Below are 72,089 nucleotides of genomic sequence, written 5' to 3'. Positions count from 1 at the left end.
GGGTATGCAACAAGAAAATGTTTTTTCGAAAAATACTATGCCTATTTAGCAATTCTAAAACATGTTACCGAATCCCTAAATCTTTTCAGGAAACCATTAGGAATTGTTCTTGAAAAGGGCGTTTTCAGTCTGCTCCTTCTAAATAGCGATTCCTTATGGTATGTATTAGGGGTGTGCACCCGAACTTCATTTGAAAAACGTGAATATTTTATTAACTACATAAAAATTCTTCAAAGAGGCAGTGGTTAATGGGACCACTTCCTACTCCGAAAAATTGCTTTAAAAGCGCTTATTTTAAAACAAAACACATCCTGTTTTCGTTTATTGAAAATAGGATGTATTTAAAAAAAGAATGCTTTATTTAAAAGCAATTACACACGTAGTGATCTGCTAACCCCAGGAGGTCACCATCCCCATGATGACAGGGAATTGTAATGGGTCGCAATTTCTGACATACCTCAATAATATTTATTAGATAGATCCAATTGTGTCCCAATGTGATTCAGTATTTTGTGAAACGACCTATTAGCATAGGTTGGTTCACAAAACACCACAGGATTCCCAAAAAGTTGGTGTGCAAATTGCGATCACTTTTTGTGAATCCTATCTTAGTACATCTGGCCCAGAATGTCTTGCTCCAGGCCATTTTCATAAAAAGCATGAAAAAACAGGGAAACCACCAAAGGAAGTCTATTATCACATAGATACTCAGGCTGGCTGCACTGTCAGATGAGGTTAATTTGATCGTGTGGAAGTAATTTCAATTAATTAGTTGGGAGGTGAAATAGAAATAAGAAAGCCCATGTCACAGGGGCAACAGTGCAATAACAACAGGCCAAAGCACTGCTTGCATCGCGGTAGGGATGAAGGGATAGATGAGGGGAGGGAATGGGGAAGGACAGTGAAAAGAGGAATAAAGATATAGCATATAACCTGTAAGGGGAGACAAAATAGACAACCAAATTCATACTCTTACAGGTGCTTGGGAGTGGTGAGCAAGTTGGGTTGATGATTGTAGGAGGATGCACCTTATTATTAGGTGCAGTTGGCTGGAAGTTCCAGTGTGGCTTGTTGTGAGGCCATCAGGAAATGATTAGAAGGCCAGCATCTCATAGCCAGGTGTTTTAGGGTGGCATATGCTTCCAATGTAAACATGAAAAGAAAAGTAAATACCAACAACTGAGAAATTTACACCAACCTAATTGCCACATACTGCATAAAAGCAGTACAATTTCGGTATTCTTATTGTCTTGCATGAAAACCCAATTCCCCGTGCAGAGCTTGAACATAGAAACCCTAAAGAACCCCAAAGCCAGCCATTACATCTGCACAATTTAAGCCAATGCAAAAGTATACTGTATAAGGGGCTCTAGCCACTCCATTTGGAGCTTAACCAATTAAGGCTCCTAATGCTAACTTTTCTAAACTTTTTTTTTTAAAGCAAATGGAATTAGTGAATGGACACAAGCAAGTAACTCTTATGATCAAAGAGTAGCAAGGCAGGGTCTACATCGGGGAGTAACAAAAACACAAATTTTAAATTAAAGCCATTATGTTTAATGCAGTTTAGTTAAATGGAAGTCTGGAAAACAAAGGCAGACAAAGACCAGGATGCAAATCCTCTACATATACTCGATACGCAAACTCCTTAAGATCAGAAACTCACCCAAGTGCAGCTTTCAACAGTGAGATGGGCAAACAAATGAGTCCAGTAGGGGCAAACATAGTAAAAGGCCACAGTGGCTAGAAGGCAACAAACCCTCAGCAAATAGAAAAAGGCTGTCCCGCTCAGTCACTGGACCCTATATTGAGGTGCAATTCCTGGTCTTTGTCATTTGAGGTGACGATCTGCTGCCCCAACACTATTGTAGCCATTGAATCTGAAAGAAAGTATTGCTGTGCAAGAACAGCCATAATATACTAAGGGCCATATGTAGGTAGCTAAATACCGGTCGGTAACGGCCGAAAATCGGTAAATATCACGTTACCGACCGGTATTTAGGCGAATGAGATGTAGGAGTCAAAAAAGATGGATTCGGTAATTATGAATCGATAAATACCGATTCATCTTTACCGAATTCTAAATTTCCGAATCAGAATTACCGAATTCATATTTACCAATTCGGTAAATATGAAATGGTAAAACGAGAAAAGAGATGTAGGTAAATTCGTAATTACCGAATTCCATGAAATTCGGTATTTAAGAGTCGGTAATTAACACTGAGTGAAAGCAGGTGGTAATCAGCCACAGTGCATATAAGCAATCCCAAAATGCAACAGCGTGAACACCATGGCGGCTCTCTATGTGATTGCAAGGCGCCTACGTCTACAGGCAGCAGGTCTGAGGATTTGGAGACGGGAGGAGCGCATTTACAGACAGCGCATCACACTCTTTCAACAGACTGAGGCTGAGATACATGAAAGGTACAGGCTACACCCGCAAACCATCATGGACCTGATAAGGGACTTGCACCCACTCCTGGACCATCCAACAACAAGGGCGCATGCCATACCTCCACATGTGCAGGTGCTCTGTAGCCTACATCTACTGGCATCTGGCAGTTACCAGGGGGTGATAGCTGTGGTAGGCGGGGTATCCCAGAGTTGCCTGTCCCGTTTCTTCAGAAAGTTCCTGGATGCCATGATGCAGAGAATGCAACACTACATTAGCTTCCCAAACACACAGGCTGAACTGCTGAAAACAAATGAAATGAAAACAGATTTCTAAAGCGCATGGCTGCCCTTGAGCGTCCCAGCGCTGAGTAATACACTGAGCCACTATCCCAGAACATCAGAAGGAACCTAGAGAGGGAAAAGAAGGGTCTTCAGTGTTTTACGGAATTTTGTCAGGTTGGGTTCGTTACGCAGAGCCGTTGGTAAGGTATTCCAAAGTAGACCCGCATTAATGGAAAAACGACGTCCACCCGTTTTCACCTTTTTTGCTCTGGGTATCACTACAAGGTTCCCAGCTTCAGAGCGAAGGGCACGAGAGGGTTTATAGGGGCGGATCAAATCTCTAAGAATGGGGGGGCCGGATCCTTGTAAAGCCTTAAACACCATGCAGAGGGATTTGAATTTGAAACAAAGACCGACTTTTACCAGATGGCACAGTTCCCGCATGTCATAGGCTGTATTGATGGCACACACATTCCAATCTGCCCACCAGCAGCCACTGAGCATATCTATAGGAACAGAAAGTCCACCCACTACATAAATGTGCAGGTTATCTGCGATGCTGGCAACATAATCACTGACATCGTCGCAAAGTTCCCTGGGAGCACCCACGACTCCTACATCTTCCAGAACAGTGGGATCTACACACACCTGGTTGCCGGAGAATTTGGAGAAGGATACCTGCTAGGTAAATCACTGTGACACTCCCTAATACTTACCGCATTTGAATTTGTATTGGTGTATGTGACTAATGGTACTCACTTACTCACCTAGGCGATAGTGCATATGCCGTGCGGTCATTCATCCTCACTCCCTACCTACACCCATCAACCCTGAGTGAGAGACGATATAATGTGGCACACAAATCAACAAGCAACGTGGTGGAGCGCACGTTTGGACTATTGAAAAGCAGGTTCCGCTGCCTCCACAAAAGCGGAGGCGCACGCCAGTACACACCAATCATCTGCTGCAAGATCATTGCCACTTGTGCAATGCTGCACAACCTTGCCACAAAGACTGGTACAGAGGTGGAAATAACAGATTTTGAGGACAATGATGATGATCTTGCACAGCCAGAGCCCAACGCAGCCGGAGTGCCAGCAGCAAAAGATGGGAGAGAGAGAGACGGGCAGAGATCACATGCAACTATTTCTAAGTAAGCAAGGGGACACAGCCAGTAGTTGGATGCAATGACATAGTTTTAATTTGCGGGCACTACGCCACAACACAATGGAAAAACTGGCCTATCAAATTGGTGACATCCATAGTTGGAAGTCATGGGTTACTTCACCCAACTGTGTCCTGTAAGTGTGTGCTGCATCAGCGTCTGCGCCCACGCACTACAGTGCGGGATGCCAGTGATTGACTGTCCTCACTGGCTGTGGGACCAGTGGTAGCCCCATGCCGTCTGCTGCTCCTCCGTGTGTCTGTAACAGGGGGGGTAATGCTGCTCCTACTGGTCGTGTCCTCGCTGTCCATGACATCCACAGCACCAGTATTGGCAGACTGGCTCGTCAGCAGCACCTCAATAGCACTGGTCACCTTAACCAGCCCCCTAGTGACATCAGTGCTGCAGTGCGCAAGCCCCTCCTGCATGGCCACCGAGCGCCTGCAGAGCAGAAAAGTGGCAGTAGCTAGTCGGTTCACTGCCCTGGTATGGTGCGCAATGTTCTGCCTCTCCCTTCGACGTGTTGCTCTGTCCTCCTCCATTTTACTGCACAGCAGCATCACAGACTGCGACATGTCCCGCATGCCTGCAGACATCTCCCTCATGCCCTCAGCCATTGATGTAATGCCCCTGTCAATATTACCCATTTTGTCATTTAGGCACTTCATTTGTCGTTGTACCAACTGTATTGCTTTGCCTTGTAGGCGCTGCACCTTCACCATGGTTGCCTCCAGCCCTCCAAAGACACCATGGCTCTCACCCAGAGGAGGTGGACTGCTGACACGAGCCCTGCGGCGGCGTCTGGCACCTGTGTTTGCTCCCTCAACGGTGGACAGCACACCAGCATTGCTATCATCCACTGGCACATTGGTTGTTTCATCCCCCCTCGAGTCTTCTGAGGAGGACTCGGACACATGCAGTCTGCCAATAGCACGCCTCCTAGGTCTCACCACTGCTGGTGGTGTGGATGCTGGTGAGGCTAGCAGTAGCAGCGATGCTGGGTGTGGTGGCGTAGCCGGCTGTGTTGGCGAGCCTGGCTGTGGTGGCGAGCCTGGCTGTGTTGGCGAGCCTGGCTGTGTTGGCGAGCCTGGCTGTGGTGGTGAGGCTGGCTATGGTGGTGTTGTGTGCCCTGCACTCGTGGTCGCCTTCTCGTGGATGTGCTTCCTGGGTGTCCTCTCTCCCTTCTCCTGAGCAGTGCTGCGCGATATCTCGCCTGTGGACAGAAACGTTACATTAGTTCAGTGTATCTGCAGGCCTACATTGCTCACATCATGATACATTTGTGCAACACTATCTCTTTGTCCTCTGCCTCATTCTCGCTGATGTGTGTCACATGCCCTGTTGTTCCGTGCGAATCCTGTCATGATAGGGGTTTCACTGACTACATCACCCATAATGCATTGCTGGTCTGACCTAACACCTGTACTGGAGTGGGACTCACAAAGCACAATTGGGGATTTGGGATAGGGGAAGGGGGGGCACTATGCTGCACATGCTTCTTACCTTTTTTGGTAGCAGCTCTGGCAGAGCTGTCTGCATCCCCAATCCCAACAACACTTTCAGGCTCGATGGTGAACTCCACGAGCTGCTCCAGTTCAGTCAGGTCAGGTGCCCTGTTCCTTCCTCCTCCAGTCTGGCTGGCCTGTTTTTTCAGCTCTGCCAACTTCCTCTTGGTGATGATCCGGATGTCGTACCACCGCTTCTTTAGCACATCAATGTCCCGGGGGGTGACTCCAAATAGGGAAAGTTAGAGGGAGGAAAGACTTTGACTATCGGTGGACATGTGATTTGTATAGCTTTTTTAGAAGACAGACAAACAGCAACAACTTTGTTTTGGAGCAGGACAACTAGAGAAGCAGGTGGTTAGGAAAGTCATTAGGTAGAAAGATGGAAGTCTCATCTGAAGGTATAAGTTTACTTTATGCTTTACTTTATTTGAGTTTTATATAGTGCTGGCTAGACCCGGAGGTATCAGAGCTCTTTACATAAGGAACAATAATAGCGAGTTACAAGGTACAATAATTTAAACATTTGATGCACAGTCATTACCAAGTAAGTGGCAAATCATAAGGGGGAGAGAAGGTAAAGGGGGACAAGAATAGTGTTCTGAGAGAAGGTGAGAGGAGAGGAGGGAACCAGAGGGGGGGATGGAGTTAAGGCATTCCAGCAAGAAGGAGAAAAACGTTTGAGGGTCGTCAGGGGGAGTCTGGAGGGAAGGGGGAACGGACAGAGGTCAAACAAGAAGGCGGGTCCGGGTCATGGGTATCGACGGAGACCAACACCAAAATGGCGGGATACACAAAAGTAAAAAGTCCAGACCGAAGAACCAGAGAGCAGGATTCAAAATAGTAGAGTCAGAGGGGGGACTCAGCTTCAAAACCAAAGGTGTGCGGAAGGCTGTAAAAGGTGTACAGAGGCTCAGTACCACAGGGGCATTGATGTCGACGATCCGCAAGGCATAGATCCTGCACCCCCATACCTGGAAAGGACTCACGGGTCCCAGAAGTCGGAACTGAGGTGAAACACACCCAAGCAGACGGTCAGTATGGGTGAGGCAGCGAGGCAGCAGCGGGGACTGGGAGAGCGAGCCGCCCCTTGATCGGAAGATTGCAGGTGGGAATTCGGGTCCACCGGACCAACAGCTCCATGGCACTCACCATCGATACAGCTCATCGCGGCAGGAGATCAAGCGTCAGGCAGACAGCTACTCCCAACCCAGAGGGCAAGGGGACGGTCCGGAAGGGTGAAATCTCACTCTTGATCAATCAGCCGCCATCCGGAGTTTTCCGATAATGACTTAGCTGCACCAAGGCTAGTCCAATTGTCAGCGATCCGCCACGATTCGTTCTGAGGGAGGCAGTAGAAGGAAAAACAACAGTAGAGGGACGAGAAATGCCATGCCCCAATGTCCGGCTGGGTAGGTGACGGCAATGGGAGAAACCCGGGCCAGACTCCTCTATAGCCGAACAAGCGGCTCCACTGGGGATCGGCCATGTTGTCTCGATGTCTGCATTCAGAGCACAGGCTATGGTTCCGGATCAAGAAAAAGGAGATCGGAGGAACGCAGTCACGGGTGAACCCAGGTGAGTAAAAAGGGGTCCTAGGTGGGGAAACATTACGGGGAATAAGGGGGATTTAAGCCAAAACGGCAATCCCTGTCCGGAAGCTCCTGGCCGGAGCTCCTCACCAGACGGCCATCTTGTAAAAAGTTTAGTAAGTTAGACGAAAAAGGTTGGGTTAACGTTTGGTGGATACATTACAATATGTGTTTCAGCACAGGTGGTTAGAGTTCCTTATAGAATTTTAGGGTTAACCATAGGAAAGAAAAACTGAATAATCCAACAGGAAATGGACAACAAGGCCACAGCAATAGGTCTAGAGGTTCTACCAAATCCAAAGATATTACTACTGTAGAAAATAGCCACAGATTCCACAGAAGTAGATCTAAGGAGTCCATGGAGAAGCAGAAGGGTCACTACCCTGTACTCTATGACATCCACCCATCAACAGAAGCATCTCTCAGCTAGGGAAAGGCCACACACATAATGTACTATCATAGGTATATTTGGTCACCCACAAATGGAGGTATTACTACACTAGAGAAAGGCCCCAGAATTCATAACAATCAGTGGAGGCGTCACTCTTTTACTGGTAGGCCTAATGGGTACACAAAGAAATAGTCATTCGTATCCTCCAGAACTATAGAATGATCCGAAGTAGGTTCAGGAGGTTGACACAAAAGTGCAGGTGTAGCTACCATATACAACTACAGAATACACACTAGCAGGCTTATGGCATCCACACAGAAACATAGGTGTTGCTATCCAACAGACCTAACAGTATTATGTCTGTAGGGTTCTCCTAGGAATTAATGTATTGCTACCTTAAAACACAGAACTAAGAGTAGTTCGTCTATGGAATCCACTCATGAGTTCGAAAATTGATACACCATAAAAAACACAGAGCCCACAGAAAAAGCTCAGTTGAGTCCAACTCAAAAATGTTGCAGACTATAGAACACATGCTTATTAATTATAGAGTGTATAGGCTCTAAAAAATTACTTAAATGGGAGACAATGTAGTTAGCTTTACCAACTGATGAGATGTGCTGGGGGTACTACTGAGAGGTAGAGCGGGCCAGATGTACAAACACATGTTCTTGTTGCAAACCTGTGGTTCAGTAAATCGCAGGGTATGCAACAAGAAAATGTGTTTTTGAAAAATACTATGCCTATTTAGCAATTCTAAAACATGTTACCGAATCCCTAAATCTTTTCAGGAAACCATTAGGAATTGTTCTTGAAAAGGGCGTTTTTAGTCTGCTCCTTCTAAAGAGCGATTCCTTATGGTATGTATTAGGGGTGTGCACCCGAACTTCATTTGAAAAACGTGAATATTTCATTAACTACATAAAAATTCTTCAAAGAGGCAGTGGTTAATGGGACCACTTCCTACTCCGAAAAATTGTTTTAAAAGCGCTTATTTTAAAACAAAACACATCCTGTCTTCGTTTATTGAAAATAGGATGTATTTAAAAAAAGAATGCTTTATTTAAAAGCAATTACACACATAGTGATCTGCTAACCCCAGGAGGTCACCATCCCCATGATGACAGGGAATTGTAATGGGTCGCAATTTCTGACCTACCTCAATAATATTCATTAGATAGATCCAATTGTGTCCCAATGTGATTCAGTATTTTGTGAAACGACCTATTAGCATAGGTTGGTTCACAAAACACCACAGGATTCCCAAAAAGTTGGTGTGCAAATTGCGATCACTTTTTGTGAATCCTATCTTAGTACATCTGGCCCAGAATGTCTTGCTACAGGCCATTTTCATAAAAAGCATGAAAAAACAGGGAAACCACCAAAGGAAGTCTATTATCACATAGATACTCAGGCTGGCTGCACTGTCAGATGAGGTTAATTTGATCGTGTGGAAGTAATTTCAATTAATTAGTTGGGAGGTGAAATAGAAATAAGAAAGCCCATGTCACAGGGGCAACAGTACAATAACAATAGGCCAAAGCACTGCTTGCATGGCGGTAGGGATGAAGGGATAGATGAGGGGAGGGAATGGGGAAGGACAGTGAAAAGAGGAATAAAGATATAGCATATAACCTGTAAGGGGAGACAAAAACAGACAACCAAATTCATACTCTTACAGGTGCTTGGGAGTGGTGAGCAAGTTGGGTTGATGATTGCAGGAGGATGCACCTTATTATTAGGTGCAGTTGGCTGGAAGTTCCAGTGTGGCTTGTTGTGAGGCCATCAGGAAATGATTAGAAGGCCAGCATCTCATAGCCAGGTGTTTTAGGGTGGCATATGCTTCCAATGTAAACATGAAAAGACAAGTAAATACCAACAACTGAGAAATTTACACCAACCTAATTGCCACATACTGCATAAAAGCAGTACAATTTCGGTATTCTATTGTCTCGCATGAAAACCCAATTCCCCGCGCAGAGCTTGAACATGGAAACCCTAAAGAACCCCAAAGCCAGCCATTACATCTGCACAATTTAAGCCAATGCAAAAGTATACTGTATAAGGGGCTCTAGCCACTCGATTTGGAGCTTAACCAATTAAGGCTCCTAATGCTAACTTTTCTAAACTTTTTTTTTTTTAAAGCAAATGGAATTAGTGAATGGACACAAGCAAGTAACTCTTATGATCAAAGAGTAGCAAGGCAGGGTCTACATCGGGGAGTAACAAAAACACAATTTTAAATTAAAGCCATTATGTTTAATGCAGTTTAGTTAAATGGAAGTCTGGAAAACAAAGGAAGACAAAGACCAGGATGCAAACTCCTTAAGATCAGAAACTCACCCAAGTGCAGCTTTCAACAGTGAGATGGGCAAACAAATGAGTCCAGTAGGGGCAAACATAGTAAAAGGCCCCAGCGGCTAGAAGGCAACAAACCCTCAGCAAATAGAAAAAGGCAGTCCCGCTCAGTCACTGGACCCTATATTGAGGTGCAATTCCTGGTCTTTGTCATTTGAGGTGACGATCTGCTGCCCCAACACTATTGTAGCCATTGAATCTGAAAGAAAGTATTGCTGTGCAAGAACAGCCATAATATACTAAGGGCCATATGTAGGTAGCTAAATACCGGTCGGTAACGGCCGAAAATCGGTAAATATCACGTTACCGACCGGTATTTAGGCGAATGAGATGTAGGAGTCAAAAAAGAAGGATTCGGTAATTATGAATCGGTAAATACCGATTCATCTTTACCGAATTCTAAATTTCCGAATCAGAATTACCGAATTCATATTTACCGATTCGGTAAATATGAAATGGTAAAACGAGAAAAGAGATGTAGGTAAATTCGTAATTACCGAATTCCATGAAATTCGGTATTTAAGAGTCGGTAATTAACACTGAGTGAAAGCAGGTGGTAATCAGCCACAGTGCATATAAGCAATCCCAAAATGCAACAGCGTGAACACCATGGCGGCTCTCTATGTGATTGCAAGGCGCCTACGTCTACAGGCAGCAGGTCTGAGGATTTGGAGACGGGAGGAGCGCATTTACAGACAGCGAATCACACTCTTTCAACAGACTGAGGCTGAGATACATGAAAGGTACAGGCTACACCCCCAAACCATCATGGACCTGATAAGGGACTTGCACCCACTCCTGGACCATCCAACAACAAGGGCGCATGCCATACCTCCTTATGTGCAGGTGCTCTGTAGCCTACATCTACTGGCATCTGGCAGGTACCAGGGGGTGATAGCTGTGGTAGGTGGGGTATCCCAGAGTTGCCTGTCCCGTTTCTTCAGGAAGTTCCTAAATGCCATGATGCAGAGAATGCAACACTACATTAGCTTCCCAAACACACAGGCTGAACTGCTGAAAACAAAGACCGACTTTTACCAGATGGCACAGTTCCCGCATGTCATGGGCTGTATTGATGGCACACACATTCCAATCTGCCCACCAGCAGCCACTGAGCATATCTACAGGAACAGAAAGTCCACCCACTACATAAATGTGCAGTTAATCTGCGATGCTGGCAACATAATCACTGACATCGTCGCAAAGTTCCCTGGGAGCACCCACAACTCCTACATCTTCCAGAACAGTGGGATCTACAAACGCCTGGTTGCCGGAGAATTTAGAGAAGGATACCTGCTAGGTAAATCACTGTGACATTCCCTAATACTTATCGCATATGAATGTGTATTGGTGTATGTGACTAATGGTACTCACTTACTCACCTAGGCGATAGTGCATATGCCGTGCGGTCATTCATCTTCACTCCCTATCTACACCCATCAACCCTGAGTGATTGACGATATAATGTGGCACACAAATCAACACGCAACGTGGTGGAGCGCACGTTTGGACTATTGAAAAACAGATTCCGCTGCCTCCACAAAAGGGGAGGCGCACGTCAGTACACACCCATCATCTGCTGCAAGATCATTGCCACTTGTGCAATGCTGCACAATCTTGCCACAAAGACTGGTACAGAGGTGGAAATAACAGATTTTGAGGACAATGATGATGATCTTGCACAGCCAGAGCCCAACGCAGCCGGAGTGCCAGCAGCAAAAGATGGGAGAGAGAGACGGGCAGAGATCACATGCAACAATTTCTAAGTAAGTAAGGGGACAAAGCCAGTAGTTGGATGCAATGACGTAGTTTTAATTTGCGGGCACTACGCCACAACACAATGGAAAAACTGGCCTATCAAATTGGTGACATCCATAGTTGGAAGTCATGGGTTACTTCACCCAACTGTGTCCTGTAAGTGTGTGCTGCATCAGCGTCTGCGCCCACGCACTACAGTGCGGGATGCCAGTGATTGACTGTCCTCACTGGCTGTGGGACCAGTGGCAGCCCCATGCCGTCTGCTGCTCCTCTGTGTGTCTGTAACAGGGGAGGTAATGCTGCTCCTACTGGTCGTGTCCTCGCTGTCCACGACATCCACAGCACCAGTATTGGCAGACTGGCTCGTCAGCAGCACCTCAATAGCACTGGTCACCTTAACCAGCCCCCTAGTGACATCAGTGCTGCAGTGCGCAAGCCCCTCCTGCATGGCCACCGAGCACCTGCAGAGCAGAGAAGTGGCAGTAGCTAGTCGGTTCACTGCCCTGGTATGGTGTGCAATTTTCTGCCTCTCCCTTCGACGTGTTGCTCTGTCCTCCTCCAATTTACTGCACAGCAGCATCACAGACTGCGACATGTCCCGCATGCCCGCAGCCATCTCCCTCATGCCCTCAGCCATTGATATAATGCCCCTGTCAATATTACCCATTTTGTCATTTAGGCACTTCATTTGTTGTTGTACCGACTGTATTGCTTTTCCTTGTAGGCGCTGCACCTTCACCATGGTTGCCTCCAGCCCTCCAAAGACACCATGGCTCTCACCCAGAGGAGGTGGACTGCTGACACGAGCCCTGCGGCGGCGTCTGGCACCTGTGTTTGCTCCCTCAACGGTGGACAGCACACCAGCACTGCTATCATCCACTGGCACATTGGTTGTTTCATCCCCCCTCGAGTCTTCTGAGGAGGACTCGGACACATGCAGTCTGCCAATAGCACGCCTCCTAGGTCTCACCACTGCTGGTGGTGTGGATGCTGGTGAGGCTAGCAGTAGCGGCGATTCTGGGTGTGGTGGCGTAGCCGGCTGTGTTGGCGAGCCTGGCTGTGTTGGCGAGCCTGGCTGTGTTGGCGAGCCTGGCTGTGGTGGTGAGGCTGGCTATGGTGGTGTTGTGTGCCCTGCACTCGTGGTCGCCTTCTCGTGGATGTGCTTCCTGGGTGCCCTCTCTCCCTTCTCCTGAGCAGTCCTGCGCGATGTCTCGCCTGTGGACAGAAACGTTACATTAGCTCAGTGTATCTGCAGGCCTACATTGCTCACATCATGATACATTTGTGCAACACTATCTCTTTGTCCTCTGCCTCATTCTCGCATATGTGTGTCACATGCCCTGTTGTACCGTGCGAATCCTGTCATGATAGCGGTTTCACTGACTACATCACCCATAATGCATTGCTGGTCTGACCTAACACCTGTACTGGAGTGGGACTCACATAGCACAATTGGGGATTTTGGATAGGGGAAGGGGGGGCACTATGCTGTGCATGCTTCTTACCTTTTTTGGTAGCAGCTCTGGCAGAACTGTCTGCATCCCCAATCCCAACAACACTTTCAGGCTCGATGGTGGACTCCACGAGCTGCTCCAGTTCAGTCAGGTCAGGTGCCCTGTTCCTTCCTCCTCTAGTCTGGCTGGCCTGTTTTTTCAGCTCAGCCATCTTCCTCTTGGTGATGATCCGGATGTCGTACCACCGCTTCTTTAGCACATCAATGTCCGGGGGGGTGACTCCAAATAGGGAGAGTTAGAGGGAGGAAAGACTTTGACTATCGGTGGACATGTGATTTGTATAGCTTTTTTAGAAGACAGACAAACAGCAACAACTTTGTTATGGAGCAGGACAACTAGAGAAGCAGGTGGTTAGGAAAGTCATTTGGTAGAAAGATGGAAGTCTCATCTGAAGGTATAAGTTTACTTTATACTTTACTTTATTTGAGTTTTATATAGTGCTGGCTAGACCCGGAGGTATCAGAGCTCTTTACATAAGGAACAATAATAGCGAGTTACAAGGTACAATAATTTAAACATTTGATGCACAGTCATTACCAAGTAAGTGGCAAATCATAAGGGGGAGAGAAGGTAAAGGGGGACAAGAATAGTGTTCTGAGAGAAGGTGAGAGGAGAGGAGGGAACCAGAGGTGAAGATGGAGTTAAGGCATTCCAGCAAGAAGGAGAAAAATGTTTGAGGGTCGTCAGGGGGAGTCTGGAGGGAAGGGGGAACGGACAGAGGTCAAACAAGAAGGCGGGTCCGGGTCGTGGGTATCGACGGAGACCAACACCAAAATGGCGGGATACACAAAAGTAAAAAGTCCAGACCGAAGAACCAGAGAGCAGGATTCAAAATAGTAGAGTCAGAGGGGGGACTCAGCCACAAAACCAAAGGTGGGCGGAAGGCTGTAGAAGGTGTACAGAGGCTCAGTACCACAGGGGCATTGGTGTCGACGATCCACAAGGCATAGATCCTGCACCCCCATACCTGGAAAGGACTCACGGGTCCCAGAAGTCGGAACTGAGGTGAAACACACCCAAGCAGACGGTCAGTATGGGTGAGGCAGCGAGGCAGCAGCGGGGACTGGGAGAGCGAGCCGCCCCTTGATCGGAAGATTGCAGGTGGGAATTTGGGTCCACTGGACCAACAGCGCCATGGCACTCACCATTGATACAGCTCATCGCGGCAGGAGATCAAGCGTCAGGCGGACAGCTACTCCCAACCCAGAGGGCAAGGGGACGGTCCGGAAGGGTGAAATCTCACTCTTGATCAATCAGCCGCCATCCGGAGTTTTCCGATAATGCCTTAGCTGCACCAAGGCTGGTTCAATTGTCAGCGATCCGCCACGATTCGTTCTGAGGGAGGCAGTAGAAGGAAAAACAACAGTAGAGGGACGAGAAATGCCATGCCACAACGTCCGGCTGGGTAGGTGACGGCCACGGGAGAAACCCGGGCCAGACTCCTCTATAGCTGAACAAGCGGCTCCACTGGGGATCGGCCATGTTGTCTCGATGTCTGCAGTCAGAGATCAGGCTATGGTTCCGTATCAAGAAAAAGGAGATCGGAGGAACGCAGTCACGGGTGAACCCAGGTGAGTAAAAAGGGGTCCTAGGTGGGGAAACATTACGGGGAATAAGGGGGATTTAAGCCAAAACGGCAATCCCTGTCCGGAAGCTCCTGGCCGGAGCTCCTCACCAGACGGCCATCTTGTAAAAAGGTTAGTAAGTTAGACGAAGAAGGTTGGGTTAACGTTTGGTGGACACATTACAAGATGTGTTTCAGCACAGGTGGTTAGAGTTCCTTATAGAATGGTAGGGTTAACCATAGGAAAGAAAAACTGAATAAACCAACAGGAAATGGACAACAAGGCCACAGCAATAGGTCTAGAGGTTCTACCAAATCCAAAGATTTTACTACAGTAGAAAATAGCCACTGATTCCACAGAAGTAGATCGAAGGAGTCCATGGAGAAGCAGTAGGGTCACTACCCTGTACTCTATGACATCCACCCATCAGCAGAAGCATCTCTCAGCTAGGGAAAGGCCACACACATAATGTACTATCATAGGTATATTTGGTCACCCACAAATGGAGGTATTACTACACTAGAGAAAGGCCCCAGAATTCATAACAATCAGTGGAGGCATCACTCTTTTAATGTTAGGCCTAATGGGTACACAAAGAAATAGTCATTCGTATCCTCCAGAACTATAGAATGATCCGAAGTAGGTTCAGGAGGTTGACACAAAAGTGCAGGTGTAGCTACCATATACAACTACAGAATACACACTAGCAGGCTTATGGCATCCACACAGAAACATAGGTGTTGCTATCCAACAGACCTAACAGTATTATGTCTGTAGGGTTCTCCTAGGAATTAATGTATTGCTACCTTAAAACACAGAACTAAGAGTAGTACGTCTATGGAATCCACTCATAAGTTCGAACATTGATACACCATAAAAAACACAGAGCCCACAGAAAAAGCTCAGTTGAGTCCAACTCAAAATTGTTGCAGACTATAGAACACATGCTTATTAATTTTAGAGTGTATAGGCTCTCAAAAATTACTTAAATGGGAGACAATGTAGTTAGCTTTACCAACTGATGAGATGTGCTGGGGGTACTACTGAGAGGTAGAGCGGGCCAGATGTACAAACACATGTTCTTGTTGCAAACCTGTGGTTCAGTAAATCGCAGGGTATGCAACAAGAAAATGTATTTTTGAAAAATACTATGCCTATTTAGCAATTCTAAAACATGTTACCGAATCCCTAAATCTTTTCAGGAAACCATTAGGAATTGTTCTTGAAAAGGGCGTTTTTAGTCTGCTCCTTCTAAATAGCGATTCCTTATGGTATGTATTAGGGGTGTGCACCCGAACTTCATTTGAAAAACGTGAATATTTTATTAACTACATAAAAATTCTTCAAAGAGGCAGTGGTTAATGGGACCACTTCCTACTCCGAAAAATTGTTTTAAAAGCGCTTATTTTAAAAGAAAACACATCCTGTTTTCGTTTATTGAAAATAGGATGTATTTAAAAAAAGAATGCTTTATTTAAAAGCAATTACGCACGTAGTGATCTGCTAACCCCAGGAGGTCACCATCCCCATGATGACAGGGAATTGTAATGGGTCGCAATTTCTGACCTACCTCAATAATATTTATTAGATAGATCCAATTGTGTCCCAATGTGATTCAGTATTTTGTGAAACGACCTATTAGCATAGGTTGGTTCACAAAACACCACAGGATTCCCAAAAAGTTGGTGTGCAAATTGCGATCACTTTTTGTGAATCCTATCTTAGACACATCTGGCCCAGAATGTCTTGCTACAGGCCATTTTCATAAAAAGCATGAAAAAACAGGGAAACCACCAAAGGAAGTCTATTATCACATAGATACTCAGGCTGGCTGCACTGTCAGATGAGGTTAATTTGATTGTGTGGAAGTAATTTCAATTAATTAGTTGGGAGGTGAAATAGAAATAAGAAAGCCCATGTCACAGGGGCAACAGTACAATAACAACAGGCCAAAGCACTGCTTGCATGGCGGTAGGGATGAAGGGATAGATGAGGGGAGGGAATGGGGAAGGACAGTGAAAAGAGGAATAAAGATATAGCATATAACCTGTAAGGGGAGACAAAAACAGACAACCAAATTCATACTCTTACAGGTGCTTGGGAGTCGTGAGCAAGTTGGGTTGATGATTGTAGGAGGATGCACCTTATTATTAGGTGCAGTTGGCTGGAAGTTCCAGTGTGGCTTGTTGTGAGGCCATCAGGAAATGATTAGAAGGCCAGCATCTCATAGCCAGGTGTTTTAGGGTGGCATATGCTTCCAATGTAAACATGAAAAGACAAGAAAATACCAACAACTGAGAAATTTACACCAACCTAATTGCCACATACTGCATAAAAGCAGTACAATTTCGGTATTCTATTGTCTCGCATGAAAACCCAATTCCCTGCGCAGAGCTTGAACATGGAAACCCTAAAGAACCCCAAAGCCAGCCATTACATCTGCACAATTTAAGCCAATGCAAAAGTATACTGTATAAGGGGCTCTAGCCACTCCATTTGGAGCTTAACCAATTAAGGCTCCTAATGCTAACTTTTCTAAACTTTTTTTTTTTTAAAGCAAATGGAATTAGTGAATGGACACAAGCAAGTAACTCTTATGATCAAAGAGTAGCAAGGCAGGGTCTACATCGGGGAGTAACAAAAACACAAATTTTAAATTAAAGCAATTATGTTTAATGCAGTTTAGTTAAATGGAAGTCTGGAAAACAAAGGCAGACAAAGACCAGGATGCAAATCCTCTACATATACTCGATACGCAAACTCCTTAAGATCAGAAACTCACCCAAGTGCAGCTTTCAACAGTGAGATGGGCAAACAAATGAGTCCAGTAGGGGCAAACATAGTAAAAGGCCCCAGTGGCTAGAAGGCAACAAACCCTCAGCAAATAGAAAAAGGCTGTCCCGCTCAGTCACTGGACCCTATATTGAGGTGCAATTCCTGGTCTTTGTCATTTGAGGTGACGATCTGCTGCCCCAACACTATTGTAGCCATTGAATCTGAAAGAAAGTATTGCTGTGCAAGAACAGCCATGATATACTAAGGGCCATATGTAGGTAGCTAAATACCGGTCGGTAACGGCCGAAAATCGGTAAATATCACGTTACCGACCGGTATTTAGGCGAATGAGATGTAGGAGTCAAAAAAGAAGGATTCGGTAATTATGAATCGGTAAATACCGATTCATCTTTACCGAATTCTAAATTTCCGAATCAGAATTACCGAATTCATATTTACCGATTCGGTAAATATGAAATGGTAAAATGAGAAAAGAGATGTAGGTAAATTCATAATTACCGAATTCCATGAAATTCGGTATTTAAGAGTCGGTAATTAACACTGAGTGAAAGCAGGTGGTAATCAGCCACAGTGCATATAAGCAATCCCAAAATGCAACAGCGTGAACACCATGGCGGCTCTCTATGTGATTGCAAGGCGCCTACGTCTACAGGCAGCAGGTCTGAGGATTTGGAGACGGGAGGAGCGCATTTACAGACAGCGCATCACACTCTTTCAACAGACTGAGGCTGAGATACATGAAAGGTACAGGCTACACCCCCAAACCATCATGGACCTGATAAGGGACTTGCACCCACTCCTGGACCATCCAACAACAAGGGCGCATGCCATACCTCCTTATGTGCAGGTGCTCTGTAGCCTACATCTACTGGCATCTGGCAGTTACCAGGGGGTGATAGCTGTGGTAGGCGGGGTATCCCAGAGTTGCCTGTCCCGTTTCTTCAGGAAGTTCCTGGATGCCATGATGCAGAGAATGCAACACTACATTAGCTTCCCAAACACACAGGCTGAACTGCTGAAATCAAAGACCGACTTTTACCAGATGGCACAGTTCCCGCATGTCATAGGCTGTATTGATGGCACACACATTCCAATCTGCCCACCAGCAGCCACTGAGCATATCTACAGGAACAGAAAGTCCACCCACTACATAAATGTGCAGGTAATCTGCGATGCTGGCAACATAATCACTGACATCGTCGCAAAGTTCCCTGGGAGCATCCACGACTCCTACATCTTCCAGAACAGTGGGATCTACACACGCCTGGTTGCCGGAGAATTTGGAGAAGGATACCTGCTAGGTAAATCACTGTGACACTCCCTAATACTTACCGCATATGAATGTGTATTGGTGTATGTGACTAATGGTACTCACTTACTCACCTAGGCGATAGTGCATATGCCGTGCGGTCATTCATCTTCACTCCCTACCTACACCCATCAACCCTGAGTGAGAGACGATATAATGTGGCACACAAATCAACACGCAACGTGGTGGAGCGCACGTTTGGACTATTGAAAAGCAGGTTCCGCTGCCTCCACAAAAGCGGAGGCGCACGCCAGTACACACCCATCATCTGCTGCAAGATCATTGCCACTTGTGCAATGCTGCACAACCTTGCCACAAAGACTGGTACCTAGGTGGAAATAACAGATTTTGAGGACAATGATGATGATCTTGCACAGCCAGAGCCCAACGCAGCCGGAGTGCCAGCAGCAAAATATGGGAGAGAGAGACGGGCAGAGATCACATGCAACTATTTTTAAGTAAGTAAGGGGACACAGCCAGTAGTTGGATGCAATGACGTAGTTTTAATTTGCGGGCACTACGCCACAACACAATGGAAAAACTGGCCTATCAAATTGGTGACATCCATAGTTGGAAGTCATGGGTTACTTCACCCAACTGTGTCCTGTAAGTGTGTGCTGCATCAGCGTCTGCGCCCACGCACTACAGTGCGGGATGCCAGTGACTGACTGTCCTCACTGGCTGTGGGACCAGTGGTAGCCCCATGCCGTCTGCTGCTCCTCCGTGTGTCTGTAACAGGGGGGGTAATGCTGCTCCTACTGGTCGTGTCCTCGCTGTCCACGACATCCACAGCACCAGTATTGGCAGACTGGCTCGTCAGCAGCACCTCAATAGCACTGGTCACCTTAACCAGCCCCCTAGTGACATCAGTGCTGCAGTGCGCAAGCCCCTCCTGCATGGCCACCGAGCGCCTGCAGAGCAGAAAAGTGGCAGTAGCTAGTCGGTTCACTGCCCTGGTATGGTGCGCAATGTTCTGCCTCTCCCTTCGACGTGTTGCTCTGTCCTCCTCCATTTTACTGCACAGCAGCATCACAGACTGCGACATGTCCCGCATGCCCGCAGCCATCTCCCTCATGCCCTCAGCCATTGATGTAATGCCCCTGTCAATATTACCCATTTTGTCATTTAGGCACTTCATTTGTCGTTGTACCGACTGTATTGCTTTGCCTTGTAGGCGCTGCACCTTCACCATGGTTGCCTCCAGCCCTCCAAAGACACCATGGCTCTCACCCAGAGGAGGTGGACTGCTGACACGAGCCCTGCGGCGGCGTCTGGCACCTGTGTTTGCTCCCTCAACGGTGGACAGCACACCAGCATTGCTATCATCCACTGGCACATTGGTTGTTTCATTCCCCCTCGAGTCTTCAGAGGAGGACTCGGACACATGCAGTCTGCCAATAGCATGCCTCCTAGGTCTCACCACTGCTGGTGGTGTGGATGCTGGTGAGGCTAGCAGTAGCGGCGATGCTGGGTGTGGTGGCGTAGCCGGCTGTGTTGGCGAGCCTGGCTGTGTTGGCGAGCCTGGCTGTGTTGGCGAGCCTGGCTGTGGTGGTGAGGCTGGCTGTGGTGGTGTTGTGTGCCCTGCACTCGTGGTCGCCTTCTCGTGGATGTGCTTCCTGGGTGCCCTCTCTCCCTTCTCCTGAGCAGTCCTGCGCGATGTCTCGCCTGTGGACAGAAACGTTACATTAGCTCAGTGTATCTGCAGGCCTACATTGCTCACATCATGATACATTTGTGCAACACTATCTCTTTGTCCTCTGCCTCATTCTCGCTGATGTGTGTCACATGCCCTGTTGTTCCGTGCGAATCCTGTCATGATAGGGGTTTCACTGACTACATCACCCATAATGCATTGCTGGTCAGACCTAACACCTGTACTGGAGTGGGACTCACAAAGCACAATTGGGGATTTGGGATAGGGGAAGGGGGGCACTATGCTGCGCATGCTTCTTACCTTTTGTGGTAGCAGCTCTGGCAGAGCTGTCTGCATCCCCAATCCCAACAACACTTTCAGGCTCGATGGTGGACTCCACGAGCTGCTCCAGTTCAGTCAGGTCAGGTGCCCTGTTCCTTCCTCCTCCGGTCTGGCTGGCCTGTTTTTTCAGCTCAGCCATCTTCCTCTTGGTGATGATCCGGATGTCGTACCACCGCTTCTTTAGCACATCAATGTCCCGGGGGGTGACTCCAATTGCATTTACCTGCAACTGTATTCCTTTCAGATCCTTCTTTTTTCAGACTCTGCAACGTGCAGGGACTGCTTTCCAAAAAGCTTGTTGTGGTGCTTCACCACTTCCTCCACAAGTACCTGCAGTTCCTTCACGCTGAATTTCATTTTCCTCTTCCTTTCACCTCCATCAGTGTCCTGGCTGGCCATTGTGCAGGATCAGTTGCAAATGTTCAGGCACTGGCTCTGTAGCTCTCCTCAGCACTCCCAGCCTCTTCAGAGGGTTCTGATTGTGTGCACCTGCCTGGGTGTGGCCACTTCCTGGTTGGGAGGGGTGGTGGTTGCACATGATTGGCTGATTCCTCAATGGCTGTGTTTTTGAAATACCGATTCGGTAAATACCGAATCGGTATATACCGATTCGGTAATTCCCGAATCGGTAAATGCAGATTCGGTAACTACCGATTCTGGAATACCGGTCGGTATTGTGGAATCGGTAAACTTTTTCCGAATGTTACCGATGCGGTAAAATTTACTGAACAATTACCTACATACGAAATACCGATTTCTGAATACCGAATCAGTAAAATTCGGTATTTAGGAATCGGTAATTTTCACTTATCTACATATGGCCCTAAATCACGGCAATAATAATTTTACCCTACGCCCTTGTAGAACTTGGCCTTTTTGGCTAAAGTTTCCTAATCTTTTTGCTTCCCCCTAGACCGTTTTCCTGACATAAAGATGCTAATTTAGACGCTTGGGGTACTTTGCCACTGCTGATCAGTGTCAAAGTACAAGTGTTCCCTGTGTAAAGTGTAATGGTAATTGGTTGGCCATGATTGGTATGTCTTACTAGTAAAGTCCCTAGTGATATGCACTGTGTGTGCCAGGGCTAGTAATGCAAAGGCGCGCGGAGAAGGGAACTCAGGCCTGCAATGTAGGGCCTGCGCGCAGAGGGCTAAATTAGCATGTGGTAGGTCACAGTTAGCCCCTGGGCAGGGTACAGTGTAAGTAAAAGGCAGAACATATACTGAGGTGTGTGCTATGTTATGACATTGAAAAACACTCCATTTCATCTTTCACTGCTCAAAGGCCATCCTGCCCATTGGACAGAATGGGGGAGACTGGGTGTTGTGTTTGTTAGCCTAGTTTCCTGTCAGTTTATAATGGAAAGGAGAAGTTTAGTATGTATGAACTCACAGTGTCATAACACATCTGTCTGTGAAGGTGGTTTTGTCACTGTGTGTTCAGAAACCACTCTTTAAGAAAGTGGCTGAGTTTTGTGCTCTAGGCATTTCTGTGTGTCTCTGCTGAAATGCGGATTGTCTGTCTGGAACTAGAAGGTGAGAGGAGCTGGGAGAGGTCTTGACCCAGGGAGGGGTTAAGATGGCATCAGGTTGCCCTGCATCTGGAGAGTAGGGGGAGGAGAAGCCTGGGAGGTGAAAAGGCCTGGGCTGGTGCTATAAACCAATTGACCCATCTCCTGCTAAGTGATTAAGGATACAGACCCCCAGTATCAAAGGGAGAGAGGTAACACTGGGAGGGAGACACCCAGAACTGATTTAGGGAGGGGTCAGGGACCCCTGAACACAAACAAACTTCAAAGACATTAAGGGGTATAACTATGAGAGCTGAAGCCCCTGAATGTTGAAATAAAACAGATATGGATTGAGACTGAAAATGCTTGGACCCATTCTGTGGTCAAGAGGAACTTCTGCTAAAGAAGGAGCAACTGAAGAGACTGCTATGGAAAGACCAATTCTTGCTTGTGATCTGGGGCTATTCTGCAGTTTGCTGTTCTAACTGTTGGGACTGTGCTTGGAGGCAGTGGGTCACCCTGCTTGAAAAAGACTGCTTTGCGCTGTGTCTTGTAACCCCAAGGGCCCGAGGTGAGCTGGCTCCCTCTTTGGAAATACTGGATCATAAACATTTCCAGAGCAGTCCCAAGCAACGCGGTGTGCACTTGCTTTTGTAAGTTGCGACCCTCAGAAGTTGTGCCTTGTGATCGTGGGCACGCAGGAGTAAGCTGAGTCTCAGACGCGCTGGGTGTGTTTCGTGGTGCAGGCCAGGGCGTTAGTGAGGAGCGCCTGGTCGTGTTGTGCACGGGGAGACGAAGTGAGACTCGGACGCGCTGAGTGCGTGTCGTGGTGCAGACTAGGCATTGATGAAGAGCGCCTGGACATCGTGTGCACCGGGAGAAGAGGAGAGAGTCGGGCGCGTATGATGCGTGTCCAGGTGCAAGCAGGGCATTGTTGAAGACCGCCGGGTCATTGTGTGCACCAGAGAAGAGACAAGTCTTGGACACACAGTGTGAGTGTCAAAAAGTGCACTCCGAGGCGCTGGTGAGGAGTGCCTGGGTAGGGTGTGCACTGAATTTGAAGTAAAGTCTCCACAGTGCTGAGGGAGGAACTCGGTGTTGACTGAGACCGCCGGGAGGAGGGCAAAGTCATTGGACCCTTGGAGTAAACCAGAAGGAACAGCCCAGACCGGCAGGCCCGGAGGAGCTGAGCCGCCGGCCTGAGTCCGCCGCACCCTGTGACGGAGTTCTGGATCAAGGCCCAAGTCACTGACATCGGAGAGGAGAGTGGGGTCACACCCCCCAGATAACGTGGATCACCACCTGGGGTGGGGTGCGGGCCCGGAGGGACACTCTCTCGGACTCTTGCTTCTGTCAGCTGCATGAGCCATTGCTTCGGCTCGGATCTTGATCCGTGCTGAACCAAGGAGGGGCAGTACTGGGGCCAGAGTGGGAAGCAGTACTTTTGTTTCATCGTTTGATCAATAACGGGGGCCATCTCCCTCCTTCCTGCTTTGGCTAAGTTGTGTGAGAAGGTGGTTAATAAACAGCTCACGTATTTCATGGAAAGGGAGGCGCTCCTGTATCCAGCCCAATCAGGGTTTCGGGCGTCTCACAGTACAGAATGAGTGCTGGTTGAGGTGTCGGAGGCCATCCGTGAGTGTATGGATGCCAGCGGGAGAGCTGCAATAATTTTGCTGGACCTCTCGGTGGCGTTCGATACGGGCCTGCACTCACTCCTGTTGCATTGGGCCAAGATTGGTCTGTTGGGTGCCGTGTGGGGCTGGCTCCGGTTCTTTTTGGAGGGGCGGGTTGAGCAGATTTGGGTCCCACCGTACTCCTCTTCCCCTCAGTCAGTTACAATGGGAGTCCCCCAGGGATTCTCCCTTGTCCCCCTTCTTTTCAATATCTATGTCACTCCTCTGATATATCTGGTGGAGGAGTTTGGGGCCAAGGTGATGGCTTACGCTGATGACACCCAGCTGCTCTTTACCTGGGACAAAGATGCGACTCTGCACTCGTGGCTCAACATTGCTTATCTTCTATCTTCAAATGGCTGGTGGAGGCGCAGCTTAAGTGCATGAATACAAGTCAGATATCCTGCTATTTGGTAAATTCCCCCCTAATTTTAGAGAGCAGCTCTGGCCTCCTGAGTTCCCATTACCTACCTCATCAGGGAAGCCAGCTAAAAAATGTAGGGTATGGTTTGATGAATGTCTCTCTTTTTTGACACACATTAAGAAGCTGGCTGGTTGCTGTTTCGGCTTGCTTAAAATTCTCCAAAGATTTTTCCCCCTTTTACCTCAGGCGGTGAGGAAAACGGTCACTTGTGTACTGATTTTGTCACGGCTGGATTATGCCAATACCCTTCATGCTGGCACCCCAGGATACCTGTTGAAGAAGTTACAGGTGGTTCAAAATACGGCAGCCAGACTCCTATTGGGCATTTCGGCTAGGAACAGTGTTCATCATCAGCTGTATTCTCTCCACTGGCTCCCCATGGTGGATAGAGTTAAACTTTAATTATTAGTTTTAGCCCACTGTACTCTCCACAGCTGTAGTCCTCTTTACCTGCAGAGACGGCTTTCTTTTTATGTTCCTGTGCGTTCCCTGTGATCTTCGTCCCTATGCTTTCCCCAGGTCCCTCGTTTTAAGTTTCAGAGGCTAGGGGGCAGCTCGTTTGCGGTGAAGGCGACTGTTGCCTGGAATGCCCTTCCTCTTGACCTGCGTACCATCCAGGACACAGTGGCCTTTAAGAGGAAACTGAAAACACATCTATTTCTTGAAGTTCACTTTCCACACCCCGCTAGGCATCGCACCGGGACACTCATGAGTAGCTGTGCGCATTACAAATTTATGTAACATAACATAACTGTTAATGGAGCATCTAAAACTGTTGTGTTAGACTTTGCATTATTGCTGCTAACAAACTATCGAACTGTCGTATGATGCCTGACCTCATTTGTGCCTTACAAACCACATGCTTGGTGCACTACGCACTGCGTTATTTTTCCCTAGCAGGCTACCTGATTGTAACGTGGCACATTGCATTATTTCTTCAGTGCACAGTATATGATTATAACGTGGCGCAGTGTATTATTTCTTCATTGCACCATACAGGATTATAGCGTGATGCATTGCTTTGTTTCATCCTGGTACAGGGCATGCTGGTTGTGATACACATTACATTATTCCGTCAATTGCAAAGTACATGACTGTGGCGCTACGTAGGGCATTTTTTCTCTGTTGTACAGTACAAGAGAATATCGTTAAGCTTTGCAGTATTTGTTTCCTTTTGCAACATGCGTGATTCTAGCAATACGACTTGCCTAAGCTTTTGGAAATGGTTAGAAGTGAGCTTCACTGTTGGTTAGAAGCAGTGGTTGGGATTAGAACCTACCAACCCACTGGAAAGAATACTACTCATTCTTATAGGTTGATTTTGTATTGTGTGGTCGTATCGTATGATATCTTACATAAAGATTATACTCCTTTTATCAAAACTTGTGTGGAGTCTTTTTGTGGTGACATCATTGGGTTGCTGTAAGTGTGGTTGCACATACAGTACACTCTTGGAGATAAGTCTGGCTGCTCGTGCCAAGCTACTAAGGGGGTGAACAGGGCTGTCTCAGAAGGTGTCCTTACTTAGCCTAACATTAAAGCGAGGGGTCGGGGATTCCCGACTCCAGCATTTGGTGGTGGCGGTAAGCGATAAGGACCCCCCCTTCCAACAGCCCTGAATAAATATGGTAGAAGAGATATTATGAATAGGGATGCTTTTATAAAAATTTGCAAAATCCAACCATTGCTAAGCGCCATGGATATGAAACACATCGAGGCAATTGCATTTAAACCACCAACTGAATGGGAAAACACCAAAAGAACAGAGATCACACTTGTCAATAGGATGACCATGCAGTCGATCAAAAGCCAAGGCAACCTACTAGAACAATGGGACACTAGAATAACAAAAATGAAATGGCAACCATCTTTCGACAGGTAACTATGATACCACCTGATATCTCTAGAATTAAAGGTCCCACGCACAGGCAAGGCTGTACAATCCTGTCAATACTACAAAGTGCTAAAGGAGCCACTAAACACTCTAACATGGATCTTGGCCTGTCAATAGGCAATGGCCCACAAGTGTAAAACAAAAAGAGGTGCAAATTATACATCTCAAGTGTTACCAATTGATCCATCCTACCTTCAGTACTCCACCAGCATACATTCAATCCAGACACAACCTTCCAAACATGCAACTAACACTGTGCACATGGAGCATCAGTGGTATCAATGATAATCTACTAAAACCAATATAGTGAACAATCTGGAAGAATTTAATATTATGTACCTACAAGAGACATGGTTGCTGAAAATACTAAATTCTATTCACCTGCGAAGAGGTTACAAATAAAAAGGACACACGTCAGGAGGATTGGCAATTTATATGCTCAGCAGCAGTAAAGACATCCATAGTTCAACCAGGAAATGAGAATGTAATCTTAGTGAAACTCCTTGCAATCCCTGATAAACAGAGAAACACAATCCCGCTAACAATAGGAAACATTTATATAAATCCAAATCTGTTCAAAAAGAAGGAAGCTATCTAATGTCTCCTGCTCTCTGCCAGATAAAACTACGGGGAAAAAAGAAACCAAGAGAAGAGAAGCTATGGCGCAAGCTATATGAAGTGGCAAAGTCAAAAGATACAATTGCATGGTACAATGATGAGCCACTCAGATGTGATATGGCTATTGGTTGGTAATTTCAATGCAAATCGCATTAAAACTGAAGACGCATTAATATGGCAGCAATATGATGACTCATATTGGAAAATACTTCCAAAGAAAAGATGATTTTATAAAAAGGGATCAGAAGGGCAAAGTATTTGCAAGGTTTCTGCAAAACCTGGTCTTACACCTCCTTAACGGCAGATTACCTACAGATCAACTAGCTGACAATACCTATATATCCAATCAGAGGCTGGTAACATTGGACTGTACATGGGTACCTTTTTTGCATTTTTCTTAAACCAGCACATTTAGGTTGAGGCCCAAACAATGACAGCAACCATAGTCCTTGCACCTTCACCCATGGGCTTGGTTCCTGTGTGCACTATTGGAGGCTCTAGCAGTGGGAAAGACAGCCCAAACACAGGTACGGCCTGCTATAACTCTACATACGCTTGTGAAGGTTACCATGGACCGGAAAATTCAATTAAATAAGGCTGTAAGTTCTAGGAACCATGACAAGGCAAAATCTCACTAAAAGAAGCAATATTAGGATTAGGAGCCCTCGAGAAAATGAAGTTATGGCAAAGATAGAAACTTAAGGGCTTATTTAAAAGCCTTTAGCACCACTGAAGCATCACTTTTTGTCTCGCTCCGGCACAGCAGATTGCAAAATCATATCTATGAGGCCAAGCAAACCATCTATGTGCCACTAAGGTGCCCCTTCCTGCACAATAAACAAGCCAGCCAACAAAATAAGCAAACTTGCACCATGGTATCTTAAGATTCTGCAGGTATACAACTAAGGACGGCACTCCAAAATGGCAAGAGCAATTGCAAACGTTTAGCTGCAGACTCTGGTTCTTCACAAGAAACTCTGTTGCATTTAGTTTGTGTCTGCCTAAACCTCTTATATGGTCACTGAATTCTAAAACCTTTATTTTTAAAAGGCGGATAAAGAACATGTCAGCAATCACTTATGCTATGCTTATCCGGCATGTCAAATCACCTTATTTGCTGGTTTGTTAAATTTTTGATGGAGGTGGAAAGAAGTTTTCCATCTTATCTTAAACACCCAGAATTGTATTCATGTTGTATCTATGCCCTGCTGTAAATCAGAAATTAATAAGGAGTCAAAAGATTTCTATTTAATGTTAAGTACTATTTTAACTTTTTGAACAGGTGTGAGAGTGATCAACTCATGACTATTGTCAAATAATAATTGATGGATGGAGTATTACAGTTAGGAATTTTAGCAATTCTTTCTACTGTATAAGCTGGTTGATTTTTATTTTAAGTGGTATTCTATTTTAAAGAGAATTGAGTGCCACAAGACAGAATTTAAGCACTTTAGCATCTTTTTGCATGGTTATTTGAGAAAGAGTTGCCCATGCCTAATCAAGATTTTGAAACATGTATAGCCGTTTAAGATAATATTGTAATAGTTTGTTTAAATTGTATTGCTTTATTCATGCCCAGAAACAGATAAGAAGTTAAAAGATGACAAACCAATGCCAAGCATTTTAGTAACCTTTTGCACAGGTTCTTTAATGAATTACTCATGAATATTGTCAAATAGGATTGATTGACGGAGTAATAATGTTACACATTTTAGCAATTGTTTCTCCTGTAAAGGCTGTGAATGATTTGTGTTTGCTCAATTCCAAGTGGCAATTCACTCTTGAGGAAATTGAGCTTCACAGGTCAGAAGTTAAGCATTTTAGCATCCCTTTGCACAGATATCAGATTATGATTTGCTCATGACCAATCTAGAGTTATCACATATGCATAGTGGTTTAGGAGATTATTTTATTTATTTGTTTTAATTGGAATGATTCTTATCAATCAGACCGTAAACTTAAACTTCAAACTTAACACTACCAGGGTAGTATCTCTGTTTTCATGTTTAATTAATAAGCCAATTGATTAGCCTCTTGATTAGCAGGTGAGGAGTTACACTTCAGTAGCTTTTTTTTTACCTTTTAATTTGATGTTTTCATACACCCTCTTTTTCCTTCCTTCTCATGTAGATGAATGCTGAATCCATTGAGTTAGTGGAATAGTTCACCCACCCTGTTTTTATCATATTAATTCCTTATCATAAGCATTAGAAGGTTAGGTTTGTCTCTGTGACACATCTTCTGTGTTTAATTTTCATTGTTTAGGCATAGTATATGCTCATAAACATGGTGTTCGACTGACTGGAGGAACTTGATACAATGTCCCTCCTTATTCAATTTTCCACCTAGTATGTTTCACTACCATCTTCAACACTTCTTCCTAATCTTTCAACCCTTTTAGGGGAAGCATTTTTATTAGACCCTTCACTATACTCTTACCAATTTATTATCTTCCTCAATTTTCACTAATATTTCTTCCACTTTCTATTGAATGTACAACACCTCACTCCACTTTCAAAACAATACTTTTTCTGTAAAAGCCCCTCTATTTTTTTTTTATCTATGTATTTATAATTAGTCAAAGGCGATATAGGCAATGAGAGTGGTGTATGTTTTGTACATGTGTATATATTAAGTCATGCAAGCAGCTGGATTCATAACGGTGATGCAGCAGAAGGCTTCAAGGCCGTAGGATTCGCTACATTACATTACAACCAAGCAACCTGTTACACTACCAAGCACATGTTACTCATCTTCAAGAATACCCGACATGAAAACGCCATATTGTCTAGGTAAGTAATCATGCAATTGGTCCCTATTTATCCCTGTGGGAAGGAGACAGCAGGCAGCCGAGAGGAATATACCCTGAATAATTAAAGACATAATGTTAAGTTTATGAGCCATTTCTTGGACTGGGAGGATCTCCTCCTATCCCATGTCATAGCATCTCCATGCTTAACCATGAGTGCTGCAAATTGCCCCAGTTTTCTATATTAGTTTAGGACATTCTTTATGTGACCCAAAAGGGCTACAAACTCTGTGATCGTCTCACAGCGCTCAGTCATATTTTGCACTGCTTCCCCAACTCTGGAACAGAATATCGGAATCAGGGACTGTGTTATGCAAGATGTAAGTAGTCCAACCCAAAGATGAACATCTCCTCCAGGAAGAGTTTTCAATCATTATATATGCAACCATGCTTACTGGAGTTTAGTCCCTCCTATATTTGTACTTAAAATGTGTTAGTCTGTATTTTCCATTAGGGGTGGACTCCTTTTGTCTGCTGACAGCACTAGGCTCATTGGATCTCTGATATCACGAAAACTAGAACCCGCACCAGTCAACTCTATTATGCATAACAAGTAGTACCATTTCTGACATTACTGCACTATACACATTGAGATAATCAGCTGAACTGGGTGATGGTTTGTTATGGTAAAAGTGAGAAATTTCAGCACTGCATGCTTTTTGGGTACTAAGGGGAAGAAATCCTCAGCTGCATGGCACAACTTATGAAATGTGAACACATCTACAGCCATGCCATCTGAGTCATTCAGATATTCCTAATATGATTAGATGGTCTGATTTATAAATACATTCCCCACTGTGTGTATCTGGTGATTGCACAGCTGCTTTATTACCCCTGGCTCACGCGAAAGCTCAATTCTAGTGTTGTTGTACAATGTCATTATGAAGGAGTACATCTCAGCCATCCCACCTATTGCTGCAGTCTTGAAAAAGACCACATTGTGCAGCCGTTCACCCCTGTGGATTTCTCTGTTAGTTCTGAGGTGCTTTTTCACCACCCCTGTTGTTCAGGATCAACTCAACTTATCTCTTTTCCAAATCCTAATGGGGCACATGTTTACAATTGAGGAATGAATGATGGACAAACTGTGTCTGTGAGTAATACACTCCAAAATTTGTGGCAGCTTATTCTCCCACCTTATAAGGAAATTGTGCAAAGAAGGCTTTGGTCAGTGGAATGGGAATATGTTAATATAGGATATGACTATCAGTGACAATATTAGTATCACACATTTACAGTAGTTTTCTCTTGTAATAGTGTCTAAATCCCATTAGCATTGACTACCTAAATATATGATTTGTTTAATCTGCAATTTAAATGAAAATTGTAGAGATATTGTGCCTGTTGCTCTAGTTGGAGGCATCATCACCAATTTGGACTAATTCGTTGTCAGTCCTGACCTACTACTGAGTCCAGGATTTCTCTGGTAAGGGGTTTAGATTGTGTTCAGGATCCTTAACCAGCACCGATATATCAGCAGCATACATTGGCAGTATTTTATGGGTCCCAAACTGTATGCTATTTGTGCGGTGAAATTCTTAAAAAAACTGGCAAGTGGTTCCATCAGTAAAGCAAATAAAATCAGCAGTAGCAGGCATCCCTGTTGTGTCTAGTGGTGTCCAAAGCATGTCTATTTTGCTGCAAAATTACGAAAAATGTGTCTTGCACTCAAAAAATTCCCCAAACGGTCAGTTCAGATAAAATTTACACTTGAAAATGTAATTTTCAATGGATATCTAATCCCTCTCTTTCAAAACACTGCTGCTCATGTTCAGATATGTAGTTTTGCACTTAAAAATTATCCGAATGGTCTGCTCAGGTATAAATCTACCTGTTATGTTTGTTGACCACCCATGTTAACATTCTTCCCCAAAATTATGAGACGTGGCATAATGGTGTATTCTTGCTAATTTCACATAAATTGTGTTGCACAGATTTACCAAAACTATGCTGGCGCAATTAAAGTTTCACCTGAGCGTATTCATGTACACTCACCTACTGTGATGGGCAGAGATACTAATTTACTGCAAATAAAATTGGGATTATTTCTTCTGCATATTCTTTGCAAAAGTCAAAAGGATGCCGTCGCCCCTCTGGGATCTCCCGTAACACATTACCTCAATCACAGTTATTATTTCTTGAAGAATAATACCTTGGGGCAGATGCTCCATTTGTTCTCACATAGACAGTGTTATATGTCAAGTATTTTCTCTGGAGACAGGAATGTATATAATGTACAGTCGTTTCTAGAGAAGGCTTTCAACTTAGAGTGAAACTCTAGTAACTTTTTGAGTCCTAGAGTTAGAGTTTACATTTGTCCTAGAGCAGGAGTTTCTCTTTACACTTTAGTCAGTCTGTTAGGGATGAATTTAAGGATCTAATGTTCCCCACTGATAACACATTTGAACATCTCCCATAGGAATGCAAAAGTAGAAACAGAGCCTTGATTTATTTCAATATAGGACCAAATTTCATCTCTAATGTTGCCCCCTAAATGATCAATCTAGTAAGGCAGGGAAGTGCAATCAAAGGGTTTCTTTTACACCAGCTATTTTGGACTGAGAGGGCGAGGACAACTGAAGACTGGTCTGACGAGGTCCTGGGCAAGTGTTGAATTGATTTAGCCTAGACTCCCACATGCCTGCTTCTAATTCAGAAGTCTATTCAGGATGAGGATTCATGTATTGAAGAATGGAGTGTATATTGCTGGGTGGAGGGGTGGCTGGTGCGCCATATATATCGAGCAGGTCACACTGTTGCTAGAGCTTGCCACCAGGACTAAAAGAGCTCATGAGCATAACAATCGGACCAATGGGCCCTAGATATGTACTTGGGAAGATTTGACCCTAGAAAGAAGGGCTGTGAGCTCTTTCGCTATTTCTCAACTCATCCCCAGGGGTAGACCAGGGCCCGCTGTTGGCACATATTTATTTATTGACTATTGGGGAGAGGAGAGTATGTGTGCCCCCCCAGAGCCAACTTTTAGCCTGGGGAACCCAAGCCCTTGGGCCTGATGCATTAATGTCCCAGGGACCCCATCCCATGGGACTAGGACACCAAAACGGAGAGCCTTGCCATGGCTGTTCGCACTCTGTGCCCATATTTGGGGTAGCATGTGCGCCGGAGTAGCACTCCTCTTATTTGTAAGGACTTCAAGTGAGAGAAAGAATGCAGACTCCTGCACAGGCACATCACAGTGTCAGTCACACAGGGAGCCCCAAGTGAGCTCCTGAGTGTGGGATCTGAATATTCATGGGATTCAAAGAAAAGTTCACTGCAGAAGAACAGAGCACAGAGAATAGTCCCCATTGCAAGAAGTATGCAACTCACCTTCCTTTAAAGAAGGAAGGCATCTTTAGGAAAGACTTTTTCTTTTTCAATTGACTTGTAAACATTTTTTTCGCATAATAAGTGTTTTGGGGTATGTGCGTTTTTAATAGGTTAGACAGTGGGCTACAGTTGTGGCCAATTTAAGGCTAATGCTAGTGACCTATAAGTAACATAGTATGTATGTAATATTGTGCACGAAATATACCCCCAAACGTGCCAACGTGCAAGTTGTTGAAGCCTCATTCGTATATATATATATCCACAAAAGCGTCGTCCCACTCCAAAGAACAACAGCGTCACAGCCCAAACTTCTTTCAGCATGCAATTTTATTCGGCAAAGACCACTCTATGCGTTTCGGAGCGTCCGCTCCTTGCTCACGAGGAGCGGATGCTCCGAAATGCGTACAGTGGTCTTTCCCGAATAAAATTGCAGTAGTAGTAGTTTGGGCTGTGACACTGTTGTTCTTTGGAGTGGGACAACGCTTTTGTGGATTTATAGGGACCCACGACCCCGTCAAGGCCCAATATCGCCTAAGAGGCTTGGGTTCTTCGCGACTGTCTTTTGAGATATATATATATATATATATGCAGCAGTCTCTCTGCCGCTGATGACGGCGGGCTTGAACGAGGGCGCGAGTCCTCCAAAAATATCACCAATTTTTAGTCAGTTCAGATGAAAAAGATGCTCAAGCCCAATTCCAATCAAGCAAAAAAAAATATTTTAGCATGTGGCAAGCCAAATGCCCAACGCGTTTCGGTGCAGCCGCACCTTGGTCACGGGTCAAAGGACTGTTTGTGATAGTCAATTACATATAGTGCACTTCCACCAACATAGATGTAGGACTACATATCCCAAATGCTCCAATACAGAGACGAAAACTGGCATCCATTTTGTAATGGTGAAACTGGCATCCATTTTGTAATGGTGACTTTCCATACAATTTCACCTGTTAATCAAGGATTACATCGAAACTGAATAAACAAATACAATTCACATGTATGGTATTAACAAATAAATTAATAATAGTGTGTTGCCATATCACTTGCAGCTCTATAGCTGATTAATGCATCAGCACACTGAAATGTTTACAATTCCGCCCCAGTGGGCAAACGCCAATGGTCATAGCACTGTTTTCGACTGATCTCTCAGCGTATTTTCAATTCCGCCCCAGTGGGCAAATGATTATTGAACTTAATACCAAAATCACAATTCCTAAGCATCCAATAGGTGCATACCTGGTTCCCCAATAGGCTTCAATTCAACATATATTATTACAATTTTCATTGTTGTAATGCAGCATCCATAAACCATTCTTAGATATTTATAGCTCTCTTGTATTTCTTCTCAAAGCAAGCTGATATCTTCGTCTCCTGCAACAAAACATAAACATTTTGCTATCAATAAAATGTATAGTTATTAAAAACAAACATGTCAAATGACAATTCATTTCTTTCTGAAAGCGGACAAAATTCCAATTGCAAATATTCCTAATACTAGGTGGACCGATAACTCTTCTTCTTTATTCAGTCCCATCGGATATAGAGTACCACATTTTATAATCATTCTAGACTCCAAAGGTCTAAGTTCCCTCACTCTGTTGCCTCCTCTTTCTGTTACAGGAATTCTGTCTAAGGCACACAACTGAAGGAGACCACTATTCTTATTGTGGAACACCTTAAAGTGTCTTGCAACAGGATAATTCTTATCTTCATTAGTGATAGCCTGCATATGTTCCAAAACGCGTCTTAACTTGATGGACAACTAAGTGCATACACACAATAGTCTGATTTGCATGTTAGATGTTTCGAAATGTGGGAAGGTTTTTGTATTTGGGATAATTTAATTTCTTTGCAGTCAATGTTAGTTCTGCAAGCTTTACACGAACCGCATACAAAGAATCCTTGTATAGGATTCAAAGCTTTTTCAGTTGGTAATGTGCTACTGCACAATAAATCATTCAACGCCATACATTTCCTAAACGTGATTTTTGGGTTACCACCTACACATTTTCTCAAGGTCTCATCTGTATTAAACACATGCAAATACTTTTTAAGGCATTTCCTCACTTCCCACGATTGATTGCTACAGGCTGTTATGAACCTAATAGGTTCTTCTTCAGCCAAATCTTTAGTGGCTACTTTTAATGTGCCAGCTCTTTCAACTGTCATTACTCTCTCACATGCCTGTTTGATGATTTTTTCTGAGTTCCCTTTCTGGCCAAACCTTGTCTTCATGATTAACATTTCTTCTCTGAATCCAACCTCTGAGCTACAATTTCTTTTAGCTCTGAGGACCTCGCCGTACTGTAAACTATGTATCAAATTCTTGGGATGACAGCTCTTGGCATGTAACAGACTGTTTCCAGCCGTAGCTTTCCGAAACATTCGGCTATCAAGTTTGTTGTTGTTAACTTTCACTTCCACGTCAAGAAATTCTATTGTTTCTTCATGTATCGTACTGGTGAATTTTAAATTACACTGATTTTCATTCAATGTGTCAACAAACACAATTGCTTCTTGCTTTGCCCCCCTCCAGATACAAAAGACATTGTCTAAATATCTGGCCCAGAGGATCATGTGTTGGCTAAAGGCTGTGATGTTACTAGCCACCTGCTCCTCCCACCAACCAAGGCACAACCCCGCGTACCTGGGGGTGAAGCAGGTTCCCATTGCGGTCCTCTGGGCCTGACAATAGATCACGTGGTCAAACAGGAAATAGTTGTTCGACAGACATGTGTACATCATGGTTAGAATAATTTCTGTATGCTTAAAATAGGACAAATCACGTTTGTTCAGGTAGTGATGGCTAGCCTTCATGCCCATAGAGTGTGGTATACATGTGTATAAACTATTAACGTCAAGAGTCATTATTAACATGTCAGTGTCCCAGATTACATTCTCAATTAGTCTAAAAAAATCTCTTGTGTCCTGAATGTATGAAGGAAGAGCCTGGACATATGGGCATAAAAAATAATCTATGTATTTGGAAATATTCTCATACATGGATTAAGAATATTTGTGTTTATTTTAGGCAGTAAATACATAGTGGCCAATTTAGGATATCCACAGTGCAGATATTTGTATTCATCAGCCAATAACAATTTATCATTTCTCCACTTTGTTAATAGAGCTCTATACAGCTCATTACTTCTTCCATAACGTTTTCTGTTAGTTATAGTATAACTCTGTGTATCATTCAATTGCCTTTTGCTCTCATCAAGGTACATCTGTTTAGGCCAAACCACAATGTTTCCACCCTTATCAGATTTCTTTTATGATAATCTATTTATTTTCTTGCAGTTCTTTGACTGCTTTTTGCTGTTTAAGGGTGAGATTAATGTGTTTATGATTGGCCAACCTTTCTAGCTTTCTAAATTTAATTTTGACTCCTTTCTCGGAAATCTCAATAGATTCATTGTGTATTTGAGGCGTAAATTTAGATATAGGCTTGAACTTACTACCACTTGTGTAATCAAGTGTTAAACCTTCTCCTGCTCAATTGTCCACTGGATTCCCAGTGACATCCTCTCCCATCTCAAGGGCCTTTATGGTCTTTAGCAGATCTAAGTCCCCTTTAGTCAAGTTAGTATTCGATTCAACTCTGGGTACAATCTCTTTACCTTTACACTCAAACCATTTTTTAAGCTTCAACTTTCAAACAAATTTAAAAAGATCAATACGTCCTTCTGTGTAATTAAACTTAGTTGTGGGGCAAAAAGTAAGACCTAATGATAAAACATCAATTTGATCAACTGATAGTATAAAGTCAGATAGATTTACCACTGTACATGTGTCCTTCATTTTGAAGCCAATTTTCCCCTTGTTGTCATTCCCACGAAAGTGTCTAGCACTACTTGTTTCTATGCACCTCTTTTGCTTCCTCCTCTGGCGCCTAGACCTCAATTTGTTTTTTCTTGGGGCACCGGGCTTCCCATGCCCTGTCGGCATCGAGCCATCAAGGTAAACTCCTTTAAAATGTTTTATTTTAGTCCTCCCCCATCCGGGTGCGTGCTGAGTATGTTCCTTAATCCTTCAGTCGATTCAGACTCAATACTGGTACTTGGGATAGCTTGTGCCACATTGGAATCCACTGTGCCCTCACATTCCACTTGTTGTTGTCGCTCGATATTCACCACTATCGTCTGATTAGTTTCCCTCAGATGATTAAATTTACGTCCGAACGTAAAAATTTGGCCCAGTTCATAATCCAATTGGTCCAGATGGAACTGCCTTTGTTTCTTTATTTTAATCTAATTTTCAGCTTTTTCCAATCTCAGGGTAAGTTTTTTCATTTTAGACTCAAATTCACTTTTAGGATATTTACTTTTCAATTGAGTATCATTGTTTGATAGGACATAATTGGCAGGGGCCATGCTCTCAATTACATTTAGTATACTTACTTTGAAGATAAAGAAAAATATATATATATATTTATTTAGGATTATGATTAATCTAATATTTACTGTTTGTGTTGTCATCATACTCACTGATTGGTTACCGTTTTCTTTGTAATGCTCTTCTTCATTTGTCTTCTATTGCTGATAAATTGGCCCTTTATTTAATATTTCCTTGATGTTTTCTGGTGATGTGTAGTGAAAGAAAAAGTTGCTTATGTACAGTACTTTTCAAAATAGTTTCTTTTTCCTAGCAATGAATAGTATATTCAGTATTTAAGTTACACATTTTTATTTTTAAGTAAAATGCATTTTAACTGCTGCTTCTGATCCTCAACACCTGTTGAAAGAATTTGTGTTAGTCACTTCTAAGGGTTTTTTTCTGTTAAAGGGGATTTTAATTAGTTATATCTTGAGGTATAAATGATTGTATAATTCCATTGCGTGCTTCCTTTAGTTGGTTTATTGGAGATATGATGTCTGTAGGTATTTGGAATTCAGTTTCTTTTTCGGAGGTTAATGCTTCTGAGGGAAGTTAATCTGTAATTTAAGTTTATTCCAACCATAAAAAATAGAAACATGCAAAAAAACGAAGAAATTACTCTTTTAACTTACGTTCTAAGATAGATAGGTGGCACTGTTTTAGGACAAACTTGTTGCTCAAAGTCACAGATATTTTATCCAGTTTTTTAAACGAGTGGTCACAAAATGATGGGCTCAGATTTTTGTAGGTTTTCTTGTGTTTTTCTGTTTGTTAATCAAACATGTTCAACAACATTTCTTACTTTGTTTGTGAAAATTACAGAGAGAATCCCAGATTTAATCTCTTGTTCCAAATTTACTGTTTGGGCTACATATTTGGGTATTTTTGTTCCACCATCTTGGTTGGGGATTGTACATATTTCATAAATTCCACCTATTTTCAGCAGCAATTAATTAAAAAAGCATTTTGATAGCACTCTTCAGTGATTTACTAAAGTGTACACAACACATTTTAGATATATTATGTTTTAAGAACTGCATTTTAGAAATGCAAAGTTACACATGTAATGCAATGTTAAAGTATGTGTTGTAGTTGTATTTTACATGGAGGGTAAATTATAACACAATGTAAAGGCATCCGATGTAAAAACCATGTTGTAAAGTACCTCAATGTCAAATACCAGAAAGTTACAACTGGGATTAGGATAAAGAACAAAACATAGAAGGAAAAATCAGTAGATTAACAAACACTGCACTATAATGACTCTGCCATGAGCAACGTAAGTTGCCTAGGGCCTAAATACGATGTCGGGCGGACCGCAACTGAATGACCGTCGGTTGCTATGTTGCATAGGGCCTGATTATGATGGTGAGTGGACCGCAACCGACCGACCATCAGTTGCAGTCCACCTGACATCTGCCCCTGCGGTCCGAGGTATCGGGCGGAGGGACTATCCGCTGCTGTTCCAACGGGCTCAAGGAACACTCACAATCCCATAATGACAGCAGAGCATGCCTCGGCTCCACCGTTGGGATTATGATGTCACTTTCTGACAGCCTTTCCATGTCGGCCTTTCCGACATGAAAAGGTTGTTGGAAAGTGACTTTAGTGGCCCCTAGCAGGGCCCCCCTCTCTTCATGGCCTCCACCATGGGGCCTGCCACATGATGCAGGAATGGTTACAGGCATCCATTTTTCAATTGCAGGCCATTTCCGCCCACTGCACAAGCTGCCATTGAAAAATGGATGTTTCCGACCACCCATAGGGTGGGCACATCCAAATTGTGCGGTTGGAACTGCCAACCTATGGTTGGGCGGTTCTAATCCACAACGGTGTCGGGCAGACACAAGCTTGTCTGACATGGTAATCAGGCCCATAGAAGGGAACAATATAAGTATCATCTGTCCAAGACGACCCTGACATAGCTGTCATGGAGGACCGGGAGGCCACAAGACCCACTACAAATCAATCACAGCTTCACAAAGGGATACCCTAAGACACAATTTTCACTCACATGGGCTTGGTTGGGTGGGTTTGCAAAATCCTAGTTAAACATCACCATAGAGAACAGCCTCAATCAACAACTCACAACACCCCCACTTCAACCAGGACAGGAGAAGTTTGAATGTCCCCTCACAAATAAAGAAACTAGCAGATAAGTCTGACCACATGAACTTGGGGTGTGAGGGAAATACTTTACTATACAAAATACCATAACTTCATGTAACCCAGTTGTATAAAATCTATGATTAGTTGTTTATACCTTTTATAAAAATGTCCACGGAACATTCAGGTTTGTGTGTTATTTCAGTTACTTTACATTTGAAATTGAAGAAGATCTATGTGAACCCATAGCAGAGTGTAAATAAAGAAAAAAAAGCTAAGTTATTTTCAGTAGAACTGAATATGAATGGGTTGAAAAGAAGTAACTGTTCACAATGCAATAGGTCTTTTTGGACCTCAGGCTGCTAATGCCACCGCCCTTTCCAGACCTAAAGCCATTATGTAAAATATTATGGACTGTGTCACAATAAAAATAACAGTTTTTATGCTGGGTGGATTGGGAAATATTTTACAGTACTTTTATCCTTGTCGGGAGTCTGAGGTCAACCTATGAATATGGATATGCCACATTGTAATAGAGCAATGTCCTCAGGGTTATTAATAATCTCTTTCTCTGGAGAAACCTTAAATTATTTTCAGAGTCATCAAGAAGCTGAAGCTGCAGTACATTCTCTATTAGGACATGTTAACAATGTTTCCTTTTCCTACTGCTGAAAATTTGGACCCATAGTTCTGAGTCTATAAATGCTGTTTTATGACTGTAAAATATGCTATAAGAAATTTTATAGGAAACATTACTTTTAATTCCAGTATCACTTCATTATATTTTCAGTAATTTGCAAGAATTATCATTCCACTGGTCAATTTTGAATGTATTTAATCTAAAATAATTACTATAAAACAATCTGATACTTAGATAACTATTGCTGTGGGGAGATCAGTCAGAGAAAAAAAGGCTGACAGAATTAGCATTGTTTCAGTCTAACATATTTTTTCCTAAAATGTTATTTGAAATTTGTTGTCAGTTCTCATTTTGAATCAGATAGTGGGACTGAGAAACCCGCCTAGCTAGAGTACTCGGCGGCTGTCGGGCTGGTGGTATACCCCTGAGCCAATTTGGATGTCACTGATGGGCTGGTGGTCTCTTGGCAGCGGTGTCCTGACAGAGTGAAGTGTCACTGCTGTAAAGATAGGTAAGTTCTACATGTTAATATCAGACAATACATATAGATGTTGTGTATGTGTCATAATGTATATGCAGGTTATGTGTACTGTCTGTTTTGATGCATGTAAAATAGCACAAATCCAAAGCAACTGTTACCAAACACCCCACAGTGACAGTAAAGTTTACCTTACCTTCGACTCTGGTAGCAATGGGGTTGCTGAGCATCATGGCCTGGGGGCAACAGCACAGGAAGGACCTGGACAATTGTGTCTGACATGGATTCTGAAGTAGAACCCCCATAAAAGGTGAGTTTGTTACTTTTCTACAGTGTTGTGCATGGCAGTGTCCCCCCCAGGAAAGGCAGATCATAATCTGGATGGCAGAAAGCTTGCCAGGACTGCCTCCAGGAGCCACCTTTGGGTCGCTCATCGTCGACATAGGAGCAGGAGTCTTGGCAGGACTGTGGTGGTCTAGTAGCTAAGTGCCCACCAAGATCATAATCGGGCGGTCGGACCATCAAGGCAAATGGTGGGAAGACCACCGAAAATCAACAACGTGACCATTCCGCCAAGTTCATAATCAGGCCCTAAGTCTATTGCTTATCAAAGGCTCGAAAATATGTGACACTGATAGGATGTAATATTTCAGTTTTCAGGTTTGGCTTTACAGGGAGGCTAGCTGCTTGTACCTATTGTTATCAAATTCTTTAAAATATATAAAGAGTGGGCTTTGGCTCCACCCCATGAAGTATTTTTCTCCCACCTAATGCTATTCAGCATTTGGTATCAATCTGGTCTTTTTGCGAACCCTACACTGAAATTCATGGGGGAATGGGGATTTATTGTCTACAGAAATGCATATTTTCATGGCTCTTGCTGAGTCTAGTGTAAACAAATGTTTACTAGGCAGTAGAAGGATTTAGTGAACTTTCTATTTGTGTATCAATGTAAGCAAGAGTCACCATAGACCTTGTGGTGTTATTTTTAAATCACCGTAAAAAAGTGGACAATATGATAACATATTTTTTATCCTTTTTGACATGATGAGGTCTTGTTAATTTTTTAGACACAAACTTTGCCAATTAATGCAACAAAGACTAATATTAAAAGAAAACTGAACAGTAATCATTCATGTAAAATGGAGAGCACAAATGGTCCCACGGAAATGATCTTAGTGGATTTTGAGAAACTCCACACTGCTATAAACATTCAGAAAGCCTTTTCCAAAGCTATTTTCACAAAAAAGGTGTATTCCCAAAAAATTATGCAAGGTGCTCACAAATTGTATGACAGTGCTTTAAACATAATATTTGTTTATAGAAAAAACAAGTATATAAAGTGAATTTGAACTTTTGAACTTTGAACTTTGATTGGCAGAACGTTTAGGAAACCTGGGACTTCTGATGGTTTCCATAAAGTACTATTTACATGACATGAATCCCATCTGCAAGCCAAAATGTGTTCAAGTACTACATGTAAGCCAAATACTCTCACATTTACTGACATTTGAATCACAAAGGACAGGTAAAATCAAACAAAATCATATCTGTGCCTACCATGTATATACCTACAATTTCATTTTGTGAATAAGGTCAATTGGCACTTGGTGCATCATGTATCTATTCTGTGGAACATAAAACCTGCAGAAATGCTTTGCTTCTATTCTTGTACTCAATGCTTATGCTCAATACAATGTTGAGTTACCTATTGTTATATGGTTCTTACTTATCTAGTGGAACTCTGTATTTGGAGCAATATAACTTCATATTACAGAGACTGAGTCTTCTTATATAATTAGTAAATGACGGTCAATTCAGTTAGCTCACAGTACTGCATCCAAACTCTCAAATCACCTGAGTTATAGATGTTGTTAGTAACCTAGAATGTGACTCTCAGATTACCAAGGAAATTGTGGAAACAGATCTAACCCTTTCATTTGTCACTAATGCATTCCCAAAGTTTCACAAAGAAAAGATATAATATTGCATTTGTAAACATTTATTCAAAAGCTGTAGTCTTTGCAAATAAAAATTAACTCTGATTGCGAGAAAGATGAGACATACTATTGCAATTATCACTATTAGTATAGTGAAAAATACAAACAATTGAATCATGATAATTGTTCACAAACATTGCTAATGTTTCTCCTATCTATTTTTAACCTGTATGCCATGAGTAGTCAGACACATTTTCCCAAGGGCCACAAAGTTTGGTCTGTGATGTGGCAGAGGGCTGCATTGATGCCAGCTCGGTGGCAATACAGGAGGCGGGGTGCAGTAAGGTGGGTATAGGGGAAATGAAGAATATACATCTAGTGGCTGAATTGCACAATATGAAACCAGAAAACCTGGGATTAATCCCAGCTTCCCCATTTTACCAAATTGTGTGATCTTAGGCAATTGTTTTATTTCACTTTCACTTTTCCTCCTTTTTCTTTTATTATCACTTATAAAAGAACCTAAAAAAACATGACTTCAGGATGTGCACTATACAAAGCCTCCTCCTGTCTTTGATTTAATAAACCATAATGTTGCTCATGTATAATAGGAACCTAGTCCACCCTAAGAGTGCACATAACAGCTGAATTGCTTTCAGTGCGGGGTGAAGAATGAATGTTTCTAAATTCAAATTTGAAAACCATCTCTGAAAAAAAAACTTCTCAGTGCACTAGTATAATTTCATATACTAAGTAATATGGCTCTGTATGTTAGTGAAATGCACTTTTTTAAATTTGAAAAGCCCTATCATATTTTTTACACTTTAAGTGTAAGATGGCTTTGAAAATTAAGATGTTCCTAAAGTTAAAGTGGTGCAGAGCAACCTTGTTACTTCCTTTCTTTAACTTAAATTAACCTTTAAGTAAAGGTCTGGTTGTATATTTAACAAATGTTTAATGTTAGTGCTGAGTCAAGTGAAAAGCAGCCCAGTAATGCTGTTGATTTGGGGGCTGAATGTGAAGGTCAGGAGGGCTGCATGCGGCCCCTGGTCTGACCTTTAAGTATCACTGCTCTATGCTAAAAAAGCATAGCGGCAGTACCCATTTACACAGTATGTTGGAATGACCCAACTCCATACATACATGGCACTGTATGTCAGGGAGAAAAGATCAGTGCATCCACAGATGCACCTCCAGGTATCCAGCTATCTGCCTTCTCAGGATGAAGGTCGGGGATAGCAAGTCTCTCAGTAGTATTCTGTGATGACTTCAACAGAACTGAATCTCTCACCAACTTTAGCACAAATGCAGATGTTATAATAAAACAGCAAGCTAATCAAACTGTGCCAAATGTCCAGGGCAATGTTTTAATTAGAATGAGGCAGAAGAGTCAGCTCTTTACGAGCATGGAAAATAAAACAATGCCTCATGTTCTGAATGTGTGTGACTCTGGAACTAACTGTACAAACTACCGGGCATCAACACCTATCTAAAAGAAATGTGTGGAAGGCCATTCTTGCACTAGAAAACATGTAAAAAGGAGGGTTAAAAAATTAGGCTAAGTTATAACAGGAACTAAAATGGAAACCAAATGCAAACCACATAACACCCTCTCCTTAGTCTAAGAAGGGACGACTCAAAGAGAAATAAACATCAGCATGTAAAGTTAATGCATAATGTATCTTTATAAAGCCTTGTGTTTCACATAAAAACACAAGCAGATGCTTCAACCAATAAAAGAGGCCAATTAAAATCCCCACAAACAAATAAATATTTCAATAAGAATTTCATAAAAAGAAAAAGCCAATCAAAAAGTCTAAGAGGCATCCAAATTAAAATGCTGCTTCTCCAACAAGTCCAAGACACCCAGATCCAAAATGTCGTCAAGGCCCAGGATGGAAATTACATCCACAGCGATCACATCAATAGAGGTCGGTCTAACAAGATCCTTGTGGCAAAAATAGTAATTTCTAGCCCTGTCAACAGAAGTCGATGGCAGCTGTGGTGCAAGTGCAGCCTCCATAGAGAAACCAGAAATTGAAGGAGGATCTGGCATAAGCTCATAGTTGGCATCTTTCAGCAAAGGGAACAGAATCACAGGATAACACAACTGGTGCAACTACAAAAGATGCACTAGCTTCTTTATGTCCATAACTTGTTACAATTGTATAGGAAGGCATAAGTCAGTACCACACTCAAAAGAACACCATAGGGAGAGAAAAACAGGCTGCATTCTCTGGAATCACCCTAGCCAAAAGGACAAAGACCAGTTCTATTTCAGATCCAACAACAAGGGCTCTCTAAAATACTGTATCATGTCTTCAAGAAACAAGAGGACATGTGGTAGTTCCATTGTTATCAGGTCTTAATGTGGGACAGCCATTGTGGATCAACAAAAATAGAACCAAAATAGCGACGAGAAAAAATAGCACAATTGGAATACCTCACAAAATGCTTGAAAATAACAAATAAATAAAGGATAGAATAACTCCAAGCACTCTCTGAAATGTAAAAGCAAATCCAGGATCTTCAAAAAAGTGTGCCACTCTAGTGGTGTTTGAAGCGTTAAAAACGTAGTGTATCAGTTCACAAAATGCTCTTATAACTGCGTGCCAAACGGGAATGGACCGTAGCAGAGGAACAAGCAAATTGGAGATCAAAAGTTTCTTGGGCAGATGTTAATGCCACATCCTTTTGAAACAATAAGGCTTTCAGTCTGCTCAATATATCAAAGTGAATTTTTGAAAGAGGGACCATCGGCCACACAGTAAATTCCCCAAGTGAATGTGTAGAAGAAATTAAGACATTCATACAGCAGATGACAACCTCAGAAACAGTGATTACAAAAGGGTCACCTGGTTTCATCCTGCAGCAGCTCTGATCATTTTTAGGCTTTATCAATGGCACATGAACACTCTTCAAATGACACCCAATGTTAGCCATTGAAGCATTACAGACACCATGAAGTGTTATCTCCCTGCAAACATAGTAGTGTCCTGAAGAAGTTCCACAGTCCTGTAGATTAAGAAAAACTTCTTTGTTATCAAGCATCCATTTAAACTGAAAGGGCAAAAACCAAGCTTCAGGTAAAAAATATGCGCCTATTTCTTCATACTTGCCCATAGCTTTAGACATGAGGTGAAATTAAACATCAATATTGGGAAAGAAATTAAACCATGAATTAGTAATGTGGCTGAAGGAGTTTCAGCTGCCCAAAAAGGTAATTTTTCTTACCTTTCAATATTAAGCATCGTGTAACTCAATTAGTTTTTTGCCATGATTTTCTGAATACATGTCAAATTGTAAGGTAAAAACAATGTAGTTACTTTTAATATTTCCGTGGCACTCAATTTGATTTCAAAACCTGCAATACCCAGTTTAACTGTAAACTCAATCTTAACTGATTTTGACCATTTTGAAGCATAGACATGTCATTTTGTTGAGCATCAAATGCAGATTAAAAACAATATCACTCAAAGAATACATATGTGTGGACAATGTAGTCATTCCATTATCAACAACTGGCAATGCTTTCTCATGATTTTCCTTATTGATTTTTCCTATTCTTTCAGCAGCTTCTGGTTGAGAAGTTTTCCAAATTTCATTGTATGTGGCATAAATAAAACATTGCGGGTGAGGGTCTCTGGGACTTCACAGAAAATCCTGCCCATCCATATTATCAACTATGAGTACTGGTGAAGCACAATCTGAAAGATAGTGATCATTCAAAAGTATTTCTGTTCAGCCAAAGGCACAATGCACATATCAATCAATCAATCAAAGCATTTATATAGGGCACTACTCACCCAGAGGGTCTCAAGGCGCTGGGGGAGGGGGGGTCCGCTACTGCTCGAACAGCCAGGTCTTGAGTTGCTTCCTGAAGGCGAGGTGGTCCTGGGTCAGGCGGAGGTGGGTCGGGAGGGAGTTCCATGTCTTGGCGGCGAGGTAGGAGAATGACCGTCCCCCTGTGGTGGCTCTTTGGATGCGGGGGACGGTGGCGAGGGCGTGGCCGGTCGATCGAAGCTGGCGTTTGGGAGCGTAGAAGTTGAGGCGGCTGTTAAGGTATCCTGGGCCTTGGTTGTGTAGGGCTTTGTGTGCGTGGGTGAGGAGTCGGAAGGTGATTCTCTTGTTGACCGGGAGCCAGTGCAGGTCTCTCAGGTGTCCGGAGATGTGGCTGCGACGGGGGATGTCCAGGATGAGTCGTGCTGAGGCGTTCTGGATTCGCTGGAATCTCTTCTGGAGTTTGGCGGTGGTTCCGGCGTAGAGGGAGTTGCCGTAGTCCAGACGGCTGGTGACGAGGGCCTGGGTGACCGTCTTCCTGGTCTCGGTGGGGATCCACCGGAGGATCTTACGTAGCATGCGCAGGATGTTGAAGCACGACGAGGAGACGGCGTTGACTTGTCTGGTCATGGAGAGGGAGGAGTCCATGATGAAGCCCAGGTTGCGTGCGTGGTCTGTTGGTTTGGGTGCGCTGCCTAGGGCAGGGGGCCACCAGGAGTCGTCCCAGGCGGAGGGTGAGGATCCCAGGATGAGGACTTCCGTCTTGTCCGAGTTCAGTTTCAGGCGGCTGTTCTTCATCCATTCGGCTACCTCTTTCATCCCTTCGTGAAGGTTGGCTCTGGCGGTGGCGGGGTTGTTGGTGAGGGAGAGAATCAGCTGGGTGTCGTCGGCGTAGGAGATGATGTTGAGGTTGTGCTGGTGTGCGATGTCTGCGAGGGGGCTCATGTAGACGTTGAAGAGGGTTGGACTGAGCGAGGAGCCTTGAGGAACGCCGCAGATGACTTCGGTGGCTTCAGATCTGAACGGGGGGAGGCGGACTCTCTGTGTTCTTCCGGCGAGGAAGGAGATGATCCACTCCAGTGCCTTCTCCTGGATTCCGACGTTGCTGAGTCGCTGCACTAGTGTACGGTGGCAGACAGTGTCGAAGGCCGTGGAGAGGTCTAGGAGGATGAGGGCTGCTGTTTCTCCGTTGTCAAGCAGTGCTCGGATGTCATCGGTGGCTGCGATCAGGGCGGTCTCGGTGCTGTGGTTGGCCCGGAAGCCAGACTGCGAGAGGTCGAGGGAACCGTTCATCTCGAGGAAGGCGGCCAGCTGCTTGTTGACGGTCTTCTCGATGACTTTTGCAGGAAACGGGAGCAGCGAGATGGGGCGGTAGTTCTTGAGGTCGGTGGGGTCGGCTGATGGCTTCTTTAGTAGAGCGCTGAGTTCGGCGTGCTTCCAGCTCTCCGGGAAGGTAGCGGTGTCGAAGGAGGTGTTGATGATGTCCCGCAGGTGGGGTGTGATGACAGCGTCGGCCTTGTTGAAGACGTGGTGAAGGCAGGGGTCAGTAGGAGATCCGGAGTGGATGGAGTTCATCGTGCGGACGGTGTCTTCGGTGCTGATCGGGGTCCAGGCGCGGAGGGTGGTGGTGGGGGGCGGTGGTTCGGTCGTGGCGTGCGTCGGTTGAGTGCTGAAGCTGTTGTGTATGTCCGCGATCTTGTTGTGGAAGTAGGAGGCGAGGGAGTTTCAGAGGTCTTGCGAAGGGGTGATGTCGTTGTTTCCGGCGTTGGGGTTGGAGAGCTCTTTAACGATGTTGAAGAGTTCCTTGCTGTTGTGTGCGTTGTTGTCCAGTCGTTCCTTGAATGCGGTTTTCTTGGTGGCGTGGATGAGTTGGTGGTGTTTTCGGGTGGCGAGCTTGAGGGCAGTCATGTTGTCCGGTGTTGGGTCTCTGCGCCATGTCCTCTCGAGGGCTCGGCAGTTCTTCTTGGAGCTCTTGAGTTCGTCGGTGAACCATGGGGCTTTCTTGCTACTGGGTCTGCTAGGCGGGGTCTTCAGAGGGGCGAGGTCGTCTGCGCAGTAGCTGATCCACTTCGCGAGGTTGGTGGCCGCCTGGCTTGGGTTCGTTGCGCTGGTGGGGGGGTTCATGCTCAGGGAGGTCGCGAGCTGGTCAGCTGTGATCTTGTTCCAGCTTCTGCGTGCAACCTGTTGCTGGTGGTGGTGGATCGTGGTCCTTCTGAAGCTGAAGTGGACGCAGCTGTGGTCCGTCCAGTGGAGTCTGGTGGCGTGGCTGAAGGCGATGTCCTTGCTGGATGAGAAGACGGGGTCAAGTGTGTGTCCGGTGTAGTGGGTGGGGGTGGTGACCAGCTGCTTGAGTCCCAGGTTTGCGAGGTTGTCCAGCAGGGTGGTGGTGTTGCGGTCGTTGTTGTTCTCCAGGTGGAAGTTGAGGTCCCCGAGGAGGATGTAGTCAGCTGAGAGGAGGGCGTGCGGGCTGATGAAGTCGGCGATGTCTTCGCTGAATTGTGTGCGTGGTCCCGGGGGTCTGTAGATGAGGGTGCCTCTGAGGGTGGTCTTGGGGTTGGTCGTGATGCGGATGGTGTTCCTGTGGATGATGGCGATGCCTCCTCCGGTCTGGTTGATGCGGTCCCTTCGGATGATCTTGTAGCTGTCTGGGATGGCGATGGCGATGTCGTGCGCTGAAGAGGCGTTCATCCAGGTTTCTGTGAGGAAGGCGACGTCTGGTGAGGTTGTGTCGAGCAGGTTCCAGAGCTCGATGGCGTGTCTGTGGACGGAGCGGTTGTTGAGCAGGATGCATTTCAGGTGGCTGCTGCTGTTGCTCATATGGCACGTATAGAGATATGTGTAGAGCCAGAAGAAAAATCATCAATATTGAAAAGTAACCAGAGGCAGTCTGAGTAAAAACAGGAACCTCAGCAGGCAAAGGAGAGCAGGTAGATATCTCAAAAGGCAGCTGATAGTATATAACATCATTGCAAGGAGTAGCAGTGGAAAAAGTCAAAATCACATTTGAAACACATTCAATGTTATCATTATTAGCTGCTATGATGGAAAGTTCAGCTTCTTTAGACCCCAGCTGGGGCGTAGACAGAATTGGATTACTTAAAGCATGTAGAGGGTTTTCATGCAGGGTAATGAGAGGTGAGAAGGAACTACCCAGAAAACCCCGTGGCTGTGTAGGACTGGCCACATGGTGTAGCTTGATCAAACCTTTGAAACAAGTCTGTTTTGCATACAAACAGAAAGCAGTGGAAAAAACAACAGTTTGAGTACCTTTATCAGCAAGGACATGCACAGGTGGTTTGTAGGATGGTCCACACTCTTTTTTTGCTGAAATCTTCTCCCAGGCTAGAGTACCAACATTAGGAATCCAGCCAGAAGTTGCTGTTTTCTCCTTCACTTATTTCATGGCAGAATGTTTAGATTTCAAATTGGAGTGCTCATCTCAAAAGTCTTATAATTCCTGTAAGACAGCAAAATGTTTGTTGATGTCAAAGGAAGTATCTCCAGACACTGTGCCAGAGTTACCAAGATCTGAAACATACATTTGACCCCCATAGAGAATCTCGTTCAGTCCCCCATGGACCTTCAAGGAAGATTATTTAATGCTCACTGGATTCCTTGCAGGTGTTGGATGCAACTATGAACTGACCCTAATACTCTAGGTGTTAAGGACTGCTTTAAGTTTAAGTCACGTATTTTCCGTTCCACTATCGAATTTTCCTCAGGAAGATAGGGGGCACAATAATGCACAACAACACCCATGGTGCCCCTAGTATCCAGGTAAGCCTTACAGGCAAAATCCGGTCCCTTGTCAGAATGGAATGCTGCTATTGCAAATGTACCGTAAATCGCTTGAAAATATTTAATAAAATTCAAATATCAGCTGATCGCTGTGGACAAACCCAAAGAAATCTAGAATAAGAATCAACAGCCACTAGAATAAATCTAAAGGCACCGTCCAAATAGAGTGGTCCAGGATGATCCAAATAAGCACATTGTAAGGGTTTGTTGGAAACTAAATGAGGTGTTTGCAGTGGGCCTGCAGCAGTGGGACTTGTAATTTCCTTAAAAATGTCACAACTTAGGACATCATTCTTTGCCCGTTTGTAAAGACCCTACCACCAGTAGCACTTCTGTAGTGAAGCAACCATAACTGCCATACCAGCATGGGCAGAAGCTAATCCCTCATGAGCGTCAATTATTAACTATGACCTGTGGTCCCTGTTGGGTATCATTTGATCACCCACCCCGGGAATGCGAGCCAAGGGAATATTTTGAGGACTCAATAGATAGGAGTACTTTGCTAAACGGCCTTTAGACAACGGCTCACCACTAGCCGAAGCAGTGACCGCAGCCATGATGTCAACACCTATCCTTGTTCATGAATGAGTAATCACAGCTACTAAAACGGTCTGAAAAGCTGCCATGGCAGCTTCATTAGTCAATGAATTCCCTGCAACATCTATACCAGCATGTTGAAGATTCAATGTATGAATAACATAAGCCTGTGGCAGAGCATCTTTAAGTGTGGCTACCTTGCCCCAAAACAGGTTATGTTCAATAGCCTTTAATTTAAGAATCAGTGAATCCATTCAAGCACCAGTAAGGTAAAATATCATTAAAGGCATGAACACAATAATAGGAATCACACACTATCAATGTGGGGAATTTAGGATACGTATTCTGTAGTGCCAGAACCAATGCTTTCAATTTAGCCAGCTGAGTAGCATAGTCAATGGTAGATATTGGGTTTCTGGTTGGCAGAGGTATGCACCTAGTTCAAGCATAAACCTCAATCCTAGCCAAGGTAAGTCAGATACATACCATAAAGTAACCTGTGCTCACCCTCTAGTAGCTTGACACAGCGCAGGTAGTGGCTATGAAGTCGCGAACCCTGTCCACCCAGCAGTGCGAGGGATCGCCACACCCGCAGAACAGTTGGAGATGCCTATGCACCTCATGCACATGTGCTAAGGACAGCTGGGGCACTGTGCCTGACACTTGCAGGTATCACCAGTGAATCCATCAAAGCACAACTTCTGGCTCACTGGTTTCGTATCAAGACAACCTACCGGAACATTTACTATTGTCTTCTCATGTTTTTTTTTTTAGCTATTTGCAGATATGACTATTACAGCAGTAGCTCATTCATGATCCTGAAGAAAGCCACAACACTTCTAAGGTCATAGGCTGAAACATGAAGATCTAAATCAAGGATGACTTGATCTAATGGCTCTTGTCGTACCTCCTATTCTCCTTGCTGTTTTTTACCCTAGCATGACGCAGCCAGAATAAAAGTATGCAGTAAAACTTGTAGCTAATTTTAATTCACTTTCACTAGCACTGCACCCCTTATGACACTCTACCTGCTCACATCGGGTCTTAGTAAGAACCCCTTTGAAAATAAAACATCCCTGAGCTCCTGCCACGCAGCGAGGGGGTTGTAGCCCGTGCCTTGACTAGGTTTCATTGTGCTAGGGAGATTCCCTATTTGAAGCATGCCACCTCTGGTGGGTTAGGGAAATCATCATTTAAAGGGATGCCTTTTCTTAGTTAGCCTCTTCCACCTTCTCTCTTTGGTGAGTGACCCGAGGGCCCAAGTGTGTTTTGTAATTTCTGAGGACCTCAGTGCCTTCAGTAGTCCAATGTTTATTAGAAAAATCTGGATGAATTAAACCATACAGCAGTTTACCCCGCTGTGCATAATTTAGTATGTATGTTCTACCAATATTTAGAAAGCCCAAAAGAGATTGAAGCTTATTCAATGTATTTGGTGTTTGCAAGAGAGCACATTGCTCTCAGAAAAATGGCGCTAGGCTTTTGCCTTCGTTTAACAACTTGAATCCCAAACACAGGACACTGGAAAAGGCAGTTTTGGCAAATTACATTTATAGCCATGTTCAACTAATCCCAATATTATGCGATCCACACTGGCCAAATGTTTGTTTAAATCATCATCTGTGATGTAAATGTCATCAACATATGACATCGCTAATGAATCAATATCTTGTAGAATTGATGTAACTCGAGTAGAAAACAGACCTGGACTGTTCTTGGACCTTTGTGGGAGCCTACGGAACCTTCTCTTGGTCCCGAGCACTTTCAGACGCTGTTTTTCATCAGAAAGAAACATTACAAATTTCCAATGTAGTTTTGTATTTTTTCTAACTTATTTATTCTGTGCCGTGTGCATTTTCTACCGCAAAAGTGTGTGTGTGACTGTTTAATTGTCTCTAGCCCACGACTGTATTATAGGAATAATCTGGTTTAAGTACAGGAAACAGTGGATTGTTTATGGGGGAGACACAAAGGCTCAATCACAACTTGATATTCCGATTATGATAGAATCTTCCTAACAGGGAATCTAGCCTCGTGTTTAATAGGGTATTATGCTTGTGGGCTAGATCGTATAGATATAATATGATAAATGGAATCACCATCCCAGCCTGCCTGGTTGAAATATAATACTGTAGCTTGAGCAGGAGCCCATCCTTTAGCATATGCTGTTTTAGCATTTCTGGGAACAATGACAGAAAAGGAAGGTATAATTATGTCATCTGCTTGTGTTTTTTTTTTTTTTATAACAAATTCAGGTGGCCAATTAGTCTGTTCCAAAAGAATTTTGCACTCATTAGTTAAGTTCTTTCAAGGTATTACTTATTTAGTACACAGTATATCACCCTCTATTTGTAAGTCGTTGTCATATAGTCTATCAGGAGGGCTGAGCTGCTGATCTGGAGATTTTACTCGAAAATAGTCATTAGTCAGTGTCACCACCAGAAACTCTTGAAGAGTTTGGTGAACTATGGTGACCTCTGCTGCACTGTCGATCAGGGTCCTCACCCATGTGTTGTTCCAAAGAAGAATTTAGAGTATTCATTGGCATATTTAGTGGCACTTTATTTTTTTTAATCGTGCTTTTTGTTGTGGAAGTCTCTCTTCCTTTTTTATGATGACATCAGAAGAGAGCTCTGAGTCTGTTTTTGGATATGCATGCTCTTTTTGTCTGAGATTGTCTCATCCCTCTCTCTCTTACCATCCGCCTTCAGAGTCCTGAATAGAACAAAAGTGACTTGTATCAGAATGCTGATACATATCAAGCAGTTTAAATGTATCTCTTTTACATAAATTGTAACGTTTTTCTTTAGATTTCGGTTGCAGAAATCCACTTCAGGTTTTTGCTTTAGCTTTATTTTCATCTGAGTGCTTTTAAGATAGCTCAGGTGTCTGTTTGGTAACTTCGGCATCAGATTTGCCTTCAAATTGTGGCTGATTGAGCCTGGTTCCCAGACTGTCACAACCTATAGAAGTATATATTTTAGAAATAAATTTAGGAAGCTCGTGTGACTGGTTTGCCAGTGGAACTGTAGCAAGCAGTTGGCGTATTTTCAAGGCAGCTGCCTCCCTCTTAATATTACTTAAAATAATTCAGGACAGTCCGGCAAAGTTGTCGATAAGTTTCATCCCCAAGTCAAGGGCAGGGGCTGCTGCATGCTCAGCCTGAATCAGTTTAAGGACTTCAGGTAAAACAGAAATGGACGGAGTACCGTGGTGTGGGTATGAACAGCTGCAAAATTTGTACGGGGTGAGAAGAGGGATCCTCCGGGAGGCCTAGCATGTGGTGGGCTTCTGTGAGTGATAGAAGCTGATGAACTTGTTCCTCCCAGCGGATGATTAGTCGTAAGGGTTGCCATCAACTATATGCAACCTCCTGGGACCATAAAAAGTCGGTGAGAGGTTTTAAGTCCCTGCAGCATTGAAGAGTGATGAGAAAAATGTCTTGATAAAGGGTGGCGGCATGACCCCAAAATTGTATAGGTTGTTTGGTGCAAGCCTTGCGAAGAATTTCTTCTTTGGTCTGAAAATCATGGATGCAGGCAAGAATATCCACTGGTTGGGCGTTGGGCTCCCATGGACGGCTGGCTTTGTGCTCTGTCTAACCAGAGATCAGCATTCCCCTTCCACACCAGAGTAGATTGGAAAGCCCCTGCATGTACTCTGGGATGTCGAAACCCTCTGATCCAGCAGGAACCCCTCAGAAGCGGGTAACGATGCAGCGGGATCGATTCTCAAGATCCTCTGCCTGAGCTCTGATGTCGTTGTTTGTTGGCAGTAGCGGCTCGTAGGGGGAGTGCTGCGGGGCGATGGGGAGGGGAGGGGCAGGGTGGGAGGTAGTACACTACAGCAAACGGCCGAACAGAGGTAAGTTAACGTATAAATAATAAAACAAATTTCATTGCGCGCTGCATTGCCAAATGCGATGCAAGCGCATGCAATAAAATTTGTTTTATATATTTTTTTGTTTACTTACCTCAGTTTGGCTGTATTCCGCAGTTTACTACCCCCACCCTGCTCCTCCCCCACCCTGCCCTACCGCCCTGCAGCACTCCCTCGACGAGCCGCTACTGTTTGTTGGTGAAGACGTATGATATCTTAGCATAATAGTTCGACCTCTTCACCTTGTGCAGTCTTGTTTTTCTCTAGAGAATCTACCCATTCTCCCACGGAGGTTAAGTCATGTCAAAGATCTTTCAGTTCCTGAGAGAGGTCCTTCTTGAGGTCTTGTATATCAGATTTCAGGGCCAAAAAGACTAAAGTCACTGGATCCTGATCTGGATCACTTAGGCCCTCAGGATCAGTGTGCAAGAGGGCCTGTGTGTGTGAAGCAGAGTCCATCAGAAGGGCTAGGGGTGGTGCAGGTGAACATCACCTGGACCGATTGATCTCAGCTTGCTCTTCACCTCTACCATCATAAATTCCACCTTCAGAATATGGGCCTGAGTGACAGCAGCAGTAAGCAGGCCTTCCTCAGAGAGCCCCCGACCCTGAAACTGCTGCGGGTGCAAAACCTCAGTGGAGGAGAACAGTATCCATATGTTCATCCTATTGAGGCTCTACAGTGTCCAGCAAGGACAGAGATTAGGTTAGAAGCACTCAGCAGCTGAGGATAAGGCTAGAGAAGTCATGGGCCAAGCAGACTACGTTCAGAAATATCATGTGCCACCACAGAAAAGTGATGGGGAGTGACCCCTGGGCTCTAAACACTTCTCCTGGCCCCTTCACCTCCTGTGAATGGCGCACAGTGGGATCCCAGCCCCCCATTCTGCAGGCACCTTAGGATTTGAAGCACCACCTACCTGGTTCAGGGACCGATGCAGCCAAGGCAGTCGGGCGGCCACACTGCTACAAAGGTCAGCAGGGGAGGTGTGCTGGACTCCAGCAGTGGCTCACAGGACGAATGCCCTGGTCATTGGTTTGGATAGGGGAGTACCCAGCTTGTCATAGGTGTGAGCATTTTATTGCAGCAATTTCCAAAATCCAAAAATATTTTTGGGAGAGCAGCTTGCCTGGACCCTCCATCCCCGAGGAGCAGTGGGGCATAATGCCAAAGCGTAGCCTTCAGACGTGGCAGTCCCTCCCAACAGCTAGGCTCCTACCGTCAGGACTGGGCACCATAGTAGTGATGGGTGCACTCCACCAACACCTGTAGGCAGGATATTGCCTGCTCGGAACCGCATACCAGGTTAATGGATCCAGGCATCTCCACCCAGTACCAGAGCTCGGGGACTGGCCAGGGTGCTCAAAGTCCTTGTCTGCCAGCCTCTCAATGCCGCACCGTCCAGAATGGCACAGGATTCCCCAGGGCTGTATAGGCCTACCCTGCTATAGGGGTCCCATCTGATGGCGGCTTCACCACACCCTCTCCAGCAGATCAGGACATTGTAATCAGGGGGCAGCCATTTTGTCTGCAGTGGCAACCCCCACTCCAGGATGCTGCAAACATCCAGTCGGCACATCAAGAGCTGGCAACCTACCTCTGTGGGCCACCAGAACCTCTGCTGGGTAGTCCAAAAAGGTTCCTCCATATGTGTGGCGTCCAGTCCACTTCTGGCAGCTGGCTTTTGAGGCCAGATGTATGGCGGAGCGTGAAATGCATGCTACTCCTCCGCCATCTTTGCCACGCCCCCTAGTCAAATGTTTAAAGCAGTTTAATGTTGGTACTGTCCAATTTTTTGTTCAGATTACCTGTCTGTATTCATAAAGCCTTTCTCCACGAAAATCAAGGACATTGTGAAAACTGTGAAATGTCATTCTTGAGATCATGACTCCTGGGAAATTTTGTTCATTGTCGAGCAAACTCACACGCGAAGTCTTGCAACAGGCAGTGCCTACACTCTGTGAAACCTGCCAGACTTTTTTTCACTGAAATTAACTTGCCTTGAGTAGTTTTGAGGTGTTCTCCCCCTTGCTAGCTGAACCATAAACAGTAAGCTATGCCTTTAGACATGCTACCTGACAGAAAGCAGATAGATGAGGAGAAAGCAGTGAGGAGTGGAAAGAGTAGACATACTTGAGCAAAGTAGGCAGGCTCAGAGGAAGCAGCAACGCTCAGGGGACAGTCAACAGACTGGGGGAAAATGGAGAGTCTGGGCAAAAGCAGAAAGCAGGCTGAGGGAAAATAGGACAAACTCAGCAGAACAGAAAGATTGGGGCAAGTGAGCAGAGTGGGGGGGGGCAGTCAGGCTGATAAGAAAATAGGCAGACTTGAGGTAGAATGGGCAAGCACAGAGAAGGCAGTCAGGCTGACTGACTAGACAGGAGGGTGAACAGACTTAGGCAGAATTAGATGAGGATGTGCAGACTAGGGGATAGAAGTAGGCTTGTAAAGACATGAGTCAGCAAACTCATGAGTAGAATGGACTACATTGTGTGCTCTTGATGGACTGAAGGATGGGTTAAGCATCTAAAACAACTGGCTGTGATGCTTTAGGGTGACTGAGGATTGGCAGATAGGTGGCTGAGAGTATTTGAAGGGGGTTTTAAAGTTCCTTAGGAGTAGGATTTGGACTAGAGCTTGGAACTTTATATTCTATGGACTCCTGACATTTTACTTTATTTTCCTGAATGGTATTTCTATTAATTGACTGCTAGTAAAGTGGGCATGGTGTTGACAGAATATCATCCATGAGCGATAACAGCAGAGGAGCTGTTTTGCTGGACTGACCCATATGCAGATCTTCATCTGTGAATGACAGGATCTACTTTAGACAGGAGGTGCAGTGCACAGTAGTTGAGTGTCAGATCTGTTATGGTAGGTTCCTCAGGAGCAGTATCCTCAAGAAGCCCACCTTCCGGCAGCTTTGACTCTGAGCACAAAAAACACCAGAGGATCAAAGTGGCCAGATGAGGGAAATGGAATTAGGGAGGGTACTGCGGGGAGGGATATCTGGAATGAAAGCAATCAACAGTTGAGCTAGTATTCTTTCTCTAAATCTATGACTGGGGTAAAGATATAACTTATACTAAGAACCAACATTGCCTGTAAGAGAAAATATCAACAGTTCTTTTGCAGCGATCAGTATATAAATGATACGAGTATAAGTAAATCCAGAAGATTCTAGTATATGCTCTATTTCTTTGTAGTACTATCACAATGTTGATTCTTACCGTGACACACTGGACACTTCTTTTAGAACAGCCATTTTCTGAATTGTAGTTCTTATAATATACACATACAGTCTCACAGTCTTTAATTTGTGCGTATTATCCTTAGTATTTCCAAAGTATACTTTAGTCCTCAATCACATTCCTTACTTTGTGCTTATTGGATTTTACTTATCACATATGAGCATTTAGTCCTCAATCACGTACACCAACATCATTATTACAATCATAATGATATACCATAGTCTTCGTATCATGCAAAACTTTGGATGATTATTTACTTCATGAATGATTAGTTGTTTAATGAAATAATTGCGTATTGCACATAAAACATGTATCAACAATTATGTTATCTATTGGTTACCTGTTTTGCGCTCTGTGAGTCTTTTTAACAGGTCTTTAAATCATATATTGAAATAACAGGTCTTTAATTCATAGATTGAAATTAAAACATAATGCGCGCAGGATACTTTGTTTCCGCTCTTTAGAAACGTTTGCTGAAGGGGGGACCCAGGGGGTGCAGGGCGCGAGCCAGGTCTCCCCCTGGGTGGCTTCGCACAATGGAGCGGCCACCCAGGTGTAGGTTAGGGGAGGTAATTAGGTGGGCGCGCGGCGCGGGGAAAGTGTTAAGTAGAGGGAGGCAAGGGTGGGAAAATCACTGGGCCCTCGGGAGCGGGGAGGAGGGGCTGGTTTGCTTTTTGTCCCATCTAGCTTTCTGTTGTTGTGCGCAGGCGTCATGGCGTCACAGGAGGCGGTACGGGAGGCAGTACGGGTGCTGTACGAAGCTGGCAGAGGTGACCTGTTGAAGCCCGGCGTTGCCGGCCAGGCATGGGTGGGCCTTCACCTCGCACCTCGTAAGGCCAGGAGGGGCGTCGCTCGAGCGGTGGCGGCCTGCTTATCTCCGGGGCCCGAAGCGGTGGAGGAGGTCGCGATGTGTCCGGTAGTGGACCCGGCCCCGGCCCGGTTCGTGGACCATGAGGCACAGGCAGGCCCGTCGGAGGAGGCGGCCGAAGAAGCGCAGGTATGTGCTCCTGCCCGTCTGGTTGTGGGCGCTAGGCGTGCTACGGTGGGAGGAAGGAGGGGGCGGTCCCTCTCGAAGGCCGGTCTTCGTGGGAAGAGAGCCGGTTGCAGGGCTGGTTGTCGGGCTGGGCGTGCCAGGAGTGAGGGACGTGGGGAGGAGTATGGAGGTGTTGCAGGTCCCCGGGCCGGTTCAGGGGCCAGCCACTACCCCAGCTCCGTTGTCTGTTGATTTGTCTTGGCAGAGCAGCCCTCAGCTGGTGCAATTGAACGGGCAGACATTTCTGTTGAGCCCCGCGACGCCATTGCCTAGTGTTTTTCCCCCGGAGGTGCCTAAGGAATGCCCCTTAATGAGGAATTCAGGAGTTGTGCCACACAGGAGGGTGTCGGGGGCCCTGGGCACAGTGGGGACGGGTCCTGTTCACGTGGGAGGAGGCGCTTTGGGGTGGCAGAGTGCGAAGGAGGGGGCGGTTTTTCCGTCATTGACTACCAGTCCCCCTGAACTAATTGGCGCTTCCCCCATTGTTCCTCATGGCGAATCTACTGGTCAGGCAGCTTTTCAGGGCACGAGCTCCACGTCGGGACACGCGACACAGGTTTCCAGCTTGGAGGGGTTTTCCAAAGAGGGGTTCCAGGCGCCACGGGATGGACAGTGGATTTGGGTGCCCGGTGAAGATGCCTCGGGCGTTGGGAGGGGTGGCAGTTTGGAGGGTCAGGGGTTTGCGACGCGTGAGAAGGAGCGTATTGGTTTGAGCGGCTTCCAGGAAGATATGCCGGTTTTAGCCACACGGTTTGCGGCCGGCAAGTGCACACGGCGGATGGAGCACGCTGCGGCTCTGTCTGGGGGGCCTACTGAGGGGGGATGATCTGGAGCGGATTGCCTTTCCCAGCCGGGTCACCCCTCCAATAGGGGGACTGCTCAGCGGCGCTTGGGGTTTGGGAGGGGGGGTTTTTTGGATGGGATGGGGGACAATGGGGCACCTGTTGGTGATCTTGGTGTTTTGGGGCGATTGGATTTGGACAGTGATGAATTGGAAGAGGGGGAATTGAGGGACGGGGATGGGGCTGGTGGGGACCAACGGGGGAAATCTGTGAGGGGGAAGAGGGGTTTTTTGGGGCAACCAAATGTGCTTAGTTTTTTGCAGACGTCTAGTGCGGACAATGCAACGGACCCGGCTCTGGAAGCTACCAGTCGAAAGCAAGCAGCACGGCCCGTCAGCACTCTTCGACCAGCTCCTTTGCCTACAGGTACTACGGGGTGGTGGTCGGTTTGGCAACAAGGGGGTCAACCGCCAAAAGCGACCAGGTCTATTGGCATTGGGGGAGATACTGTGGGGGACAAGGCATTGGCTGAGCAGCAAGGTTCCTCCTTGGGTGTGGGGAGGGGGGGGTTGCCCCCGTCCCTGGGTCTCAGCCTCTACTGGATCAGGGTAAAGGGGCCCCGGAGGTGGTGGAGGAGGATAAAAATATACACAAAAAACTGCCTTATATGGGGATTGCTATGCCGTTGGGCTCACATTTATCAGACAAGACAAAAAGCAGGATTTGGCGTCATGAGTTTGTGGATGTTTTCAAATTGTTGCACCGTGACATTCAGGCAAAGGAGGGCTCCAAGGAGGAAGAGTGGGAGCTGGCGCGGCATCCTAGGGTACCTAAGACTATTGAGAACTGGTCTTCTGCTTTCCTGATATACACCTTGTGAAAAATACCCAGATAGGGCAGTAGCGATTTTCAAATACATGGATATTATTCGGAAGGCTCAGAGTTACTTTGGGGGTTTCGCATGGCTGTCATATGATGAGGAGTTTAGAGCTCGTCTAAGTGTGTCTCAGGACAGACCTTGGGGTGATGTGGATTCCGAGCTGTGGCTACAGGGGATGGCGTCTTCTCAGCCGCCTGCTACTACGCACACGGCTAGTGGTTTACCTATATCTTATCGGCCCTTTCCCGCTCGTCCCGCCCAGCCTGGGGCGGGGTTTGGGGGCAGAGGTCAGTCCCCTATTTTTGGAGCCTGTTGGAATTTCAACAGGGGTTTCTGCAATAGGCAGTTTTGCAGATATAAGCATGAGTGTTCCCAGTGTGGTGGAAGACATCCCCTCACACAATGCTTCGCTGGCCAGCGGTTCGGTGACATGGGCAGGGGGCAGAGGGGAAGAGGCAATGCTTTCCAGTTTGCAGGAAAGGGGTCCTACTCCGGTTAAGTTGGAGATTTTGGGGCAATGGTTGCAGGAGTATCCAGATGTTGAGGCCGCCAGCAGACTTTTTTGGGGTTTCAAGGACGGCTTCAAAATAGGTTACCCGGGGCCGAGACTGGGTAGGTGGTCCGATAATTTGAAGTCCGCTAAGGAGTTGCCACAGGTGGTTCAGCTGAAGTTGCAGGGTGAGGTGGAGGCAGGAAGAGTTGTTGGTCCTTTTTCCAGCTGGCCCCTGGGGCGGAACACACCAAGACTCCAATCCCGCAGTGTGTCTGGGAGTGGGGGGATTGAGACTTGTCGCTTTCGTGGAGAACTCCATAGCGGCTTCTACACGACGGAGCTATCAGCAAGCGTGGAGAGAGTTCTTGAGCTATGGTAAACTGTGTGCCGAGAATAGGGGGAGTTGGACCGATGCTCATCTGGTACTAGGTTTTGTGTTACACTTGATTGACAAAGGTCTCACACATACTACTATTTCTGGCAAGTTGGCGGGGATTTCCTTTTACGGGCAGTTGTGGTGGGGGAGGGATCTGGTTCAGGGGGTTTTGGTGAAAAGGGTCCTCAAGGGTTTAAGCAGGGTGCAGGCAGGGACGAAACAGTTACGCAGGGCGGTGACTTATGATTTGCTGCAAAGAATGCTGCGGCAGATACCTTTGGTATGTTATGATGAGTCTGAGTGCAGGCTGTTTAGATTATGTTTCTTATGGTTGTTTTTTGGGGCTTCGGAACTGCTTTGGCTGCGACATAGGCCAGGTATCCGCAGTGATGAAGTATTTCTTGAGGGGCACAGGTTGAGCCTTTGGTTGAGAATTTCAAAGACGGATCAGCTGGGCAGGGGTAAATGGGTTTTCTTAAACAGAAGTGAGGATGGTTTATGCTGTCCTGTCGGGGAATGGGAAAGTTTCAAGGCTTCTAGTGGTTTTGCTCTGGGACTTGTATTTTGCCACGCCTCGGGGCAACCTATTTCCGTGGCCCAGTTGCTGGCGGTGATGAGAAAGGTACTTCTTCTTTTGGGGGAAAACCCTTTATGTTTTGGAACACACTCTTTTCGGATCGGGGCAGCCACAGAGGCGGCCAGGTTGGGGTGGTCCTGGGCAGACATACGCCGTATTGGGAGATGGAAGTCCAAATGTTGTGAGAAATATGTTCGGAAAGTCTCTGCATAGCTCCTCGTTTTCTTTGGTTAATCATTGTTTTTCTGTCTAGGTATGGCACCGGGTCCCGTAAGTTCGAAAAAATCAACATGGAAAGTAGGACACTCCTTCGTTAAATGGGCTGCAGTCTATGCCGAACAACAGATGTGTGGGCGTTCCCTTGGACTGCGCAGTGCCAGCCACAAGGTGGTATGGAAAGGCAAAGGGGGAATGCGTTGGGAGGGTTTGTTTCCGGTGCTGGCCACGATGTGCTCTGGAAGGGGACCGCCGCATTTGCTAATTATTCATTTGGGTGAAAATGACCTGGTTGATTTGTCAGGGCTGTCGCTAATAAAGTTGATGAAACATGATCTGGAGGTCCTCCAGGCTACCTGGGAGAGCACCCAGTTGATCTGGACAGAGTTCATTACAAGGTTGCACTGGAGAGGAGCACGTCATCATGCGGCTATGGAAAAAGCGAGACGGAAGGTTAACCGTACTATGAGACACTTTTGTGAGGGTCATGGGGTGCAGGTCCTCGCTCATCCCAACATAAAATGCACCGAAGGGTATCTGTTTCGTGAAGATGGGGTACATTTATCTACAATGGGGCAAGCATATTACCTGCTGGAGTTACGGGATTTGATTGCGCAAATTTGGAAGGAACAGATATGGTGCTCTTGAAAAGGGGTTTGTTTCATTACCACCAAGTTGCTGGGTGGGGCAGGAAAACTCTGTTGGTTTTCCTGGGTGGCGGGGTTTTGCTGGGGGGGTGGGCAGCCTTGTGCGGGTTAGCCTATCCTCCAACGGGGGAGGGGGGGAGCAGTCACGTGAACAGGAAATGAGAAGTAGGGGAAAATGCACACAGGGGTCAGTATTCTGTTTAGGGGTGGGGTTTTTACATTGGGGGTAGGTTTTGGGGAGATTTGAAGACAAACTTTGGGAAAGTTATTGCATTGCAGAAAATTATGATTCGGCACCTGTCTTAATAAAGTGGCCTTTTTTGCTAACAAGTAAGTGGTGGTTGGTGATTTATTGTGCGAGGGGGGGCCCAGGGGGTGCAGGGCGCGAGCCAGGTCTCCCCCTGGGTGGCTTCTCACAATGGAGCGGCCACCCAGGTGTAGGTTAGGGGAGGTAATTAGGTGGGCGCGCGGCGTGGGGAAAGTGTTAAGTAGAGGGAGGCAAGGGCGGGAAAATCACTGGGCCCTCGGGAGCGGGGAGGAGGGGCTGGTTTGCTTTTTGTCCCACCCACCCACCCCTTTTTTCATAGCCATTGTTTTTCTTCCCCCCTTTTTTCTTGGTGTTGGCATTAAGCCGATGTTCTTTTTCCTTTTGCCACGATAAGACAGGTTGTTTTTCTTGTGTTTTGTTTTTCAGGCCTGATAGTGTCCTGGGTAGGCGGGGTTTTGCTGGGGGGGTGGGCAGCCTTGAGCGGGTTAGCCTATCCTCCAACGGGGGAGGGGGGGGAGCAGTCACGTGAACAGGAAATGAGAAGTAGGGGAAAATGCAAACAGGGGTCAGTATTCTGTTTAGGGGTGGGGTTTTTACATTGGGGGTAGGTTTTGGGGAGATTTGAAGACAAACTTTGGGAAAGTTATTGCATTGCAGAAAATTATGATTTGGCACCTGTCTTAATAAAGTGGCCTTTTTTGCTAACAAGTAAGTGGTGGTTGGTGATTTATTGTGCGAGTGAAATTTCGAGCGCTGTCAAAAATGCTCAAGAAGTCCAAAGGTACGTGGTTATAAAAGGAAACAATCGTCTCCTACCTTAGGATGCTCTGGCTGTACAGGAAACCGATTCAAAGAACCTTACCGGCACGAAGGTAATTACCGCAAAGCTGCGCGAAGAAAACAGAAGATTCTCTGAGGAAACCATTGAAATAATCTGCAAGGAGCGGCTGGGCGTGGCTGCTTGAATATCAGAGATGCGAGTACGGTGGCCACTGAGGAGCATAACTGAAAACAGTGCAAGTCGGACTACGTAGGAAATTAAATACATAATATCATAACTAAAGGAGTTCAGATAAAAATAAAGTATTGTTCTTAGTGCTTCCATCTGGATAATTAGTATCTTGCAGTTCAAACACGGGCATTATAACATCATCATGCAAATTGTTCTCAGTGGTTCAAATACGGGCAATTATTGTGGCATTATGAATACACGGGCAATATTAATCCAAAGCATGATGAGTGTATGCAGTCAGGAAGTGACAGCTATATTAGCAAAGCAGACATCGAAGTTATACAAGACTGCCAAGAAGGGAAAAGACATGCTGCTTTACCTCAGCTTTTAACAGAGGGAGCCTGAGAACCATGACAGTGAGTGACTGACTACCTACCCTGTGAGTGTCGTGCTAGCGACTCAGAAAGTTAAAACTATTATGGCACACGAACAGGGGATTAGAGGGCCAGCACAGCAAAGCATTGATAACTGAGGACTAAGAGGACTATAAGAGTGGAACTAAGGAGGGCCACAGTCTGAGGGACAGCCGACGGGTGGCATGGCTTCTGGTGAGTGTTTACTAGACACTTGAGGCCTTAGGATGACAGAGGCCATACATATTGAGTGGAAAGCTTGTAGGGCTGCCTGAGTCAATGTTTTAAAAGGACTATAGCAATAGAATTAAACAGGTGTTTATATTGGTACCTACTGCTCCCTCTTTTGATGGCCACCCTCAAAATGAAAAATGGAATGATAGACTTAGTGGCAGGGCAGGCTAACTAAAAGCACAATGTAGGTATTTTCTTTTAAATAATATTGTATATAATATTGTGTTATGTAATATTGATGTATAAAGTATAATGTTTTAAATTATTTGATACATATTAGATATTGTATCATTAAAGGGAATTAGAATAATAACATGTGAATTAAGCTTTTAGCATCATTTAAATTTTTAATGTGTGAAATGTAATTTTATTTAAATGTAATATTCATCTGTGTGTAACATGTGAATTCAGCTGTTGGCATCATTTCAAATTTTTTATGTGTTAAATTAAATTGTCTTTAATATTTTAAATACTTTTACATTTACTCCTTCTTTTGATGGCCAGCATCAAAATTAAAAATGTATATAATATGGTAATATTTAGTATAGGTATATAAAATATAATATTTAAATTATTTGATAAATATTAGTTATTGTATCATTAAAGGTAATTAGTATAATAACATGTACATTCTGCTTTTAGCACCATTTCAAACTTTTAATGTGTGAAATGTATTTGTATTTAAATGTAAATTGAAAATATTCATTTGTTTGTAATTTAATTTAATAATTGAGCCTTAATTATGCAAATGTATTAGTTGGTTGATTGTTACTTTAATGAGGTGTTTTCATTTATTATTGTTTGAATGATTAGTTATTTCTATTATAACATTTTTTGAATGAATGTTGTATCTATTATTTAAATTGTAATTTAACTAATTTATTATCAATATTGATTCCTTTTTATATTTGTATCTATTAATTTCAATGTTTGTTTGGGTTTATTTTTATGGTCAGTAGGGTGTGAAGTGTAATTATTTTATATATTTATAATTTCTTCAATTTTCGTTTATTGCTACCTTCTCCCAAGTAGTTTTGGGAAAAGCCACAGGATGTAACGCTTCTCCAGTTTTCCAATGCTTATCAGAGATAAGGCACTGAAAACATTTGTTTACAAAATGTTTTACATGACTTTCAAGAGAAGCCACCAATAAAACTGCTTCAGATTTCTACACTTTTTTTTTCTGCCCAGGGGTGGAAACTCCCCTGACCCTAACTCTAATGCTGACCAGACTGGTGACAATGACCAGACTCTGGTGAACACAGACCACCATGATGAGGATGAGGAGGATGACAATAATGCCACTTCCTTTATTCCGCCTGGTAGGCCTGACAACAGGGCTAGAAGGAATAGATCTCTGTCAAGGGGATCTATCCAGTCTAACTCCTCTATTGGAACCTCTGTTTCTTCTCACAGAGGAAGGGAAACTTCCCAAGAGAGGAGAGAGAGACTGCTGAAGTATGAGCAAGACAAGTTCAACCTCAGAAAGCAGCAGATGGCCTTAGATAGGGAAGTCCTAGAGCTCTACAGAGCTAGTAAAAAGGAGGGACTAGAGTCCCTTGGTGGCAGCAATTTCCCTAGAGATAGGGAGAGGTCTTATGACCATAGAAAACTAAGTAAGATTGTCCCTCCCTACCAGAGTGGGGATGACATCCACAAATGGATAACTGCCTTGGAGAGGACCTGTAAAGTACAGAAGGTCCCTCAGGGTCAGTGGGCAGCAATCTTATGGCTCTCCTTTGCAGACAAAGGTAGAGACAAGCTCCTCACTGTAAGAGAAGAGTATGCTGATGACTACAAAGTCTTGAATAGTGCTCTAATAGATGGGTTTGGCCTAACCACTGAACAATACAGGTCAAAGTTCAGAGACACCCAAAAAGCACAAAATCAGGACTGAGTTGACTTTGTTGACTGTGCTGCTAAGGCTCTGGAAGGTTGGTTATTGGGCAGCAAAGTGTGTGACTTCAAAGGATTGAATAATCTGATAATAAGTGAGCAGATTCTTAATAACTGTCAAAATCAGCTGTTGCACCAGTACCTGGTAGACTCTGATCTGACCTCGGCCCAAGAATTGGGAAAGGAGGCAGACAAATGGGTCAGAACCAGGGTGAGGCAGAAAGTACAGAACCAAGGTGGTGATCCTAAGAAGCAACATTCCAAAACCTCTGATAAGGGCGGGAACAAGGGTAAAGACCAGTAGTCTTCACAAGGGCCCCAAAAATCTTCGGATGGGGATTCACAGGCTAACAAAGGGAAAGGCCAAAAGAAACCTTGGTGCAAAATCTGTAAACAGAAAACTCACTGGACTAGTAACTGCACCAAGGCCAAAGAAAATACTCCAGCCCCCACCAATGCCCCTAAGGCACCTGCTCCCCCTAGTGCAGTTACAATTGGTGGTGGGAATACACAGAATAAGGGTGTAGTAGGGTTGACCCTGGGTTCTGGTATTGGCGCTGGCCTAGTCAGAGTACCAACTCAGGCTGTGCTTGTCAGTGATGGGGGCATGGATATGTCCCCCTTTGTGAGCCCCAGTAACCTGGGTAAATACAGACAGCAGACTTTAATTAATGGAGTAGAAGCATAGACATTCAGGGACACAGGAGCAAGTGTCACAATGGTGACAAAAGATCTTGTGGATCCTGGGCAGATTATACTTGGTGAAATGTACCAAGTGACCAATGCTAGCAATGTCAGAACAGACCATTCTCTGGCAGTTGTTAACTTCTCCTGGGGAGGGGTAACTGGCCTTAAGAAGGTTGTGGTAAGTGCGGACCTACCAGTACAGTGCTTGCTTAGCAATGATCTGGAAACTTCAGCTTGGGCTGAAGTGGAGCTCAGGACACACGCAGAAATGTTAGGGATCCCTGCACATGTCTTTGCTGTGACTAGGTCACAGGCTAAAATGTCAAAAGCTGAACAGGCCCTGGATTCTGGAATAATGGACCAGGTGCCTCACAAGAGGAGGAGTAACAGGGTTAAGGCAGAGTCTTCCCGCCTGGCTCAGGATACTGATCAGGCTTCTCAGGGAGATGATCTTGAGCCTGAAGAAGGAACTGTCCCAGAGGAGCTTGAACCTGACCAGGTTGAGTTCTTGGGGACAGGGGGCCCTTCCAGGTCTGATCTGAGCCAGGAGCAGAAAACCTGCCCCTCTCTTGAAACCCTCAGACAGCAAGCTGCTGATGAGGCTGCTGGGAATGCTAGTGGCACCCATAAAGTTTATTGGGATGATGGACTCCTATACTCAGAGAGTAGAGACCCCAAGCCTGGTGCATCCAGGAGGTTGGTTATACCTCTGAAGTTTAGGGGTTTCCTATTGACACTAGCCCATGATATTCCCCTAGCAGGATACCTAGGCCAGAACAAGACTTGGGACAGAATTGTTCCTCACTTTCACTGGCCTCACATGTCTGAAGACACAAAGGAGTTTTTTCACTCCTGTGTAACCTGCCAAGCCAGTGGCAAAGCAGGTGGCTCTACAAAGGCCCCCACCGATACCACTACATGTGGTGGGGGTGCCCTTTGAAAGGGTTGGGATTGACATTGTTGGTCCCATGGATCCCCAAACAGCATCTGGGCACAGATTTATACTGGTGGTAGTGGATCATGCCACCAGGTATCGAGAAGCAATTCCCCTAAGGACCACTACAGCACCTGTAGTGGCAAGAGCTCTCTTGAGTGTGTTCTCAAGAGTAGGCTTTGCTAAGGAGGTAGTATCTGACAGAGATGCAAACTTTATGTCAAGTTACTTATCTGCTATGTGGAAGGAGTGTGGAGTGAATTACAAATTCACCACACCCTATTACCCACAATGCAATGGTTTAGTTGCGAGATTCAACAAAACCTTAAAGGGCATGATCAAAGGACTCCCAGTGAAGCTTAGGCGAAAATGGGACCTGCTCTTGCCCTGCCTTTTATTTGCATACAGGGAGGTGCCTCAGAAGGGGGTTGGCTACAGCCCATTTGAACTTCTGTCTGGTCACCCTGTCAGGGATCCATTGTGTTTGGTGAAGGAAGGACGGGAGTTACCTCTCAAGCCCCCAAAGCAAGACATAGTGGACTACGTGCTTGGTCTCCGCTACAGGATGGCTGCGTACATGAAAAAGGCAAACAAAAACCTTGAGGCTAGCCAAGAACTGCAAAAAGCCTGGCATGACCAAAAGGCTGTACTGACTGTGTACCAGCCAGGACAGAAAGTGTGGGTGTTGGAGCCTGTGGCCCCAGCAGCTCTCCAGGATAAGTGGAGTGGACCCCACACTATTGTTGCATAGAAGGGAGAGGTTGCTTATTTAGTGGACCTAGGAACTCCCAGGAGTCCCCATAGGGTTCTCCATGTCAACAGGCTGAAGCCATATGTGGACAGGGCTGACATGGGCTTGCTCATGGCAACTGATGAGGGACAGGAGGAAGAGAGTGACCCACTCCCTGACCTCCTCTCACAGAACCCTGATGATGGGTCAGTTGATGGTGCAGCCTTGGCAGCAGGCAGCCTCACTGCCCAGCAGCAAACCGATTGCAGACAGGCTCTCAATCAGTTCAGACACATGTTCTCATTGACTCCAAGTCAGACTATCTGGTGTACTCATGAAGTGGACACTGGGGACAGTCTGCCTTTTAAAATTAAGATTTATAGGCAACCTGACCATGTCACGGACTGTATCAGGACAGAAGTCCAGAAAATGTTGCATTTGGGTGTGATTGAACCCTCAGATAGCCCTTGGGCTAGTCCAGTGGTCCTTGTGCCAAAACCTGACACCAGTGGTGGGAAAATAGAGATGAGGTTTTGTGTGGACTACAGGGGTCTCAATGCAGTCACTAGGACCGATGCCCATCCAATACCAAGGGCAGATGAGCTTATAGATACTTTGGCTTCAGCCAAGTACCTTAGCACATTCGACTTGACAGCTGGCTACTGGCAGATCAGACTAGCTGATGATGCAAAGCCAAAGACTGCATTTTCTACCCCTAGTGGGCACTATCAATTTGTGGTAATGCCCTTTGGTTTGAAGAATGCACCGACCACTTTCCAAAGGTTGTCGAATACAGTTCTCACAGGCCTGGAAGGGTTTAGTGCAGCATATCTAGATGATATTGCTGTCTTTAGCTCCACCTGGGAGGATCAAATGGTCCACCTAAGGAATGTTTTGGAGGCCCTGCAAAAAGCAGGCCTAACTATCAAGGCTACTAAGTGCCATATAGGGCAGAGTCAGGTTGTGTACCTGGGCCACCTTGTAGGTGGAGACCAGGTTCAACCAATGCAGAGCAAGATCCAGACCATAATGAAATGGACTACTCCAACTACTCAGACTCAGGTGAGAGCCTTCTTAGGCCTGACTGGGTACTATAGGTGATTTGTCAAAGGGGATGGATCAATAGTGACACCCTTAAATGACTTAACTTCTAAAAAGATGCCCAAAAAGGTCCAGTGGACAGCTAGCTGTCAATAGGCATTTGATGACCTGAAGCAGGCCATGTGTACTGCTCCCATTCTGCAGAGTCCTGACTACTCCAAAAATTTCATTGTTCAAACTGATGCATCTGAAATGGGGGTTGGGGTTGTACTGTCAAAATTGAATGAAGAAGGTCAGGATCAGCCAGTAGTGTTCATAAGTAGAAGGCTGACCCCTAGAGAGAAACGTTGGTCAGCCATTGAGAGGGAGGCCTTTGCTGTGGTTTGGGCTCTGAAGAAATTGAGGCCATACTTATTTGGTACTCACTTCCTTGTTCAGACAGACCATAAGCCCGTCTTATGGCTAAAACAAATGAAGGGGGAAAACCCCATACTGCTTAGGTGGTCCATTTCCCTACAGGGGATGGACTTTACAGTGGAACATACACCTGGGAGTAACCATGCCAAAGCAGATGGACTCTCTAGGTATTTCCACTTAGAACATGAAGACTCAACTGGTCAAGGTTAGTTTAATGTCCCTGCATTTGGGGGGGGGGGTTGTGTAGGAGTGTAGGATCTGCTTCACATGGGTACCCCCACTTTTTGCTGGTGTTTCACTGTTTTTCGACCTTAGACTGGCTGTGGCCCTGCTAATCAGGACCACAGCCTAGCTGCTTCCTCTCTAAAATTGTTTCCATGTACATTAGGTACATATCTAATTGGATTCTGGAGTGCCTTATAAGCCCCTAGTATATGGTATACTATGTACCTAGGGCATAGGTACCTCTGAGGCCTACCAGGGGCTGCACATATATTATGCCACCCATGGGAAGCACTCCAAAATGACACAACAGGTCTGCTACTGCAGCCTGGGAAAGGGTGTGCTGGCACCCCTTACAGTGGTATAGGCTACCTATATCACTACCTTATACAGACACATATAAACCTATAAGACACTCCTATGGCAGGCCTTGACAATCCTGAAGGCAGAGTGCTTGGTTTTATGTGAGAGGGTGCCAAAGCATGAGCTGAGCCCCTCTGCAGATTTCGGAAATACTTCCTTATGGCTGTTCTGTGATACAGCCATACCATATACTCTTAAGTGCATTATAACCTCGCGGTAAATGCCAACTCTGCAATGGCTGCATCAAAACATGTCGTGTTTGGTGTCAAACACTTTGTAATACTACCCCCCCGCCAGTCCTGGCGGCGGGGGTACCATTCCACCCTTCTAGAGGGAGAGATATGTTCACACTGGCTAAACCCGGTAGGACTTTCCTGAGCCCTGGCATCACAAAATGGATGGGAAAAAGAAGAAACAGGATCCTAGGTTGGGGTGGACCCATTCTAGAGGGGAAGAAAATCTTGTCTCTTGTTGCCCTCACACACCCCGCAAGGTGTCATGCTTCATCATCGGGCGTTGCTCCTCGTAGGGCCGGCGCTGCAATCCCCTACGGGTCCCCCGAAGGGTCACTTTAGCGGAGATCTTTTGATAATGCCGGATGATGCATGAGGGTGTGTGGGGTAAGGGTCCTATGTGGGAATTGAAAGTGAGTGCATTATATTCAGTTAAAACTGGCAGGGGAATCTTCAGAGAAAGAGATTGGCTTTTGCTACACCCTTGCCAGAGTAAAAACCCATCCAAATGGTGTTGTCCCAATGGCACACTGTGCCCAGGTGTAAAGTCAACATGTTTCGCGCATTTGTCGCCAAAACGGTCATTTGCGCTTCTTCAGGACCAAGGTAGTGGAAAGTGAGTGCACGTGAAATAATTGTTAAAACTTAGTACCCACAGGAGTTTTCAGGGCGGGCCGTTAAGCTGCTCCTAAAGGAACCTAGGAAAGAAAAACAAACAACCAAAAAATTGTGCATTAGACTAGCTTAATGCAACATTGTGTGCCACCTACGTGTGCACATAAAATCATCAGAAAAGACACACATTCGAGACACTAGAAGGGTAACCCAAAATTACTAAGGGTCAAAGGGGGATCTCGGTGGTGTTAGCAAATGAACCTCAGAGTGCATTACACAAACAATTCCGGGTCAACCGGGGTGGGGGTTACCTCATACTCATCCGGGCTAGATGAGATATAGATGTAAAATTGCTCCTACGAGGTAATATCAGGGTACAGAGTGTAGATAAAGTCTGGTGGCTCAATAGCCATAAAACACTACAGTGC

The sequence above is a fragment of the Triturus cristatus genome, chromosome 6 (genome assembly GCF_964204655.1).
Source record: "Triturus cristatus chromosome 6, aTriCri1.1, whole genome shotgun sequence".
Taxonomy (NCBI): domain Eukaryota; kingdom Metazoa; phylum Chordata; class Amphibia; order Caudata; family Salamandridae; genus Triturus; species Triturus cristatus.
The sequence above is the reverse complement of the archived record's forward strand: the minus strand, read 5'-3'. Positions refer to the sequence as shown.